We start from the raw sequence: 55333 nt of genomic DNA, 5'->3' as shown, positions 1-55333 counted from the left end.
ATTTGAACCTTGTTGCGTCTACTTCACTTCTCTGCCTTTTGCCTATTGAAGATGTCTTAGGGTTCGAAAGAACTCCTACAAAAGCACCTATGTCTTTGACGTCTCCCCTCGGCCACCCAAAGAAAAGGGTAAATTTGAAGGATGAACACGATTAAAGTTGTTCAAAGATTGGAACCAATTGAGCATTTTAAATAGAACTTGGCCTGAAGCTAGCTCGAGCTGGAACTTAAGATTCGTCCCTGTACAACACGCATATGGTGTCAATAAGCTATGCCTATGTTGGGTGTGGCTATCTCGAGAACAGATTTTCTGGTCCATAATTTACGGATTAGAGGATGATTCATTACATGAGGATCCTTGATTTGAATGGACCCCATCTTTAAATAGGTAGGGTCCATCTAAATCAAAGGTCTACATCAGTGGGCCCTCTCATGGTCCATAATTTACGGACCAGAGGATCCTTGTCATGAGTGTCATATGACAAAAATTAATAAAAAAATCAATATTTTTTAAAATATAAAATATAAAATATAAAATCTGTTTGATAAAAATATTGTTATTAAAATGTGTGTATATATATAAAAAGAAGTAGAACAATTAACAAGGACTTAATTAGCATTATTAAAAATAATTCTATTTTAAATATTTATTCTATATAATAATATTGTTAATTTACAAATAAATAAAAAACTTCACTCGGTTCTTGGGCCATGGAGAATCTGTTCACGGGCTGAAGCAGGCCGTGGCCCATTTACACTTCTAGGCACGACAGCCTTGTAATTTCGTGTCTATTATTATTATTATTATTATTATTATTATTTCGTTTTCAATTTAGTTACAAGGTCACAGACTTACAGTACAGATCTCTCTCCTCTTCTCCTCGTCTCTCCCGTCGGCGCTCCTCCGACCCAAACACCAAAACCAGGACGATGCCTCCCAAGAGGCGCGTCGTCAAAACCGTACGCAAAACCACCCCAAAATCCCAAACGAAAACCGCCGCCGAGATCCCCAACACTCCCGCTGCCGAGCCCTCTCGTCCCGCCGTCGATTCCCCCGCAATCGTCACCCCTCCCCCCTCCGTCATCGCCTCAGAGACACCCGTCTCCGAGCTCATCGAGCCTACCCCGGATCCTCCTGCCCCTGATGCCTCCGTCGTCCAGCCTCCCGAAACCCCCGCTGCCGCTGTCGAAGCCGCAGAGGAACCTTCGGAAACTCCCGCCGACGCGAACCCTTCGATCGTTGTCACGGAACCTCAGGCGTCGGTGGTGGAGGTTCCCATTGCGGCACCTCAGACAGCAACTGTGGTGCCTTCTGGAGCTGGGAAGAAGACAGCCGTCCGGGTGAGGAAGGTGATCAAGAAGAAGATAGTCAAGAAAATCATCCCTAAGGCGGTTCATTTAGCGAAGAAGGATTCGGTTTCGTCGCCACAGCCAGCGGAGACGGCCAGACAAGAAACCCTAGTCGCTGAAACCGGGTCTGATAACCCTAGTTCCGATGCTGCGGCTGGAGATGCTGTGCTGGTTGAGAATAATGAGGTAGATAAGGAGAAGGGTGTGCATAAGGAACGGGATGACTTGAAAAAGGATACACATATGGATCAGGACGAGCAGGGAGATAAGGAGAATGATGATCAAAGGAAGCAGGATAAGGAAGAAGGTCACAATGACACAGTGGTGGTTGCTGCGGATGAGATGGTTGAGTTGTCCGAGCAACAGGACAAGGACAATGATGCTAAAAAAAAGCAGGATAATGGGGAAGCTCACAATGAGGGATTGGTTGCTGCTAGTGATGAGATGGACGGGATGTCTGAGCAGCAGGATAAGGAAAATGATGCTCAAAGGAACCAGGACAAGGAAGAAGGTCACAATGAGGCAATGGTGGCTGCCAGTGATGAGATGGCTGGGATGTACGAGCGGAAGAATAGGAGAAAAACTGAGATTTTTATTGGTGGATTGAGTAGGGATGCAAAGGAGGAGGATCTGAAGAAGGTCTTTGGAAAGGTGGGAGAAATTGTGGAAGTAAGACTGATGATGGATGGTCAAACAAGGAAGAACAAGGGCTATGCTTTCTTGAGGTATAAGGATCCAGCGCATGCTAAAAAGGCCGTCTCTGAATTTCCTAGAGTTGAGGTAATTGCATTTTTTGTTCTTTGCCTCTTAAATTTAGTTCATGGAGCTTTGTAGCTGTTGTACAATACAATCTCTGTTCAATTTTGTTTAATTTGACTTCCTGAGTATGGGAGAATGCTTATGAAGTAACATTGTGGTCCCATCTTTAGGATGGATAACTTGTAATGCATATCTCAGAAATAACCATATAATTTCACAGAGTAATTTTTCTGCATGTCTTGTTACCTGAACATTTTCACCACCTAATTTTTATGGCTGTTTTTGAAAATATTTGATCCCACATTTGCATCGTAACTTGAAGAATGAGAAAGATATTTTTTTTTCATTGGATTTATAGATATCACATTAAAGAAGCATTGCGCTTAAAATATTTGTGACTTATGAGTCCTGACATTATAATTGTCTGCCATAGTACTTATGAATAGATAGACGCAAATATTATTCCTAAAACACAGACTAGATTAAGGAAGATATTTTTGTTCATGAGAATGAAAGAAATTGGTTATTTGTTTGTTCTTCTCATATCAGCAGTTCAATCAATATATTCTAAATCACAGGACAGAATATTGCTTGAGAAATGAATGATCCTGGTTGCTATGTATGTTACTCTCATGCTCCTTAAAGTAAGTGCAAATTTAGTACATGAGGATAATCTTAGGAATTCATTGTTTATGATGTTTTCAGAGATTCAAAAACAGTTTTGAATTGATATTTCTGTAGGATAAAAGATACAATTAATAAAACCATTTAAGCTGGTGAGAACGTGTTTGAAGAGACCTTTCAGTTGTGTAGTTATTATTGAGTATATTGCAATTGGCAATCATAAGGTCTATTTTTCACATTAAATGGGCCCGTGTGCTTAGGATGCATTGTTTGGTTTGTTACTTACAAGTCTATTTTGGTTTATTCAAACAGAAACTGAATACTAAGGTTCACTGTCAACCTTATAAGAATTGAAGGTTTCTACTTCTAGCCAATTTGAGATAAAAGTTTCCCCCATCAAGTTGTTGGGGGCTTGAAAGCTTACATATTTTATATAGCTGCTATCTCTAGCCAACGGTAAAGTTGTTGTCATGTGACCAAAAGGTCACGGGATCGAATCCTGGAAACAACCTCTTGCAAAAAGCAGGGTAAGACGGTGTACAATGGATCCTTCCCTGGGACCCCGCATGGCGGGAGCTTCTTGCACCGAGCTGGCCTTTGCTATCTCTAGCCAATATGTAGATTAAAATTTACTTCATTTAGGACTCGAAACTTTATATCTTTCCTATAAATGGCATTTGATGACACATTGTACTTGTACATTGACTTCTTTTACTTACATTGTCGCGCACCCTTCTTGAGTTGGAGTATGCTTTCATTAATTGGAAGTTGCATATACTGCATGGCACTTTCAGTCTTATTAAAACTGTCATATTAAAAAAGGGCTAATTACTTGTATTATTGATTTGGAATGGCTATTTTGCAGTTGTGGAAATATATATACACTGAAAAAACTAAAACATTATTACAATGCTGTTTCTTTAACTACTTTTATCAACAATATCACGCTAACATAACTCACTATAGAACACACAATACAACAAATACAAATGGAAAAACCCTGCAAACAATGCTAAAATACACAAGCTTAAAATGCAACAACAACATTACACCAAAAACTGGAACAGAAGAAACTTTTATTATTGCAACAGAACTTCAGAAATCTCAGTGTATGCATGAGTGTTCCTCTACCAATTACCTAATCATCACTTTACTCTATTGACCCACTACTGTCGAATATTTATTTGCATGTGCACACATGCTACCCAAGCATTGTACGATTAAAAGTTGACACAAGCCGAATAATGATCCATAGCCCACATAGAGCAAACCTCAGTAATTTAAGCATAATGCATGAATGTGCTAAACATAACATGGCAACAAACATGAAAGATATTCCAGTGACAATCTCATAATTTATTGTATACATGATATAGACAATAGTCATCATTGAAAAAAAAGATGCTGTGATGGTCCAAAATGAATCAATTTTGTAACAGCTATGACTGTTAGCAACTGGTAAAGTTAACAGGTTGGCACAGTTGGTAACTACATGGGTGGTTGTTCTAATAGGTCTTGGGATCAAATTTGGGTGTTTGACCTCCCCCATGCAACGGGCTAGGGCAAAATGCCTCCAGTTATTTACCTACTTGTATCTAGCGGAGGGTCGGCGATACTGGGCCGTAGGGATGAGCATTATCACCTTTTGCTCCAAAAGAGAAATCGGAATATACCAACCCAAGGAAACCATGTAGATATAATGAAAATGAGTTTAAAAAAAAGGAAAAATAAAAAGAACCAACAAAACACAATCTCTTTTGATATATTCTCTTTGTTTAAGTTAAAAATCCCTCGGTATCTCTTCACAACTTTTCTCTATATTTGTGAACCTTAGTGTATTGTAGTATCTTTAGTTTGAGGGTAGTTAAAGATGAAAATTATATACTGAAGATTTTATTCTTTTGGAGCTCATATCAACTTGTCAACTTAGTACATATCATTACTACAACAACAACTAAGTCTTATCCTACTAGTTGGGGCCGACTTAGTATATATCATTACATCATCTAAGTCTCAACAATTGTACTAGCATTGGGTCTTCATTATTTTTATCAAACATTTTGTCATTTTTTTTATTTGTGAGTTTCTATTTTTGTAACAATATCTATGCTTCATCTTGATAGGAGTGTTAGAGTTAATAGTTACATGATGTTTGAATGTATAGGCTGCTTAGATGATGATATTGAGTCTCATATGTGGTATCTAGACAAAGTGTATTATATTGGTGGCTTTGGTGCTCTCTCTCTCTATATGGGTTCAGTTTATCCTTTTTATCTGAATATTCCATTTTATCCTTGCCAACATGTCCGGTGTGCCTATTTATGTCCGACTTTGCTATACTTGTCGACATGGTCTGTTAACTTATTCTTGTTTATCCTCCTTTATGCTAATTTTTTGTATGTAAACTTGAGCTGATACATCTTTCATGCTTCGATTTTAGCTCCTGTGGAAGATAGTTTAGATGTTCTTTGTTCTGAATTATGAAGTTTGGTTGGTACTTGGTAGTAAAGCTAATTTTTGTACTAATGTAAACTGAAGATCTGTGGAAAGCTTTGTGGAGCAGCTGCTCTTGAGGGTAATGATACTATATATTTGGGAAGCATTGATAAGGACTGGAAGAAAGAAGATGTAAGTTTTCGAATTTCTTCATATCAACTGGAGAATCCTTTGCCCTTCATGGTGACAATTTTCTTCCTCTATTTGTGTCATGTGAATTGTGAGCAGGTGATGAAGATTTTGCAAGATATTGGAATTGAAAAGATTGACACTGTCACTGTCATGCCTGATCCTCATAATGCAGATGCAAATCGTGGATTTGCTTTCCTTGAGCTTGAAACTAACAGAGATGCACATATTGCTTACAGAAAACTTCAGAAAAAGGATGTGTTTGGAAAAGGTCGAAATATTTCTGTTTCTTGGGCTGAACCATTAAATGACCCTAATGAGGAGGAGTTGAAGAAGGTCTCTCTTTCTTTTCTTGTAATGATATTTTCTGTTAGTTTCATGTGATTCTTAGGCTCTGATCATTACATGAAAAACTGTTTAAGTATTTCTAAAATACATGGTTGGAGCCTTGGATATCTTACCGTCTTTTTGCCCTAGCCCTCTGGCATTTGTGAAAGTTTTCAAAGTAGTTTGGTTGTGTGTGTGTGTGTGTGTGTGTGTGTGTGGTTCTTATTGCAAAATACCAAGTATGCTTGTTGGATAGGCTTGTGCAATTTTACTCCCAAAAAATTGCTTCAGGGTTGAAATCTTGTGTACTTTCTAATTGTCCATAAACAGTGACAGCCATATTTAATTGTTTCCTTAGGTTAGAACCATCACAAGGGATTGATGACAAAATTTTGTCACGTAATGTGAAATTGTATGACTAAATTCTGTACACTTATTATTTTTGATCCAATCATGTTGTCCAATTAGTTTGAGTTTTTTTTTTTTTTTGAAATCCATCTGTTCTAGGTTATGTGTGGACATTTGTTTTTTGGATCCATCTCACCTTATTAAATGGCTAAGAATGTTTTAATGCCAATCTCAATATCTAATTGTTCATTGTATCTTGCATATATGCTGGTGCGGAAGCATGCACATAAAACATTTTTCTAAATAAACTAATTGGTTCTTGAAAATCTGTTTTCAATCATCATAGAACAAGTGCTTGCATGTGCATGCACACACATTGTTTCTAACATATAATGGATGAGGTTTTCAAAAAAATTATCCTCATCAACAAATTCTTGGTTAAGCTTTATGATTCTCAAGTTAAGATTCCTTATGAAATCTTTGTCAGGTTACTTATATCTTATTATTTTAATTTAAGGTGAAATCTGTTTATGTTGAGGGCATACCATCTTCGTGGAATGAGTCCAAGTTAAGGGAGTTATTTGGCAAGTTTGGTGAGATTGAACGGATTGTCCATTCACGTGATATTCACACTGCTAAGAGAAAAGATTTTGCTTTTGTTAACTTCACTGTTAGAGAGGCAGCTCTTTCATGCATTGAATCATTCAAGGAGGACGTAACTGAGAATGACTCAAAGGTAGAATTCTTAGTATATTATGTTCCTATCTTTTTGCTTGATTTGTATGGATTTTTTTTTTTTTTGGGTTTGTAGGTGCCTATTAAAGTATCATTTGCTAAGCCTGTGCAAAAGAGCAAGCAGAGTAAAGGGTCTTCAAAGTATACAAGCACAGACAAGGAAAAGACTAAGCCTATGCAACGTAAGTTTTAATGTCTTCAGTTAAAATAGTTAAAGCATCCTTTATCTGTACAAATTATATGAATATCTTTTTTTTAACAATTATCTTTAGGTAATGGGATTGTTTAAGTATTTGTTTCTATCTATATTGTGATTATCTCAATGTATATGATTGTCTAATCATTGTCGAATTGTTTACCTCAATTATCAAAATTGATATTTTCAGTGTCTTGAGGTACAAGTCTATGTCAAAGTTCCATTTTCCAATTTTCTCTGTTTATATTTTTTAAATACATTTTTTTGTTCTATTTGATACGTATTATTTGATAAGAATATTTTCATATTCCTTATGTTTGTGTTTTGAGCATGAGACATGTTAATTAAAATTATGCAATGTGCATACAAAATTTTGTGATGGTGTATTGGAGATATATAGCATAATTACAGAGTCTCTTAAGATCTCTGCTAAAGTGGCATATTTGTGGCTAGAATCTTCACCAAACATCATCTGGCTGTATTCTTGAACTAACAGCTTCTTATTGAAATGATAATTGAATAAATATAAGTTCAATTAATTCTAATCAAACTATAACAATAACAACCAAGTCTTTCCCATTAGGTGGGGTCGGCCTAATCAAACTACAACCATACAAAATAGTAATAGAAAATGGCTATCAGATAATGATGAACTATTTGATGTTCAACCTTATCATGGTCTGAGCTTCACAACTGCTCTTATTTTTTTTTTAATATTTATTTTTGAGTAAATACTGAGACAGGGATTTCTCATTTGTTAATTACGACCTAACCTGTCTATCCTTTGACTCTTTGGATCATTTCCATCTGAAGAAAAAGGGCACCTGCAATATCTGCTCCATGTGTGCTATATTTCTTGAGAACTTTTTCATATGCAACATCTTGCTATGCATTCCATTTTTTTAACTTCATCATGGAAGGAATTAGTGCAGAGGTCAAAGGATATGTATGATTTTTTTTTTTTAATTTTTGTCTGTTTTATTATATAATCACATTCTTTTAGTATCCTGGTTTAGCATGGGTATTAGGTAGTATTTCATTTTTTGAAGGATTATTTTGTTCCTTGGTAGGAAAATTCATCTGAATGCCCTTAGTGACACTTATCCATATGTTGGCTTTTCTTTCCTGCTAACCATTTTTATTTATTAATCAAAATCAGTTATCTATGATTTGTCTTTTTTTTTGTGTGTGTTTGTTACTATCTTGAGCTGCATTATTTGCATCTTGATTGATGCTGTGTATGATCTGGTCCCTACCTTTGTCAATCAATATAATGTTCACAAAATTCACATGTGGTTCTCCTCTTATAGTCTTTTTATTGATCCTTAATTGTTATAGTCAATGTTTGTCTCAACTATTTGTGGATTACATGAATTTATTCACTCTTTCTAAATTTATGCAAGGGTATCAACTTAGTAACATTCAAATCAATTAGATTAGTTTCCATTACATTTACTAGAGTTTTATTTGCTGTTCCTCTATTCCTTGTACTTTTTGCTCTGGCTGATTCAACTTGTTTAATTATAGAACTGATTGGACTTTTGAATAATGTCTGTATTGTCTCAATGCATTTTTTTCTCATTTTATTTCATCTATCGGAGCTCACTACTAGGTTGTATTGGTTGTCAAACTGCAGCGATTACCATGGAATCCTTCCATAGACTGTCTGTAGATGCTTTACTCGAGTAGGTGCTACCTAGCGTGTTTGTCTTAATTCTCAAATTTCTGTTGAATAACCTAGTTAACTAAAATGCACCATGACCTCGTAAACTATTTCAAATTCTAATACAACCCTGTATTTTTTAAAAAAGTTGTCGTAACCTCATTTGACCTATGTTTGAAACCACTATATGATTCCTAAGATATTATCATTTCAATCTCCAAAGTTGAATTTTGTATACAATGTTCACTGAATAGTTTGTAAAGATGTTTTCTTTCAGAAGGTGCCTACTACTAAGTTGGTAAAAACTTGAAGTTGCTGTCATGGTCTTGGTTCAAAATTTGCCCTCACCATATGGGTACTTGCCTGTATATGTCTTACATAGAATATGTAGTAGGCTGTTTCCTTTCCCTCTTAAGATAATGTTATGTTTCAACGTTTCTCTGATTTTTTATTGATAATAAGAACCTTAGATAATATGTTATGCAGATAATGTTTCCTAAATATTCACAGTTTTTTGTTTAACGCCAACAATATAATAAATTTCCTCTTCTTAGAATTTGTTGGTAACTTGATTTATTATTCTTCTAAATATATGCAATAACCAATACTTTGGCATTAGAATGGAAAATGACTGTCTGTTTCCAAGCAAGATTTTGTTAGTGAACTTTGACTAAGCAGGAGATTATAAATTTGCCCACCCCATACTTTTGGTGCAAGTTTTGTCAGTGACTATAATTTAAATATACTGTTGAGGTTCTTAAGATTTATTTAACTCTAATCCAATGATATATGACATTTCATCTTGAACCTTTCTTCTAGGTGATGACAAGACAATTGATTCGTCATACAAGAGAAAATCTTTCAGAGGAGATATTAATATTACAGGTGGAGACAGGAAGACTTCTACTACCAATGAACTCCTTCAAGTTTTGAGGGAGCAAGCTCATTGGAAACATGGACAAGGTGGTTATGGCAGAGGTATCTCGTTGGATGAAATTGTCATACCTTTGAAGTCCTAGCTTTAGTGGATATTTTTTATTGTTACTATTCATGATTTGTCTTAGAAAAAATTAGCTTTAGTGATATATTTATAATCTAGACATTGATTTTTTTTCTTCTGATTCTCCTATAATTATTTATTTAAATATTCCTTTTAAGTAATTTGTTTAGATAAATATCTCACTTTGCTGAATTTGTATATAAACGTAGCAAATCATGCTATCCATACTGCATTTCCATGTAGAATAATATTCCAGCTAAGAATATGAACTTAAATAATATACTAAATGATTATTTATTAACCATCCGAAAGATTTTACCTTTTGATGATACAACAACAATAAAGCCTTATCCGACTAGTGGGATCGACTATATGGATCCTTTTACGTTATTAGACTCTATCCCCTACTATATCATCTATACTTAAATAAATTTTAACTTATTTTATTGTTGCTAACCAAGTCTTTTTTTTTATCTTCATTGTTTAATGTGCATTTGTCATAGTTTCACATTGCCTAACCAGAATATTTATTGGCCATCTAGTACATGTTCGTACTATCTTAAACATGTTTCTCAGAGTTTTCCCTCAATAGATACAACTCCGACCGCTCTCATTTATTATTCTATCCATTCTCATATGCCCACACATCCACCTTAACATCTTCATCTGTGCAACTTTCATCTTTTACTAATGTTTTCGAGTCATGGCCCAACATTCAACGTCATATAGCATAGCAGGTCTAACCGGCGTTTTGAAGAATTTCTCTTTAAGTTTTAGAGGTAATTTACAATCACATAAAACAACCGACGCTTTCTTCCATTTCAACTATCCTGCTTGTATTCTTTGTAAGACATCTTCTCAATCCCTTTATCATTTTGCAAAAATGATCCTAAATACTTAAATCTTTCAACTAGACAACTCGTCATCTCCTATCTTAACAATTGCCCTATTCAAGGTTTTAAAAGTTGCTAGGCGTTATTTAGACGCCCAACCAACGCTTAGACTACTTAAGCAGAGACTAGGCGCCATTAGACGGATTCCATGGTGTAAACATAAATTGCATAATAATTAAAATAAATTATCTTTCAATTTGCAAGTATCAAAATGAAAACAAATTACCTTGCAATTTTAATGAATATTGCGAGTGTTTGATGAAATGACGTTTTCAAAGGATGAGACTTTGATCAACTTTCAATGCAATCCCTTTCAAATCGCAAGAAAAATCAGACAATAATTTTTTCTTCATATCGATTTCTCCAGCCTTTTAACTCCAAAATGTGGGTTTCTTCATTCGCTCTGAAAATGAAGTTTTTTTTTGCTAGCTGCTAGGGTAAGCCAACAAATCGATTTTCTTGTTGGACCAATGATTATGGCCTATAAAACTTAAGCACAACACACAAAAAAAAAAGGGTTACATTTCAGTTTTTTTAATTTAAAAGTTCAAACTAAAAAAAAATCATGAAAATCTTGTACTATTTTTGTTGTGCTTAGACGATTCAACTAATTAGTCGGCGTCTAAGGCTGCCTAATCCTGCCTAGGCGCCAATGCCGCCTAGGTTGGTCGACTAGTATGTTTTCAGTGCGGCTGGCTGACACCTAGCACTTAGGCAGCCGCATAGGATGATTTTTAGAATATTGGTCCTATTACATCTAATATTGCTAAATTTAAATTTCATATATTCTGTCTTTACTTTACTAAGCCTAAAACCTTTCACTTCTAGTGTTTCCCGTCAAGATTCTAGTTTAATATTTACTCATTCACGTGTCTCATCTTTCAAAATAATATCATTGCAAACAATATGCCCCACGATATTGTGTTTTGAATGTGTTGAGTAAGCTCGTTCATGACTAGTATAAAAAGATAGGGACTTAAAGCTAATCCTTGATGTAACCTTATTTTTATTGTAAATGCACCAGTAAATCCGCTTGAAGTCTTCACTTTGGTTGTTACATTCTCATATATTTCCTTAATTAGTTCAATATATGCTATGCTAACACCTCTTTTCTAGAATTCTTTATATAGTTTTCTCTTAGAACTCTATCATAAGTTTTTTCTAAGTCAAATGAATATCATGTGTAGATCTTATTTTTTAATTAGTTATCTTAGAAGATTTATATCTTCTAGCAAAAGTCCAAATTGATTATTGGTCACCGTGGTCTGCTTAATTTTTTTTTTTCTATTACTCTTTCTCAAAATTTTATACTATGATTTATTAGTTTATACCCCTATAGTTTGTATAATTTTGTACCTCTCCCTCATTCTTATATAAGGGAACTAGAGTACTTACCTTCTATTGATCGACATTTTTTCGTTTTCAATATCATGTTAAATAATTTTATAAGTTATTCAATACCTTGTTTCCTTAGACACTTCAACCTCTATCAGAATATTATCGAGTCAACGACTTTTCCATTTTGCATTCTATTTAAAATTTGTTCTACTTCTAAACTTTAAATTCTATGATAAAAATTTAAATTTCTATACTTATTTGACATACTTAAATTACCTAAGTTTAATTGGACATCTAAATTTTCATTAAAAAGTTGATAAAAATATGTCTTCCATCGCTCTTTTATTTGTGCATCATTTATAAGTACTCTATTGCATTCATCTTTAATACATCTTGTTTGAATTAGATCTCTTGTTTTTCTTTTTCACTTTAATTATTTTATAAATGTCTCTTTCCCCTTCTTTTGTATTCAATTTTCGATATAACTATTCAAAAGTTGTATTTTTTTAATCCATCATTTATAAATGACGAACCAATCATGGTCGGTCCTAAGCCCTGGTAAAGGAGGAGGGTTGCGTTAGGTTGTCAGTCAACGTTAAAATTATGACAAATGTTCAATGAATGAATCCATTAAACTATTGTGTTAATGTTAGGTTGTTCCTAGGAAAAAATGATTGCAAGGTCCGACTATAATGTCTCGGCAAGGATCGCTATATCGTTAGAACTCGAGTGTAGTGTTAAATATATAAAAGTTCGCGTTGCAGGGTTTGATTGTAATGTATCGGCAATGACTGCTACATCTCTATGAGAACTTGTGTGTAGTGTTAAATGGGCAAGAACTCTCATACCATAGGTTAGATAAGAACAAATATGATAAGAAAGCTAATAGTCTTAAGATTTTGAACATAGAATATAGTAACCCTCACTAGTAAATCAATGGAGGTAGTAGATATAATGATTAAGAAAAGAATTAGTATTTTGTATATACAAGAGAAAAAATGGGTAGGCGAGAAGTGATAGAAAACTCAGGTTTTAAGTTATGGTATACAAGAAAGAGTAAAACAAGAAATGGAGTGGGTATTGTTGTAGATGGTTTGTTAAAGGATGAAATTGTAGGAGTAATCATAAAAGGGGATCGAATTATAACCTTTAAGATAACAGTGACAACAAAAACTATAAACATAATTAGCGTATATGCACCGTAAGTAGGATTAGATGAAGCTACTAAATCAAAGTTTTGGGACGACTTAGATGAAGTATTACAAAATATTCCGTCAAATGAAATAATTTTAATAAGAGATGATCTAAATAAGCATGTTGGAGTGAAAAATGAGGAATATGAGAGGGTACATGGGAGTTATGATTTGGAATGAGAAATTAAAAAGAGAAAACTATATTGGATTTTGCAATAGCATATGACCTTATATTAGTTAATATATTTTTTTAAAAAAGAGAAAAACACTTAGCCACGTTCAAAAGTGAGAATAATAAATCACAAATTGACTTTTTTATGGTTAGGAAGGAGGATAAAAAAGTTTATAAAGATTGCAAGATTGTCCTTGGAGAAAGCTTAACTACCCAACATAGGTTAGTAGCATTGGATATACGCCTTAATCATAATATTAATAGAAAGAAAATATATATAACTTTTACAATTAAATGATAGAAGTTAAAGAATAGGAAGCAAAATATATTTAAGGAGAAGGTAGAAGTATAAGTGTTAAATGAAATATATAATGACTCTAATACAACATGGGATAAGATGATATCAAAGTTGAAAATAGTAGCTAAGAGTATAGTGAGTCAGAGGGACATGCACCACTAAATAAGGAATCATGGTGGTGGAATGAGAAAGTACAAGAGAAATGGAAGGAAAAATGAACAACTTACAAGGGATTATATATTTGTAAGAATAAGAAAAATTTTAAAAAAAATATACAATAGCCAAGAAAGAGGCTAAGAAAGTGGTAAATGAAACAAAGAATGAAATTTTTGAACAATTATATTAAAAATTGGATACAAAAGAAGGGGAAAAATACATTTATAGAATAGTTAAATGTGAGAAAGGAAGACAAGAGATCTTATCCAAATAAAATATATCAAAGATGAATATAATAGGGTACTAGTAAACAATAGAGAAATAAAAGAGCGGTGGAAGAGGTATTTGCATCAACTTTTTAATGAAAGTTTAGGTGACTAACTTAACTTATGTAATTTAAGTAAGTCAAATGAGTATATAAATTTAAATTTTTATCGTAGAATTCAAACTTCTGAAGTAGAACAAGTTTTAAATGGGATGCACAATGGAAAAGCTATTGAACTACATGATATTTCGATAGAGGTATAAAAGTGCCTAGAGAAACAAGATATTGAATGACTTATAAAATTATTTAATATGATATTGAAAACAAAAAATGTCTGATTCCCTTATATAAGAATAAGGGAGACGTACAAAATTGTGCAAACTATAGGAGCATTAAACTAATGAGTCATACTATGAAACTTTGGGAAAGAGTAATAGAAAAAGGATTAAGAAAGGAGACCATGGCGACCAAAAATCAATTTGGGTTCATGTTTGTTGAAAAATATCGGGAACAAAAACAAGATCTACACATGATATTCATTGACTTGGAAAAAGCTTATGATAGAGTCGTGAAATTATATGGATAAATCTAGAAAACAGAGGTGTTAGCGTAATATATATTTAACTAATTAAGGATATGTACGAGGATGTAATGACCAGAGTAAAGCTTTCAAGCAGAGCAACTGAAGTATTTCTAATAAAGATAGGGTTACATCAATGATTAACTCTAAGTCCCTATCTTTTTACACTAATTATGGGCGAACTCATTACACACATTCAAGACATAGTACCGTGGTGCATGTTGTTTGCAAATGATATTATTTTAATAGATAAAACACGTGAAGGAGTAAATGCTAAATTAGAATCTTGGCGGAAAATACTAGAAGGGAAATGTTTTAGTCTTAGTATAATAAAGACAGAATATATGAAATTTAAGTTTAGCAATATTAAACGTAATGAGACAATTATTAGGATAAGAGATGTTGAGTTGTTCGGAACTGAAAGCTTTAAATATTTAGTATTATTTTTGCAAAATGATAGAGAGATTGAGAGATGTCTTACTAGAATACATTCAGGATGATTGAAATAAAGGAGAGCATCGGGTGTTTTATGTGATCGTAAAATACCTCTAAAACTTAAAGAAAAATTCTACAAAATCATAGTTAGACTTGCTATGTTATATGAAATTGAATGTTGTGCTATAACTCGAGCATATGAGCAGAAGATGAGAGTTTTAGATATGAGGATATTAAGGTGGATGTGTGGACATACGAGAATGGACAGAATAAGAAATGAGAGCATTAGAGAGAAAGTCGGAATTGCATCTATTGAGGGAAAATTCCTAGAGACAAGTTTAAGATGGTGTAGCTTGTACTTAGACGATCAATAAATGCTTCAGTTAGACGATGTGAAACTATGATAAATACATATCAAACGAGAAAGAGGAAGACCAAAAAAGACTTGGTTAGTAATAATAAAACAAGATAAAATTTATTTAAGTATAGATGATGATATAGTAGGAAATAGAGCTTAATGACGTAAAAGGATCCATATAGCCGACCCCACTTAGTAGGATAAAGCTTGGTTGTTGTTGTTGTTGTTGTTGTTTCCTCATTCTTATAAATATATAATTTCTTATATGTCATTCATTTTTCCTTCACTTTTTGTACTTTTTCATTTCATCACCAAAATTCCTTGGTGGTGCATGCCTCTTTAACTCATCGAATATACTCTTAGCTATCATTTTTAATTTTGATATCATCTTATCTCATGTCGTATTAAAGTCGCCGTATATTTTGCTTGTGCTACTACCTTCTCCTTAAATATATTTTGCTTCCTATCCTTTAACTTCCACCACTTAATTCTAGTAGTCGTGTGTATTTTCCTTCTATTGATACTATGATTAAGACGTATATTCAACACTACTAACATACGTTTGGTAGTTAAGTTTTCTCCATGGATGACCATGCAATCTTTATAAATCTTTCTATCCCTCTTCCTGATTATAAAAAAATCAATTTGTGATTTATTATTCTCACTTTTGAACGTGACCAAGTGTTCTTTCCTTTTCTTATAAAACATATTAGATAGTATAAGATCATATGCTATCATAAAATCCAATATAGTTTTTCCTTATTCATTGTTTGTTCTAAACCCACAACCTCCATGTACCCTCTCATATTCCTCATTTTTCACTCCAACATGGTCATTTAGATCATCTCTTATTAAAATCATTTCATTTGATGGAATATTTTGTGATACTTCATCTAGGTCGTCACAAAATCTTGATTTGGTATCTTCATTTGATCTCACTTAAGGTGCATATATGCTAATTACGCTCATAGTTTCTTTCGTCACTATTATTTTGAGAGTTATAATTTTATCATTCTTTCTAACTACTCATGTAACTTCATCTTCATCTTTTAATGAACTTTATCCTTTAATGAACTATCTATAAAAATAACAACTTCATTTCTTATTTTATTCTTTCTTATATACCATAACTTAAAACATGAGTTCTCAGTCATTTTTGTCTTCTCGCATATCCATTTTGTCTCTTGTATACACAATATAATTCTTCTCCTAATCATTATATCTACTGTCTCCATTATTTTACCTATGAGGGTTAATATGTTTCATATTTCAAATATTAGATTATTAATTTTCTTATTATATTTGTTCTTAATTAACCTATGGTGTGAGAACTTTTGCCTATTTAACACTATAGTGGTCCTTATCGATACGTTGCAGTCGGACCTGAAATGCAAACTCTTGCATATTTAACATTACACCCGAGTTTTGGAGATGTAGCGATCCTTGCCAAGACGTTATAGTCGGATCTGCAACGCTTTCCGTTTGGGGAACAACCTAACATTAATGCAATAGTTTAATGGATTAATTCATTAAACATTTGCCATAGTTTAACGTTGACTTACAATCTAGCACAGTCCTCCTTTATTTGGGCTTGAGACCGGCCATGACGAGGTAATTCGTCATGGGCAGAGTTTGCCTTTCGATGATAACTATGAAAATTTAGTAGCCATTATGATATATGTTGGCATGTTCGTTTAAGACGGTTAAAACTTCATTTTGTATTGGTTTCAAAGGATACGGTAAATGATTCAAAATAATGAAGATCGATGAACAAATTTACAGCAATGAACTCCCTAATATGATTAAAGAATATGCTGTTATGTTTAAATGTGGAAGATATGAGTGATATTCAGTCAATTTATGCCTTGTTAGAAGAGAAGCAGAAGTCATGTAACTTGGACCAATTGTCTATTGTGTTTCTTAGACATGAGTTATGACGTAATTCCTATAGAAGTTTATATGAATTTGCTTAATATTTATTTATTTTGCAAATGTTGAGGTTTATACGTAGTTATAAAAATTAGATGGGACTGCCAATTGCGCTGGAGAAGTTGGCAACTGGATACTTCTGTTGGTGATGTTTGTTCAGAGTGAAAGAAAAATAAATCAAAATTTGCCAGTTAGATCAAATAGTCAATTGGTCATGTGACTTGAAATATAAAAAATATTAGCTTATAATTTCAAATGATCAGATTTGGGATAATAACATAATTTCTATTCATTTTTTTGGCATACTATATAATAAATATATCCATTTTTTTATAAAAAATCTGCATTTAAAATATAATTGCAAATTGAGTATTCTAATTTTATATAATTGCCTATTTCGTATGTATTTATTTTTTTCTATATTTGTTTATGTCTGAGTGTGCTTGTATTCTTTTATGTCAATATGGAGCATGTGTTTCTTTGAGATGTGAAATTTATAAATGTGATATAACTTTTTTTATTCTTTTTGACTAAATTTATGTTCTGAAATAAAATTAATAAATTTGTAGTTTAACAAGTGAATCTAAATTGATCTTGTCAATGGACTCAGCCGAATAAATATTCGGGTCCAAGTTCAGTGCAACGATTGCCCTGGAGCTCTGTGGTTCAAATTCCAGTTCGGTTTTTAGAAGATATGTGCTGCGAAATAATTACCAAAGTTTCCATCATTTGGAGGGCTTTATTGTACTCCCTTTGATTTTCCTCTTATGTTCCTTATGTTTTCTTTCCTAGTCTTCATTTTCTATAGTCCTTGCCTAGTAGCTTGAATAGTCCTTATTAGCTCCAATCAGACCTTCCCACTGGTTGCTACTGCTGGGATGAGAGTGTTATTCCTTTGTCTACTTCCCATATAGACATTCTTGTGATGCTGCTTTGTTTTCCTATTTTCTCACTCAAGTTTAACATTTAGTTTTACGAACATTTTTTTTATTACTTCTAATGATTTTATGACTCACTTCTCACTTGTATTTTTGCATAACCAGGTCCTATGGTACAAGATTATCCACATGTGGCTGGAGCAAAACGTTCCTTCTCTTATCCGGTAATTACTGCTTTGTAGTGCAATTCCACCTAGATCTTTTCTGATCATATCCTTGGCATGCTACTATTGCTGCAGGGAGAAGAAGCTTCATACTTGGACACCAGAGGATACCCTCATCCTCGTCTTGACAGATCTTTTCCAGTTTCCAGCTCAAGGTTTGCTTATCTAACCTCAGTGACTTCATCAATTTGAGCAACCTATACTTTCTTTTAAATGTTGATGTTTTGGTTAGCTATGGTGCATACCCTTCTGGAGGCGCATACCCTTCTGGAGCTGGGTCTTCTCTGCCATACTATCAGCACTCAAATACTGGTTATTTAAGTGGTATTTTTTCCTATTTCTTTCACAATGCAAATGCAGTTGACCTTGTTACTCATGATTTGATATGTTGAACTTCAGCAGGTTCTAGTGCTGTACCAGAGTATCATGGCAATTTTCAGGTAAATTTAAATTTCACTCTTGTTTTTTTTCATTGGAAATGAAAAAACAAATAAGAGCATTAGAGGAAAAACTCTGAGAGACATTTAAGATGATACGAGTATGTACTTAGACGACTAATAAATATTCTAGTTAGACGATGTGAAACTATGACAAACACACATATTAAACGAGGAAGAGGAAGACAAAAAAAACTTAATTTAGTAATAATAAAACAAGATAAAATTTATTTAAGTATAGATAATGATATATTAGGAGATAGAATTCAATGGTGTAAAAGGATTTATATAGTTAATCTCATCTAGTGGGATAAAACTTGATTGTTTTTTTTTTCATTGGAGAGTAATTAAAAAACTTACTCCGCTTTAGTTTCTTGTTTGAGTACTTTCATATTGACAAGAATGCCTATTGCTTCAAAAACAATATTTATTTAATTGCATCTGACGCCTATGTATTCTAATCTTCCACAGAATCAAGGAGCTCCTCCACCTAATAGAAGCAGTATGTTTTCTAGATGTAAGCTCTATTACCAAATTGTAATGCAATCGTCTCTCCTTCAGCCCTCGTGTGCATACTTCTTCCCTTGTTTTTGATCGGAAAGATACTTTCTGCAGATAGATATGGTTGATCATCGCCTAGCATAGAAGATTTCAAGTTTCAGCCATTGCATCACCTTCTAGAGCTTTCCATCTTTGCTGATAGATTTGGAAGCTTCCTAGCAACTCATGATCTGTTTTGTTCATAGAAAGCTATTGAAAGCCCCTCTTGCACCAGTTTTACTTGGATTAATCCGTCTCACTTGCCAATGATTCTAGCACATTAAACTAATCTATGTAATCAACGATACTTGTGGTATCAGTCGTCAACTACTGTACTTTCCATGTCCCAAAGAAGCCATAGTTGTCAATGTAAGAACCAAATTTAATTAGAATAGCTACTTAATGAAATATACATGAGCAATGCAATCTTTCAATTGTGTGTTAATTTTTCTGCATGTTTCAATGTTAAATTAGATATTTCGATCATCGTGATTTTTGTTACATTAAATATTTTTTAAAAATAAAAAATATCTATTTGTGAAACAACAGAGAATATTATTTGATTGCTAAATGCAAACTGACATTGAAAAATTATAGAAATATCTATTTCTTTTAAACAAAAGGAGTCTAAATATCATCAATGGATTAATATTCCCAACAAAATACAGTCAATCAAGACCTACAACAATTTTTGCCTGTAATGAAAAGCAATTTGTGCAGTCTCATTTGAGCAAATTATGTTCTTATATGAGAAAATAGTACAAACGTTGACATGTGTACATTAGAGATAAGATTGGATGAAAATGAGAAGAGAAAAAGATAATACAAAACAATATTCTTTTATTGGCATCTTTAGATGCAATGAAATTGCTCTCATTTGTTGTCTGAAACCTTGCTCCAACTGTAGACCAACACCATCACAAATTCCTTGGCTGAGGTTCCTACCGTACCCTGAAGCCTCTGCGAAGACCTCTCTCTTAACCAATGCTCTACTAGTTTGTTAACAGACATTGTAGGGCTTACTGGTTGTCCAAGGCAAGTGATTTGCACCTATATTTATCATAGTTAGCAGAAAAATATTTTAACTACAAAATGTAGGAAAATATTGTGCACGAGTCGTAAGATTGACTAGCCGAACAAGATACATTCGGAGTTGAGATACTTTTGTTTGCTTGCACAAGTACATGGTTGACAAATTCTGTTATTAATACAACAAAGCGGGTTTCAGTTGTCAATGCATCTTTGTTGCCTTCCTATAATCTGAGATCTAAAAAGAACATAAAACCATAACACTCATTGCCTCAATCAACAACATTCTTAGGATGCCAATTTGAAGTTAATGATGTAACTGCAAGAGCTAGTCATGATAGGTGATCACGGTAATATACTATTATAGAAGATAAATTAGTGAGTGAAATCAACCTTCCGCAAGGTAACATGTGTCCCAACAAAATTGATTTTTCTTTTTGCAATAGATTTTTTTTTATAGAATTTAAAATATCATGTTATTCAGACGACAATATGTCAAACCATCTCTAATAACAGATATGGTTCATTTACAAGATATGTACAGAAATGAAAAGGGAAAAAAAAAACTCACCGCAGCATCATTCTCGAGATTGAGCTTCTTTACAAGGTACTTGTGAATGAACAACACAGGCATGCTACCATCTCTAATAGCAAACCATAAACTGGATATTAATACCATCAAACAGGGACATGAATAAAACAATTGAAATGAAAACAGCAATATAACGTTCATATTGACGAGAATTTATTGCCACTAAATCAGGAGGAATTAACATAGTAAAAATGCTTACTTTTTTCTTCCACTCACTGTACAGCCATACAAATTATTTGTTGACGTGTGCATTCTAAGAAATAGAAGGCAAAGTGAAATAGATTTTTTTTAGTTTACTACTATCCAAGTATACAGCATAAGTTACTTCAATGGCCAATTTTCTTCTTCTAACAATCTTTGCAATAACAGAAACATAGAGGATCCAACTATCACAACATATTGCTTTCAATTCATAAATCATTTTGTACTATCTGAATTTGCTCTACTAATTCAAGTGAGAAATATTGTAACCACTTTCATACTTTAACTATTATGACATCATGCTCTCAGTTTAGTGCTTCGTCTGCATCACAGCCTGCTGATATACTCAATAAAGAAAAAAATGTCAAACGGTTGAAAGCCTAATACCCTAACATCCTTGCACAGCTGGTTTTGTAATCATTCTTTGGTTCGTAATTATACATTTATACTTTGTAATTTGACACCACTTGTGCCCATTGTAACCTTTCTTCGTTACATGTTACCAGCTTGCTATTTTGATACGACATGGGATATAAAGTCATAAATATAAATTATGTTCGTGCAACAAAGTAAACCAAAAAAGAATAACAAAATTAATTATTTAATCCGTTCCATATCTATACCTTATTATGGTATCTGATTTCAATAAATATAAAATTCTGATATGTTGATTGCTGAAGAAGCTATGTCGAAAGGACTTTACCGTGGGGGTAACCCAACTGAAACCAACCAGAATGCCCAACTAGCAGATCAGAAAAATTGGAATGTCATCTTCGAGTTTGTTAGTAAGATGACTGAGTTTCAATTATGACATGAAAAAGAACCTCAGAAAATCCAACATAATAAAAACATTATCCAAACGTATTCTAGAAACCAATGCATTTTGATTTATTTATTATTATTATTTTTTAAATCAACCCAAACCCTACTCATTTGATCAGAGATGTTCTAAGTTAATTTAAAAATGAAGAAATGTTATAAATACGGATCATTATATAAAAGGAAAATTTCAAATTTAATATGAAAAAAATGAAACAGTATTTTCTAAAAAAGGGTTCTGGTTTTCATGACTTTTTCAAGTAATTGCTTTCCCCCAAATCCTACACAACCTTGACCCGTGCTCACCCTTACTTTTCAGGCCATTGCACTTTTCATTCAATCAAAAAAACTGAAAGAGGTGCATCTAAATTTAGAATGATCAATATGCCAGTAGGAAAAGTAAGTGAAGGCGGGACATTTCGAAATTTGAATAAAGAATTTATTGATTAAATGTGCATGATATGAGTAAAATTAAAACTCACTTGATCCTCAGATAGTTTGAAGATAGATGTGGAAATGGTTGATCAATTGTCCTGTAAAATTCACACCAGATAGAGCTAATCAGAAACAATAAGCATCTGTGAAGATAACATAATCAATATAAATTCCAAAAGACAAACTGTAACTGATCAGTAGAAGGAACCAAGGAGAACCATATTGGATTAATCTTTCTAGAAAATTGAGAATTTTGAGCATCAAGAAATGATTGAGATGATGCAGTAAGATCCTTGCTTCTCCTCTTGACTCTTTGCAGCCTGCTTTCTTTCAGTGTTACTGGTTGCAATAGAATGTTATCAGCCTGTTCAAGAATTTTAGACTTATGCTGATGCACCTTAACCCTTTCATTCTTAATATTTACTTCACCATCACAGCCATTAAAATTTTCTTCCTTAACAACATGTCGCTGAGTAACAGAGCTAAAAGCCTTTGTCCTGTTTGCAGCTTCCACCAGACAGTTTAAAGGGTCCCAGATATCAGCATTATCCTGAAACATGTGGTTGGATGGCTCAACGTTTGAATGAGCCTGGAGAACATGCATAAATAATTGAACAATTAAAACTCAAGATGATCAATGCAACATCTTTATTGCTAAACAAACGAGTCAGTTAACTAGGAAACTGAAAAAATTCACTTCTTTTACCTGTTTTCTCTTTAGGGCCTTGCTCATTTTCTCATTTGAGCTTGATTTTTCTACATAATTATTAACAGTATTGTCATCCTTTTCGGATGATGCATCAGTGGATGAACTCAGACCTCGTGCAGTGACAACCCTTTTAGAAGCTGTTTTTGTTTGCCTTCCTGATGAACATGTCCGTGTCACTACGTGAGAAGTACTGACAACCAATGAAGAAAGTGACTTTTCTTTTCTTTTAACAGGTAATATTGGGGTGGGTATTTCCTCAGGAGCTTCAACTTTGCTTTGTTTAGAAGGAAAAATCTTTGCCCTAATATCCTGTAAATTGTGGTCCGGCCTGTACAATGACCAGGCAAGAATTCTTGAACAAGATAATCTCATGTAACAGCACATAGAATATAACAACAACAGAAACAATCAAGTCTTATTCCACTAGGAGGTCAGCTAATAGCAGATAAAATAATAAGACAAAAAATGTGATTCCTGGATAAAAATTTCTTGCCATATATAAAATAAGATTCAAGGAAAAAATGTGTCAAAACAAGGTAAATAATTTTGATTTATATTGTTACACAGTCAGGGCAAAAATCATTTCAGTGCCCCCAATTTTATGCTATCATAAAAGGGGTGCCAATTTTCAAAAAATTTCAAAGGGGTGCTTCAAAAAATTTCAAAGGGTGCCTGATTTTCAAAAAAAAATTAAGTACAACGGATCAATAGGAGTAGAAAAAACAGTTCGGAACAGATGGGGGACCCCATTGATAATTTTGAAGAAGTGCTCCTTTGAAGGTAAACCAGAGATGCCATCATTTATTTATTTTTTGCCTAAAAATTATACTTGTCCTATTTCAGTGTAGGGATAACTTGAGAGTTCCTTCTCCCTACAATTTTTCTGTTGAACAAATCTCTGCAACTCACTCTAAGGTGATACTGAGATAATAAAAAAAATGCACTTTTCCAAAAGACTGCAAGCCATTACTTTGATAAAGAAACATTACAAAATAATCACATGCCTTATGAGGAAAGAAAAACGAAATGTTACAGGTTCTCCAACTTTCAGGAAGGATTTTTGGGTTTATCCATTAGAAATCCCACTAGAAATGCAAGGGAGTCCAATGAATGATACACTCATTAAGGCTTCATTTATTTCATGCAAAATGTGTCCTACAAGCAGACATTTAATATAAGTACAGGACATGGTCCAATGATGATCTGACATGTGGCTAATCTCAGGGAAATCTTAAACTATTAAAATGGTTTTTATAATCTAATATATTTTGGATACTTATGTTTCTATATATCATACATTATCTTCAATATCAAATTTTCACCAGATTATTTTCATTTAAAATATTCCATAAACTCATATTTTTCTTTTATATTATATTTACATAATTTTATCTTTTGTTTTTTTGGTCCTAGCATGGCTTAATATCCTTGTATCTAGGCATATCATTTTAATATCCTTGTATATTATTACATATTTTTATTCATTTCAATATCTAAAGTTATATCTATGAGATCATGATTATGCTATCATACCATTATTGAAAAAACAAATAACCCAATGGATTAAATTTTAATTTCAAAAAAAAAAAAAAAAGGTGAAGAATGGAATTTTTTTAATTCATGAAAATCACTTCCTCTTACAATTTGGAAGCAGTTTCTATGAAACAAAATAAGCAAAAGCTAAATATATTGGCTTAAACACAGAGTACCAAATTACTTAAGTTCAAATTATTAGGCAAACATCCTTGGAAATACCTTCATTCTTTCATACCATTTAGCGTATAAGACCATATGCTTGAAGAAAACCTAGCAAAGTAACGGCAGGAGAAATTCAACCTTGAGACTAACCATGAGGCATTAGACCTTCCAATCCCAAATCAACTCAAATGCAAATGCAAACCCATCTATATGAACAAGTAAGATGAAGGATAATGTTAATTGAAAATAGAAGTCCAACTGTATCCTGAACAAAATGATCTTTCGAATGCAAGGAGCATCACTGGGAAGGCAAATATGCAATGTTAGTTCTAGAAGGTAGCATCTCTTTTCACATTTCATGGACAATTTGTAAGACAAACAAAAGTTAGTTAAGGTATTTTGTTTGTAATAACCCACCCTTTTCAAACTAGAACACTAGCCCATCTCAGAGTTGATTTTCAAGTGAATGGTATTTAGTTTCATGTGATGAGGGAAGGCCTCAAAGGACAATGTCATGTGGTTTCTAATGAATGGGCGCAAAGAACTCAGCTAATTGTGGTTGTTTAAAAGGCCTACGTGTTTTCTCCAAAACCATGTGTTTCAGAAGGGTGTGATCAATTTATGCGAGAAATTACTAAAAAGTAGCAAACTTTTAGACCATTTTTATATAGCATTTGATGCAAAAATTGTAATGATGATATCATAGACATAAATCACTGTCATGATAATACATGCTTTTCCAAAGATCTTCAAGGACATACCGATTTCCTTAAAATAAAAGAGATGGTCATAAATGTAGAAACTAAATACAGTAAAAGGACTAAAATGAACCTTAGAATATCACCAAAAGATCAAAAATAGTCAACCTGAAATTATAAATAACAGATTATTGTTGGGAATCCTGTTCTTGATAGGAAAGTTCAATTATTCCCAGTTTGAATTGTTCCCTTTTCTTTATTGTATTGGCACGTGGATTACTTTTCATAGTTAGCAGATCCATTTGCAGGGATGCAGCTTCTCCTCTTCTTATCCTAATTTCAATCATGGTGTTACTTTGCCTTAGAATTTCTAAGATTTGTTGAAAGAACTAATTTTACACTGTATAAGACAAAATTTTGAACTAAAATGGCATTACACAGAAGTAAGAAAATTAAGACAATTGAAAAGAAATTAATATTACAACGGAAAGAAATTAACCTGAGCTTCTCCATTGGAACAACACCCAAACCAATATTACATACAGGGCAATGATCTGTCTCCTCATCATTGAGTTTTTTAGTTATGCACTTCCTGCAAACTGAAAAAGTGCACAAACATCAAGAAGCTGTATGTCTCATATAAAAACATACAACATGATTTGGTAGTACTAAATCTAAATCATTTGCATAGCTTAAATACTTTTAAACTACACAGAAATGTCAAAGAAAGGCATATCAAAGCATGTGTTTTATGCTATATTTTATGAACAAAAAGAATCAACTGGAGTATTTCAATTAAAAGTGAAGAGTTATTGCAGCACTTTTACTGAAGAGGTATGAAGAGTGAAAGCTGAGAAAGAGTGAACACCAACCTTATGTCAAATCTAAGATTTCAGATTACAATTTTCCTTATGGACACTTTATCTAAGATGAAGATCTAAGGGATTTACTAAAGGATGAAGGAACAGTGAACTATGAGAAAAAAAAACCAAAGCAGAAGTCAAATGTAAGCTGTCAGATGACAATTTACAAAAGAAACACAAAGAAGAAGTCTAATATAACCTATCAGATGACAATCTAAGAAAGAATGTACAAAGGCTCTGAAAAGATTAAACATCTGTCTGTTTTCATTTCACTACTTATCCTATTAAGATAGTTGATGAGTGATGCAAATGGAGCAGTACATATTCGGGATAAGCAATTAGTCCTACCAACTAGTTCCAATTCTTGATTAAATAAAGCACAAAAGCATGCGATGGTTGAGTTCAATGAAGTACAGAAGACCCCATTGTAGAAAAAGGTTACAATAATTGTTCCCATCAGATAAATTATAAAAGATAAAGGCAACAAGAGAGATCATTTTCTAATCAATCCTGGACAATGAATGCCTATTTAAATCTAGACAAACAGTAGACCAAGTTGAAACCTAAATCCAAGACATTTCCTGATAAAGAAGGCACACAAGGATACAAAAACACTTTAACGACTGAAAATCTCAAATCTTCACGTAGACATAGAAGCACGGTTTAACATTGTCCCAAATTGGCAACTATTGGAGGTCATGCAAAAATTTGATTCCAGTTACTCTATCAATGTATGTACCGATTCTGGAATCTAAAATGATTCTATCCTTTATAATTATCTTCTCCGGCAACAAAGAACAAAGTTAGTGAAAGGCTATCTTAGATCGTAGAAGCAGGGCAGAAGAACCAGCATGTAGTTGAAAGCAACGCATGCGGTCGCATACCTTTGCACTGAGGATTTGAATGTCGTAAAAAAAACTATACTTTTTCGATCTTTTAATCACTGCATAAGTTTGCGATCTCATAAGTACAAGAAAAAGAAAAAACTAAATCGAGAGAAAAAATTGACTTTTTTCTAGAGTGCGAATCATCACAAATAAACAGAAAATTCACGTAAGCATCGGGAACCCTACATTCAATCAAGCGATAAAATTTGGTAGCCGAATCCCGCTACAAGGAAAATGAACAACGAGAGCTATGGATCGAAAAGGAGGGGGGCGGTGGATGGAAGAAGGAGCTCACACGTGTGAAGGCACTCGGGGATGGTGGTGGCATCCCGGAGGAGCTTGCAGCAGAGAGGACAGGTCATGAAACCAGACAGAACCTCCCTCCTCACCTTCACCACCTTCGACGGCCCCGCCGCCGCTGCGCCTGCATCCACCATGGGTCACGCCGCAGGTTCCAGCTCACTGAAAGCAATCCCGGGAATCCAGCGCATGCAATCTCTCAAATCCGCAGGTTCCGTTCCCAGGTGGCCATAGTTCACATTTTATCGACGAATCACGTAGAGGTGGGCAGTCAGGCGGCGGGGATCCGGCGGCGGGGGACACGAAAGATGGAATTTTGACGGTAGCTGAGAACGGAGGAGGAATTGAAAGCGTGGATTGAGAGAAAAGGAGGAGGGCTCGTAGGAAAGGATTGCAGGGATGGAGAGATTGCGACGACGACGAGCAGAGGCCAAGCGAGAACCAGAAGGGGACGAGGAGGGTGGAGTGGAAGAACAAAATATATGGTAATATATAAATACAGGATAAAATCGACAAAATAAAATGAGCTAATTAAAATTAAGGGGAATTAATTACAAAAAGAAAATTTAAAAAGTTAATAATTAAGCGGTAAAAAATAAATAAAATTTAAGAATTCTAAAAGCATTTTTAAATTTCATTTGTATTTCTTTTTTTTTAACTTTAATTTTATTTTACAATGACGAAGAAATACATATTTCTAGAAAAGAAAACTAATTTTCAAACTATCCGTCGACATTTAAGGAAATTTTCAAAAACACCTTTGAAATTTTGTTAATGTCAATACAGTCAAAATTAACATTTCCTTAAAATCTCACAACCCTAATCTCATGCAGCTTGCTTCGCTCAGACTCTCGTTCCCGTCTCTCTCGTCCTCGTGCCTAATCTAGCCGTCGCCACACGCCGCCATTCGGCCTTCCCAAACTTCCGAAGCCTTCGGAGGCGGACTACTTTCCTCTGGCGGTGGCGATCTCGTTTTAGTTCTCCCGATCTCCGCAGTCTACACGGTGCATAGCAGCGCGAGATCCTTTCTCGCCACCCATCGTGGGCCGTGGCTCGGTGGGGCTCCGGCGTTTGATTTGTCCTCCTCATTACTTTCTTCTCCGTGCGACCAGCCGGCGAGGACAGCTGCTGTGAGCTTGTCAGTGTGTTCTCTCTTCCAATCCGGTATAATACTTTGTAATCTCAATTTTTTTTTTAATTGGTCATTGATTCAATGGATTGGAAGTATTTTTTTTTTATTCAACAAAAAAGGGAGAAAAAAACTGTTTTGTGTTTTCATTTATTAAGGGATGTCAATTTGACTTTAGAATTTGTCAAGTTCATGTTGCTTTGGAGATTGAGTCTTGCCTTCATTTGGTCCAAATTTTTGGAGAATTAATCCGTTTTTATTTCTTTCTTCTTATTTTGTTTTTGTTGTTAAAGAAATGAAAGCTTGTCGATAAATGAATTAATAGCTAAACATGTTAGGTAAAATGAATTAGTTGGACCTCTTAAATTAGTTGGACTTTATATTTTTTTCCTGTGTGCATTTCCTTTGGCGTATATTCATAACATACCTTTGATAGTTATATATGGTTATGAATGATTTCCATGGTTTTCATGGCCATATTTGATGGAACTTATATACTGTGGATAGTTGAAATGTTTTTGATAGTTATATTTTGATACTTGAGATGGATTTGATCATTATATTTTAATGCTTCAGATATTTTGATTGTTATGTAGGGTTATGCATGCAATTTTGTTAGTTATGTTTTGATGTGCTTTAATGATTATGTAATTAATAAAACTTGTAAAATTTCCATTTCCATACTCTAGATGTATGATTTATAAGTTACAACTATATAAGGTGATTAAAATTAATGCTAAAATTGACTATTAGAGGTCTGATTTTAAAATTAGACATATTTGTTTTTTTATATAAATATTGAATTAGTAGGTTATAGAAATTAAATATATTTTTATTAGTTTATATTTTGATTCCATGATTTCAATTCTTAATAAGCTTGTCAAGACTATTTCTGGTTCATTATGCAATTGGACCCATTGGCCCATTGGTTCAACCATTGGTTCAGTGATGGTTCGATTTCGGTTCATCTCGGTTCAATTTTGGTAACTATGATTTTCATTCCATCTCTACTGAACATTATGTGTCATCTTCAAAAATAAATAGAGATAAATAAAATGAACGGATATTTCCATTTTAATCTTCTTTTATTTACCATAAATTGAAGCTTCACACCTGATTACTTACAAATAATATTATTTTTATTCTTTTTTAGTAACATCTATCTTACCATTTTCATTTGCGCTAGATTATTTTCTAATTATCCAACATTCTAATTTGTAAAGTATTAAATGTCATTATGCAATTTTATAAATTTCTTTTAGCCTTGGGGAGGAGGGCATATGACAATCACATAAACTCCAAAATCTTCTATCTTTTTTTTTTTTTTTTTTACCATTTGAACTACTTGTTATTTATCTTATTAATGAGATCATAATTTCTACATTATATCTCTGGACATTTACACGTGGAGTTAATTATTGAATCACATTCCATATATTCAATTTTAGTTCTATTTGCATCATTTCCAATGTTTTCTTTTAGCACTTCAAGTTTCTTTAAATTTAATCCATTTAGTCCCTCATCAATTAACATAATATCATCTCTAAATAATATACACAAAGGGTGTGATAATAGTTTCCAAAACTCCTTTGAGTTTACCATAGTTGCTTCTTTCTACGTATGATAAATAAATTCTATGGTCGTTTAACCATGGAAGAAGACAAATTAAGCCACACAGAACCAACTATGTCTGTAGATTTTGTAGGCCTCAGCTGCAGTGGCCAAAGAATGCGCTTGAGTATAAAAAATTCTAAGCATTTGTTGCCATTGGGAGCAAAATGGTTCCTCACTAAAAATAAATCCTCAAGGATCTTAATCATTTTTAAAAGAGGAGAAAATATACTTTCATAACCGAGATTTAAAATCTCGCCCCGTACCGAGGTTTCGGTCCCAAACCGGAATTTTAATTAAACTTAATTAAATTTATTTTAAATTAATTTAAAACTTAATTAAAATTATTTTTTAAAAAATTAATTTAAAACTTAATTAAAACTTATTTTAAAACTTAATTTATTTTTTAAAAAATAATTAAAATTATTTTAAAACTTAATTAAAATTATTTTTTTAAAAAAAATTTAATTAAAATTATTTTAAAACTTAATTAAAACCAACAACAACAACCAAGCATTTTCCCACTAGGTGGGGTCGGTTGAACTTAATTAAAATTATTTAAAAAAAAAAGGCAACGCTTTCGGCCCCTCCGAAGGCGTCCCACGATGCCTTCGGCGCCACTAGAAGCGTCCCGCGATGCCTTCAGCGCCACTAGAAGCGTCCCGCGACGCCTTCGGCACCACTGGAAGCGTCCCGCGACGCTTTCGACGCCAAAGATGTCATGGGACGCTTCCAATGCCTCTGGAAGTGTCCCGACGCTTCCGACGCCTCTAGATGTGTCCCGATGCTTCCGGCAACGCTGGAGACTTTCCGTGACTCCTCTAGCTCCGCCTGCGACACATCGAGATGAGGACACCTCCGGTGCCGGTTTTGTCTGTGCGGCGGAACAGTAAAAATCGTCTGTGCCGCCCAGCACCGAACGACATTTCATTCTATGTTCATAACCTTTGTAACTAAACTTTTTGAGCCTAGAGGCTTGAAAAAGTAACTGGCATGGAGGAATTTGACATAACATGCATGAATCTTAGCCATATTTGTTGTAAGGCTAGGATGACATAGCTTTGCATAGAGCTCAATGAAGAGATGTAGTTCATGTAGTTAACAACTAATTGGGCCATACATGAATATATGATAATGATGACAGCCGCAATGATGATGACAATGACAATGGCTTCATGAGTGCTAAGGAGGTAGAGTTTGATGTATGCATCTCCATAGCACTGCCTAAACAACATTTCATTACTGCAGAATGTAGGTGCTTGTTATAAATGGTTAATCCCCTCACTATGAGAGACAAAATTGTGGGAAGTACCACTTCCATTTGTGTAAATGATGTATTTTCTACATGCAATTGCTATTAGTTACATTGTTCTTTTATTTGGCTTGGTAAAATGGGGACTTACATGGTGCAGAGTGTAGAACGAAGATAAATATGGAATTCTGTGTTGCTTCAATATTTATTTTGCTTCCTAAAGAAGGCAGCCATTTTATTATTGTTCTAAGGAGTGTCATTTGTAGGTTTATACTGGGAAGGGCAAGTTTGTTTTCTTATGCATTACTTATTTGCTTTATTCTTTCTGTAGACTATATTTGATCATTTAATCTCATTACCATGGCAAGTGAAGAATCTAAAGATTCGATTGAATATTATGGATTGGAAGAAAGTGAGCAATGCTACTGCTAGTAGCTCAAGTGTGCCAATTACTAAGAAGCGACTTCCAAAGAAAATTAGACAGGTGCCTGACTACTATTTTCTTCCACGAAGGTCCTTACCTTCTGCATTTGCATTTTATGGTGCGTGTTGTGCTGCTGGAGTTGGAGCAGGAATGATACTTGAAGTTTGGATTAAGAAAAAGATCAAAGGTATTAACTTCCTAGCATTTAAATAAAGATGCATGCTTAGTTTGTATAAAATGCTGCAATTTCTAAGTGCATTCAGATAATATTTCAAAAATGATCATTCTGTTTGATCTGCTAGCGGTCTTTGTCTAAACTCTGGTCCATTATTGTAGAAAACCAGTGAAAGTGAAAACTAGCGAGCCACTATGTGGCAAAAGGGGGATAGTGAATTTGATTTTTGTCATTCACTGATTCATCTCACTGGCTGTACTGGTCTGAAACCATTAGGTGTGTGACTGGAATGAAATTGCTTGTAGTGAGCTGAACTAATCTCTCTAGATTCTAATCCTCTGATCTAGTAATGTTTGACCGTCAAATTAGGAAAATCCTCTATCCATAAAAACCCGCATCTTGCATTTTTTGCCTCATATTTTGTCTCTAAGAATGTATAATTATTTTATTTCACGTTATACCATTATGAAGTACACATTTTGTGTAGTTTTTTGTTCTCCATTCTGACGCCGGGCAGGATAGTGATTATCTTGCGGACTGACAAGGAGACGAAATTGAGGAGAAAGCAAGAAGAGAAACCTCCCAAAAGAGGAACTTTATAAAGAAATAGAGGATTATTCCTCAAACAAAATATAGATGTTTATATAGACTCTAGACCTTAAGACCAAAGAAAGGAATTAAATATCAAGTACCAACATATAGATTCCAATTCTAATCTCGTAAAGAAAGGAAAGAAATTCTAAAATAAAGGAAAAACATTAATAGACTCACAATTCTGAAGGATCCTAGTCACCCCGGGTTGAATGAACTCGTCCTCGAGTTTAGAGTAGTGTCAGGTGGTAGTCCAGGAGGAAGATCATCTAGGTGGTGATTCTTTGTTGTGAATAGATAAGTGCTAGATATAAACTAACATATTTGGCTACCGGAAAATATGTAGTAAATGCTCCCATTATCACTAGAGTAAGGTCCATTATTCTTTCATAACGATTGAATTTGACCTTACACTTATCACACCTTATCTTGGAAAGCAAGTTGCCACTAAAAGTATGTTGTACGAGTGTTGTTTCCTCTACCAACACACTTTCTGGTTTTGCTTCTGCTTCTTTTAAGCATTTAGAGTGTGCATACCTTAAAAATTCATGGGCATCTTGCTGTTGCCGAAGACTAAAATTCTTTCCCATATTGTATAAATGGGAGAGTATCCACAGAGGGAATAAAGGTGATTGACCTTGCTTTGTGTGCATTACAAGACTCTCAAGTTTGCATGTAAAAAGCACCACGCTTTCTTTGTATATTTCAAGGGACGAAGACCTTCAAGGAGATAGGCTGACAGTGGCCGTGTATATTGGAGAGTAGCATTAGCATAGCAACTGTTGCCATTGTTGGTAAGATCACCAGGATGCAACTGAATCTTGCCAGGGTTGTAGAGTTTGATGAAGAGATCAAATGGGAAAAACATCAATTCAGGAGGGTAATTCCTTGACGTTTTATAAGGTGTAGGTTGCTTGAGGAATGCCCTTGCAGGTGTTGACAGACCTTTTAAGGTAGCACCAGAAGCATCGTCTGATCTAATTGCTCCTCTAAGAGCATTGCCAATTTCCAAGTATTCACAGGAAGTGATGGTTTGACCACCACTGCTATATGATAATTGTCTCCACAGGAGGTGTCCAGTTGGTTAGAGGGTGGTAACGGTCTGCTATAAGTTGATCCTGTGATTTACCTTCCTTCACACAACCCGGGGATGGACTATGAGGAGCGTCTGGGATGAGCATAATCTCTACAAACGAAATAAGTGTCTGTGTTTCAATTATTGTCCCATTAGCAACCGTCATTGACTTTAAAACATCGATCTTGTTAATCAGAAACTGGTAACCAGCACATGCATGTGATTCAGGAAAGGTTTCAATCACTTCCTGTACAAATCCTATATCTAATCCAAATCTGTCTTGATTTAACCATTCTGCAAGTGATTTGCATGAAGAATCAAGCTCTATGTCACTCTGAATAACTTGTGGTATATCGATGGGACCAGCAGATCTGCAAAACTTAGCTAAGGTAGAAAGATAATCTAGAGATTTTTGTTTTCCATCGGCAAAATGTTTTGGTATTTGACAACTGTGTCTACTAAGGAACTTAAAGACGCTGACTGCCTATAGGATTGCTGGCATGAACCAACGAGAGTTTGAGACACCATCCTCCATACTGACAATGGCGATCTTCCTTCCACATAGAAATCTCCAATGTCATCCCTTGGAGTAGCTCTTTTTGAAGAATCTTCCTTGGTGAACCCCGACCCAGTTAAGATCTTTGATGCCTGAACCTCTGCAGCATTGGAACCCAAAAAGTGACCCTTCATATATTTTTGCCAGTTTCTCTCCACTACCATTGTTGTCTTCATCACCTCCTCCAGGTTTCTCAGAGAGATCAGTAGCCTCCTTGCGGAGCCTCGTTATCCTGGGAGCTATCCCCGGAACCTTTTTGATTGACGCCGGAGTTGGTGTTGTACTGATTGTTTTCAAAGCCATCACTCACACTTCTGTCAAGATTTCTGCTGCTGCTGTTGCTACCGTAGCCGTTACCACTACCTGCAACAGCACCTAAATTACTTCCAGCATCATTACCTCCGTATCTATAACTGCCAGTAAGGTTCCTTGGTGCTGAATGATCAACAGCAAGAGCTGAGATGACCTTGGAATGCCCTTTGAGCACGATCTTGCTGTCCTCAACTCTCTGGATATGTTGAAATCCACCAGAAGGTTGGTCGATATCAGGCCTACCAGTCAGAACAGGCGGTTGTGAAGGAGGGGCCGCTGCTAGTCTTGGCGCAACCATTGACTCGTTGCCTCCCGTCAAACCCATTGTTAGATATATGTGAATGGAAAAGAGCTGGAAGAGCGAAGAAGTTCCATTGCGAATGAGACTTTAGTCCCACATTGGGAGTTTCAAGACATTTTGGTTGGTTTATATTGATTCACATGCTTTGATGATGTGAACAAATGCATAGGGAGAGGCTCTAACCACGCAGGGGGGGGGGGGGTGCAAATCCAGAGTCCGAATTGCACTGAATTAAGTTGACTCGTGTACGAGCACGACTTGCGCGCGCTAAATGCCGAACCGGTTGAAGCAAAATTTGCTCAAGTGGAAAACTAACATTTTGCCATGTAAAGTTTTTACTGCTTATTTAAGGGTGTAACGGATGCATTAAATTAAAGATTAATGCAGCCGAGTAAAACGTTGACATTTCACAGCTGGCGAATAATGATCACTAAACGATCATTAACGCTATCCATTGGTCTGAGCTCCTATATAAGGAGGTTGTGATCACAGGCACAAGGTTACACGTTCAAAAAGTTGAAGTTCTCCACCTACGTTCCCTTCTTGTCTGTCGTGCATCTCTTGCTCGACGGAGTGTCTGTGATAGCAGTCGCCAGTCGGGAACCTTTCAGTACGCCGTGACCATCAGTGCTTGGTGGGAATCATGTTTACCGTTGTATCCTGGGAAATAGACGATCCGAGGAAACCTTGAAGCACAACCGGAGGTAGAGCGAATCTGTTTCAAGGAAACTGCGACCCTCGCAAGTCTCGGTCCATCTGCTCGCTCGAATTCTGCGTTCGCTCGGCTGCTAACTCAGTCGACCTCTTCTTTGCTCGATTGCACGCTCGTCCGGCCGCTGCTCGCTTGGCCTCTTTGCTTGGCTGCACGCCCATCCGGCCGTAGCTCGCTCAGTTCGCTTGGCCGCTCGCTCTCTCGCTCGGTCAGTTCGCTCGGCCGTTCGTTGGCTCGCTCGACTACATAATCGATTCGCCCGGCTGACCACTTGCTCGGCCGCTTGCTCGGTGCATTTGCTCGCCCGGCCAGTCACTTGCTTGGCTGTTTGCTCAGTTTGCTTGGTTACTATGCAGTCTACATTCAGCACTTGACAGAAACCAGCCCCTGCTGTCAACCTGAGATTATCTGTTAAAGTCATATCGACAAATAAGTTGAATTTAATTTGATGTATTTAAATTCAGCTAATTCTCAATATATCCGGCAAAAAATTGTTTTCTCCAACACCCTGTTCCTGGAAACCTCCATATCTAAGCACAATCGATCTTTACCTCTCTTGCGATACTTGGGATCTGGACCTTCTCTGGAGTCTCTACCACCGGCTGCTGCTGCACTATCGAAGGCATCAATGATGGTGGTGGCGGTGACGGAGGATCGCCTTGTTTCTCTTGCTCATGCAGGGCCTCCTCAGCCGCCTTTTGCTTCCTGTACAGCTAACAGTTCACTTCTTGAACCTTAATTCCATAGTCGACGGTGGCTCTGCTAAGGAGCTCGACCTTGAGCTTCTCCGTCGGGCAGGAAGCATTCTTCTTCTCCACCTCGAGCTACAGCTCGGAGCCCCTGATGGTGTCGGCCTTGGTGGCCTCGACATCGGCCGCCTTTGCCTAGCTCAACCACTCCGCCTTCTTCACGGTGAGCTGCGCATTGGCAGCCGCAACCTCCGCCTTGCTGTCCGTGTTGAAGGTGAGCTACACCTTGTCACCTTACGATGAACGTTCTATTGTGTCACTGTCAATCACCATATCTAGCTTCAAACTATCCTTGTCGGGTTTTTCTTTTGGATCTGTCGAGTCGGACAGCTCGAATGAGGGGCTGGATTCATCGCCGGATGAGGTCGGTTATGTGACAAAGCTGTCTGGCCTTGAACTTGGGGCGTCCACCTTTCCTTCGTATTCTGGCTTCCCATCAAAAGAGTAGGAGTTGAGATAGCTTTCGGGCAAAGGCAACTCAAAGAAACTATTTGTGTCCATATTTGACGTGTCAAGTTCAATATAACGCTGTTTTGGTTCGTCGAAATTACTTGTTGAAGTAATTTTTGTATTTTCCCCTTCTGTACTATTGTAATTGGAAAGAGTACATGCTTCCCTTGAAAAAAATATCTGACCTTTGTCAATTTTGGTAGTTTCTTGTTCATAAGAAAAGTTAAGAGATGTATCACCGGTTTGTTTTTCATATTTAGGAGTCCAGTCTTCCTTCTTTTGGCTACCAAATTCATGATCGAGATCCTCAGCAACATAATAATCATCTCCGAACAAAGTTTTAAGTATAATCGAAGGAAAGAATGACTTTTCATCTTCTCCCAATCCTTAATCATGGTCTTGCTTTGTCGGTCTCGTGAGCATTGTAAATACTCCCACCATGACAATGCTTGATCTTTGAGTTTGAAAGCAACCAATTTTATTTTCATTCGATCCGGAACATGTTTACCACACCACTTTGTTAATTTAATCAACAAAATTCTCTGTTTGTGATGTACTAAAATTCAGATAGATCAACTTGAAGTATGGTTTCCGTGTTGATCCTTTTGACCATGTGCCTCATGATCTTCACGAATTTGCACCATTTTCACTAGGTGCTAGAATAAATCTGCGACTTGCTTCTATAAATCATGTCGGGTTAAATTTGCAACTTGTCTCTGTAAATCCTCTACCTCCTTTCATGATGCTCAGCTTTCTCCATCGGAAAAAAATAGAATTGAGGAAAAGACAAGAAGAGAAACAATCAAAGGAGGAACTTTATAAATAAATAGAGAATTATTCCTCAAACAAATATACATACGTTGATATTAACTCTAAATCTTAAGACCAAAGAAAGAAAATAAATTCTAATATATAAACTCCAATTCCTATTTTGTAAAAAAAGGAAAGAAATTCTAAAATAAAATAAATATATTAACATACTCACAATTCTAAAATTTTTAAATGGGCCCAAATCCAAAAAAATATATATATCAAAAATAAAAATTATCAAAAATATTTTAAATATCAAAATAAAAATTATTAAAAATAATAATAAAATTCTTCGCATCACATCCTTAACTCCCAGCGTACAGCTTTGAATGCTTAGGCATCTGTAAGCATCTTGTATTTTTTTTTTTTTTTTTGAAACTAATTATTCACATATACTCCTGAAATCTGTAGAATGAGTTTAGTTATGCGTGTCAGTTCATCAGTTGTATTTCATTTGAAGTTAGCTATAACAACATTTAACTATTTATCTATGGCAATTGAAGACTATAATGAAATATATGAAACGAAAACTAGTTAAAAAGACAGTATTATTTGATTACTGTACCATCAGCTAACTTAACTAATTCTCAATCTCAGAGGATGGAGGCGTCATTTGGGAGTTTTGACTAGCACCACAAGCCATTTTTCGACATATATCGATGCGCCAATTCCAAGTCGTACACTTGAAGTGATCAGCAGATTGTCATTTCATAGAATTATTTGTAAATTTCATCCTTATTTGTAGGCATTCATTTTCTGAGCTTTTGTTGCATTGCATTAACAAACCTTGTGAGGGCTGATGTTTTTGTTTTCTTATTCAGCATTCAGTTTTATGATCAACTTTTATCTCCATACATGTAAAAAAGATCCTGATTAATAAATCTTGATTTATTGGCCATCAATTTACCTTTTTTTTTTTTTTTTTTAAAGAAATGCCCTATCTGAACTATACTTCTATTTATAAGTACGATACGGTTACTTTGAAAAATTGATATATATTTTTTAAAAAATATTGATAATTTGGTTCGATCTTTATTTTGAAAATTCAAATTTGATTTACTCGAATAAATTGCTATTATTAGCCGATTATTAGTTATGAGCAATCGATTGCTTGTATGATACACTTAAAACTGATATCCATTTAGCAATGAATTGCTCGTTCAACAATCGAATGTTGGAAATGAAAAATAGAATGCTCTGTAATCGATCGACCATCTAGCAGTCGATTACTGGTTCAGTAATCAATTGTTGGAAATTTAAAATCGAACAGAATATTTCGTAATATCTACGGTTGAATTGAATTACTGGTGAAATTAAGACACCACATTTAAAAGAAAATTAGAAAACTTTATTCTGTTGTAGCATAAATTCATTATAAAACATTTTCAGAATCATCATGCTAAATCATCACGAATATTTAGCTGTAACTAAAACGGAAGCATATTTGAAACCATAATCTTTAATTCATGAGAACGAGTGATTGATCTTTCATATTTATGTGTTCTTCCTCGAGAGCGCTTTCAATTCTATCTGGATCTTATTCTAATAATGAGATTTAGAACATAAGAACATGATACGCGAGATCTAGGGACCATCACCATTAAATAGGTAATTTAGCAATTACCTCTTGTTATTTTTATTTTAGCCCATCATTAAAATAGAAATTATAATTTTGACTTCTACCCATAAAAGGTTCATATCCTATTAGATACATTAAAGCCCAATACCCAAAACTTAGATAATCACTTTAATTCAGGCTTAACTTTACTGAACAACCACCAATATATAATCTCTCACATATAAGCCCATATAATTAATTGATCCAACAATCTCTCACTTGTACTATATGTGTAACCTTATGATTATGTGTTGTGAAAATAATCGTACGAGCTCAAAAATACTATATTACTGAAATGTATCTATTACCAATCCTGTCCATCAATCATGTCAACACAGGATCAAAGTAGTCTCTGTTACACTCATGGTAGCTCGACCCATCAATGGTCACATGTGCCAAAACAACTGAATGACATGGATTGTGATATGGATGTATAGAAAGGAAATTTCACGCAATGTGATCATAACATGCCTATTTCAACTGGTCCAACCTTAAATCTTATTGAGATCAAACTTCAACTATAATCAGAATGTAAATAAATTGAAACTTATTTATGCAGAAAGTAACCAAAAATCTATATAAGTGAAACTATCTATTACATAAAAGGATTTAGAATAACAAACTCCCACTTAAGTTTTAAAATTTTCAAGTGACAAAACACTCATATGAGCAGTGTGCTCATGAAACAGTTTGGGCGGAAGTCCCTTTGTTAGTGGATCTGCAACCATCGAGTTTATATCAATATGCTCAATAGACAACTTACCATTCTGAATTCTTTCTTTAACAACTAGAAACTTAATGTCAATATGCTTTAACTTTGTTGAGTTCCTATTGTTATTGGAATATAAAGTTGTTGAGTTATTGTCACAATGTAACTTCAGTGGTCTTTCAATACCATCAACAATGCGTAATCCCGTGATAATTTCGCAGTCATACCCCATGATTGGATGCCTCATAACACGCTATAAACTCAACTGCCATGGTAGAAGATGCTATAAGAGACTGTTTAGCACTCTTCCAAAAAATGGCACCTCCGGCAAGGAAATAGATATAGCCCAATGTAGATTTCATAATATCTGGCATCCAGCAAAATCGGAGTCAGTATAACCAATTATCTCAAGCTGATCCAGTCTCCGATACATGATCATGTAGTCTTTTGTTCTCTGTAAATAACGTAAAACTCTCTTGACTATTTTTCAATGCTCTATTCCTGGTTTGCTTAAATATCTTTCCAACATCTCTGTCATGTATGCAATATCCGATCGTGTACAGACTTGAGCATACATTAGACTCCCCACTGGTGAGGCATAGGGAATCTTCTCCATTTCCTTTTGCTCAAAATCATTTTTAGGGCATTGATTGAGGCTAAACTTGTCTCCCTTAGCTACAGGGGTATCACCTGGTTTACAGTCTAGCATCCCATAACGTTTGAGAACTTTTTGATATATCCTTTCTGTGATAAACCCAGAATACCTCGAGAGCGATCTCGATGTATCTGGATATCAAGTACAAAAGATGCATCACCAAGATCTTTCATCTCAAAATTCTTAGGTAGAAATCTCTTGGTTTCATGTAATAGTTCTATATCATTACTAGCGAGAAGTATATCATCAACATATAAAACCAGAAAAATATGTTTACTCCCATTGAACTTATGGTATACACAATCATCAACCATATTCATCTCAAAACCGAACGAGATGATCAGTTGATAAGACTTATAATACCATTGTTGAGACACCTATTTGAGTCCATAGATGAATTTTTTGAGTTTACAAACCATGTTGTCTGGATTTCTAGACACAAAACTTTCTGGTTGTATCATATAAATTGTTTCATCAATGTCACCATTGAGAAATGTTGTCTTTACATCCATCTAGTGTAACTCAAGGTCGAAATGTGCCACTAATGTCATAATAATTCTAAAAGAGTCTTTCGAAGAAACCGGAGAAAAAGTCTCTTTATAATCAATGTCTTCTCTTTGAGTAAAGTCTTTTGTGACAAGCCGAGCTTTATACATTTTCACATTGCCTTTTGAGTCTCTCTTGGTTTTGAATATCTATTTGCAACTAATGGACTTCGCACCTTTAGGCAATGGGACAAGATCCCACACGTTATTGTCGTCCATGGACTTTATTTCCTTATTCATGGCATCAGTCCACCTGAGAGAGTTAGAACTTTCCATGGCTTAATGGAAGTTGATAGGATCATCCTCCATCAATCCAATGTCTACCTCATATTCCTGGAGAAATACAATGTAATCATCTAGCATTGCATTTCTTCTCTCTTTAGTGGGTCTCCTTAACGGCATAGGTTTTGGAGATGGTTGAGTTTGTTCATTTTGGATATTATCTTGAATAGGAAGATTTCCAACATTGTTTTGATGTATTGTTTATTGGTCAGGGTCAAGAACGAGATCTTGATCAATGCCCAAAACACATGTGGGAATATTGACAAATTCCTCATCAAAGACAATATCTCTAACCGTATCTCCTCCCGCAAACCTAGCATCCTCAAAGAACTGAGCATTTCCCAATTCAAAAATTGACTTAGTTGTGGGATTATAAAATTTGTACCTGATCCGGCGGTAAGAGCAGGGACCCCCCCTCTAAGGGAAGTCAACGCCATGTGGAAGTCAAAGGGTCAAACGGCCGACCGGAGAAGGGGAGATCGGTCGGCCGAACGGGGTCTCAGCGGAATCACGAACAACCCGACGGGGTCTCATCAGAATCGAAAAGCAACCCGACGAGGAGTCGGGTCTCTGACGCTCATGGGGAACAAGGTCGTCGGGCCGATAGGAGCGCCCGCTCGGCCGAAGGCATAAAGTAATACTGCGAACAGTCCACAGAGCGCACGACCGGGAATCTCCCGGTCGGACCAGCACATACGACCGACCGGACGAGAGGGGACTGCCGACCGGCCGGACGCTCGGCATGGGGTAAGAAGAGACAAAAGGACAACGAAACATCTTCTGACAGCGGGTATGTTCGACGATTAGGCCATACGCAGGATCTTCTGACAGAGAGTTCCGTTGTCCCATCAAAGATGTGCTCGGACTGTAACAGTATGGTGTCAGGTAAGCTCTTCTGAAAGCCTATACTAAGGTATGGGCTGAGGATACGTATTCGCCTCGGTACGTGTGCGCGAGCCTCTTCACAGCTCTATATAAAGGGCCTCATACTTCGCCTGAGGTACGCATTCTTTGATATTGAGAGCCACTTCTTTATTGTCCACTTGCCTGACTTGAGCGTCGGAGGGTCGTCGTCGGGAACCCCTTCCCGGCCCGACTTCCTTGCAGGTTCACCAGAGGTCCGTACGACCGGTCGGAGATCTACGTTAGCAACTCGGAGAGCGCCACGTGCCCAGCGTCCGTTGATTCAGCGTTCGACAAGATCAATTTGGCGCCGTCTGTGGGAACGCTCCTGCATCCGATCGGAAGCAATGGATGAGGCTGGACGACCGCACTCGGTGATGCTCTCCACAGAGGAGCTCGACGCTTTGATCGAGACAAGAGCAGCTAAGCTTGTGGAACAGAGACAAAAGTCGCAAGCCGAGCGGATTGAGTAGCAAGCAACATCAGCATCAGGGGGCCGAGCGGAAGCACCTCATGCCACGGTTCCATTTTATCGGGCCCTGTTCCGCACGCCTCCTGAAGCCGCAGCAGTTAATCGTGATCAAGGATCTTCATCAGATGAGGTACCAATATGAGACAACAGAAAAGGCAAGGCCCCCTCGAGTGGACGCCTCCCCCGAATGGATCAACCGACAATTCTCAGAGGCCATCCTGCGGGACCCTCTGCCAAAGCACTATGTGCCCCCGGCGATCGGTGAATACAATGGAACCACCAACCCAGATGATCATTTGGGTAAGTTCGACAACACGACTACCCTTCATCAATACACAGATGGAGTGAAGTGTCGGGTTTTTCTAATCACCCTCTCGGGATCGGCTCAACGGTGGTTTCGGAGACTGCCGGACTGATCCATCGCAAGTTTCAAAAACTTCCGCATGGCCTTCCTCCACCATTTTGCAAGCAGTCGGCGCTACCAGCAGACTAGCGTCAGCTTATTCACCATCAAGCAAGAGCCCAGAGAGTCGCTCAGAGTTTATATCCAGCGATTCAACCAGGTGGCCATGGACATTCCAACGGCGACCTCCGATACAATGATGAACGCATTTACGCAAGGCCTCGTGGAAGGGGACTTCTTCCGCTCGCTTATTCGGAAGCCGCCCCGAGACTACGATCATATGCTACACCGGGCCAATGAATACATTAATGTGGAGGAAGCCCAAGCGGCCCGAAGGAAGGAAACTCCAACCGAGCGGGCACCCCCTGCCGAGCGAAAGTCGCACACTGCTCATCAGCCGCCCAGAGGACTGCGAGCTGAAGCAGCTCGCCCCCAGCAACATGCAAGATCCCACGCCATTCAAGAAGTGTCTGCCGAGCGGCCCAAGCCTAAAAAGAAGGAAGCTCGGTCAACATCATATTCAAAAAGGTCTCCGACCAACTACAAATTGATCGAGCCGAGCTGCTGCCCATGACAACCCCCCTCTACGGGTTTACGGGCAATGAAGTTCTGCCGGTCGGACAAGTCCGACTGGCTATTTCGCTGGGAGAAGAGCCGCTCAGGAGGACGCGGACAGCAAACTTCGTCGTGGTCGACTCTCCCTCAGCATACAACGCTATCTTGGGGTGACCGGCGCTCAGCGAGTTCCGAGCGGCTGTCTCTACCTCCCACCAGAAAATCAAATTCCCGGTGGAAGATAAAGTGGGAGAAGTGCGAGGAGACCAGCTGGCAGCTCGGCGATGCTACGTCGAGATGGTCCGAGCTGAACTAAATTCCGCTCGGAAGGCATCGCAGATCGAGGTAAACGCCATAACCGAGAAACCACCCTCTTTGGTGTATGAAGAAAAAGAGGAAGTGCAGATTCACCCGACCCGATCGAAGGCCACCACGTACATTGCGGCCGATCTGGAGGCGACCCAGAAAGAGGAAGTGATCAAATGCCTCTAGAGAAACTGTGATGTCTTCGTCTGGTCAACACATGAGCTGCCCGGAATTTCGCCGAGTATAGTGCAGCACGAGCTCCATGTCCGACCGGACGCTCGACCGGTGAAGCAAAGAAAAAGGGATTTCAGCCCTGAACAGAATGCCATCATCCGAGCGGAGGTTGAGAAACTCATGGAGGCCGGCCATATACGCGAGGTCCAGTTCCCGAGCTGGCTGGTGAACGTAGTATTAGTCTCCAAGCCAGACAACAAGTGGAGAGTGTGCATAGATTTTCGGGATCTCAACAAAGCGTGCCCGAAGGATTTTTATCCTCTGCCTCGGATCGATCAACTGGTGGACTCCACAGCTGGCTGCGAGTTGATATGCATGCTCAACGCCTATCAGGGTTACCACCAAGTGCCGCTCGCCCGAGAAGATCAAGAGAAAGTTAGCTTCGTTACATCCGACGGCACATACTGCTACAATGTGATGTCGTTCGGACTGAAGAACGCGGGGGCAACCTACCAGCGCTTGATGAACAAAGTGTTCAAGGAGCAGATCGGACGTAATTTGGAAGTGTACGTGGACGATATTCTCATCAAGTCCGTCCGATCGGCCGATCTCTTTAAAGACATGGAGGAGACTTTCCGGACGCTGAGGAGGCATGGAGTTAAGCTGAACCCTCAGAAATGTCTGTTCGGAGCAAAAGGCGGCCGTTTCTTGAGCTACATAGTGACCGAGCGGGGCATCGAGGCAAATCCCAGCAAGGTGAAAGCATTACAAGATATGCCGCCCCCAAGAAATCTGAGGGAAGTACAGCGCTTGACCGGTCGGATAACAGCATTGTCCAGATTCATCTCGAAGACGGCCGATCGGAGTCTTCCGTTTTTCAAAATCTTGTGCAAGGCTACCAAGTTTCATTGGGATGAAGAATGCGATCGGGCGTTCGAAGAACTGAAGGCATATCTGAACTCTCTGCGTGTGCTAGCCAAGCCAACTGTGGGTGAGCCGCTCTGTATTTACTTATCTTCAACTGAGCACGCAGTAGGCTCGGCATTAGTGAGGGAAAGCGGAGAAGAACCCGTGTATTTCTTAAGTCATATTTTAAAGGACGCAGAATCTCGCTACACTGGGCTCGAGAAACTGGCTTTTGCTTTGGTCCTCGCCGCTCGGAGACTTCGCCCCTATTTCTTGGCACATACAGTCATCGTCCGGACGAATAGCCCATTGGGAAGAGTGCTGTTGAATCCAGAAGCATCCGGACGGCTCATCAAATGGACAACAGAGTTAAGCAAATTTGATATTCAGTACCAACCCCGCTCGGCGATAAAAGCGCAGTCCTTGGCAGATTTTATCACCGAAGTACAAAGGCCTGAGCCTGAAGCTATGTGGAAAATATTTGTGAACGGATCGTCCACTCGGCTCGGGAGCGGGATTGGCGTGCTATTACTCTCCCCCAAGAAGAAAGGATGCATTTATCCGTCCGGCTGGATTACAGAGCTACAAACAACGAAGCGGAGTATGAGGCACTTATAGCCGGCTTACAGGCCGCCCGGCATGTGGGGGTCGGTCGGGTGACGCTGCATTCAGATTCTTAGTTGGCCGCTCAGCAGCTCTCTGACACTTTTAAGATTAACAACGCTCGGCTCAAACTCTACGCTGAAGCCTTCGAAAAGCTCAAGGCCAACTTCAGAGAAGTCATTATCCAGAAGATACCCCGAGCGAAAAACTAGGCGGCAGATGAGTTAGCCAAACTAGCAAGTTCAATAACGTCGATCGTCATCCAGCAGTCAATTGAACAAGTATCTTTGGTGGCACACGTCGATCGGATGGAGGGCCTCGCGTTTCCGAGCAATTGGAGGATAGCCATCATAGAATTTCTTCGGTCGGGGGCAACACCATCCGATCGGGAAGCAGCCCAGTAATTAAGGAGGAGAGCCGGTCGGTTCACGCTCATTGGAGACCAACTCTACAAGAAGGCTTTCTCCCGCCCGCTTTTGAAATGTGTAAGTTTGGAAGACGCGGCATACATCCTCCAAGAAGTGCATCAAGGATCATGCGGAGGGCATCCGGGAGAACGATCGTTGGCTAAGAAGATCCTGTTGGTCGGATACTTCTGGCCAACCTTGCAAGCAGACGCCACTTGGACCTTCGCGACGTGCCTTTCCTGCCAGAAGTATCACAATTTCTCCCACCGACCGGCGAAGGAAATGAAAGCAGCTACCATATCCTGTCCGTTCGACCAGTGGGGAATGGATATTGTGGGTTCATTTCCTATGGCGACCGGTCAGCGGAAGTTTCTACTGGTGGCTGTCGACTATTTTTCCAAATGGGTGGAGGCCGAGCCACTAGCAAAGATCACCGAGCAGATGGTCAAGAAGTTTATCTGGCAGCATATAATTTGTCGTTTCGCCATCCCTCGTCGGCTTGTATCTGATAACGGGCGACAGTTTGCGGGGAAGCAGCTCGAAGACTGGTGCAAAAGTTATGGCATTGAACAACACTTTACTTCCGTGGCATATCCACAAAGCAACGGCTAAGCGTAAGTAACCAACAGAGAAATCCTTAGAATTCTTCGAGCCCGACTGGACCACATGGGAGGAAGCTGGGTGGACGAGCTGCCAGACATCTTATGGGCTATCCGCACGACCCCAAAAGAAGGAACGGGCGTCATGCCTTTCCATTTGGTGTATGGCGGCAAAGCGGTTATTCTGGTCGAAGTCGACGTCGAGTCCGTCGGATCCAGAATTATGATGATGATAACGTCGAGCGGAGGAACATGGAGTTGGATCTGGTCGACGAAGAGCGAGCCAAGGCGTCCGTCCGGCTGATGGCGTACCGGCAACGGATGAAGCAAAACTAAAACCGGCGCGTAATCCCCAGAGCATTTCAGGTTGGCAATCTTGTTTGGAAGAAAGTAAAGCCGGTCGGCGACGTCGTCAAGCTGGAGGCTCCTTAGGCGGGCCCCTTCAAAGTCATCGAAAAGCTCCGCTCGGGTGCTTATTATTTGGAGGATAAAGACGGACGACGGCTGGATCGACCATGGAGCGCGAATCATCTCCAGCCGTACCGAGCTGGGTGAGAGGTGCGCTAAATGTAATTTTATATATGTTTTGGTCGTCCATGTCCTTGTAATGCAGGAAGCAAAATGTTAAGATAGCCAATATCTTCGCCGAACGGAAGTGTTAAAATTAGCCTTAGAGGTCGTCGAGCTCCGACGTTAAAAATCTAGAGTCGAGCCGGCGACTATAAATCATCCGAGCGGAAGACCGTCGAGCTCCGACGATAAATATCGAGAGTCGAGCCGGCGACTATAAACCCTCCGAGCGGAAGACCGTCGAGCTCCAACGTTAAATATCGAGAGTCGAGCCGGCGACTATAAATCATCCGAGCGGAAGACCGTCGAGCTCCGACGTTAAATATCGAGAGTCAAGCCTGCGACTATAAACCCTCCGAGCGGAAGATCGTCGAGCTCCAACGTTAAATATCGAGAGTCGAGCCAACGACTATAAACCCTCCGAGCGGAAGATCGTCGAGCTCAGACGTTAAATATCGAGAGTCGCGCCGACGACTATAAATCATCCGAGCGGAAGACCGTCGAGCTCCGACGTTAAATATCGAGAGTCGAGCCGGCGACTATAAACCCTCCGAGCGGAAGACCGTCGAGCTCCGACGTTAAATATCGAGAGTCGAGCCGGCGACTATAAATCATCCGAGCGGAAGACCGTCGAGCTCCGACGTTAAATATCGAGAGTCGAGCCGGCGACTATAAACCCTCCGAGCGGAAGACCGTCGAGCTCCGATGTTAAATATCGAGAGTCGAGCCGGCGACTATAAACCTTCCGAGCGGAAGATCGTCGAGCTCCGACGTTAAATATCGAGAGTCGCGCCGGCGACTATAAACTCTCCGGCTGGAAGAAGACAATAAAAAAAGTCGTTTGGTCGTTCGGACAAGGAAGGTGCTTCGCGAACATCTATTGAAAATCCTATTTGCGAAACAGGATATATTCAGCCGAGCGGAATAGCTACGCAAAATACTTCACGAAAAATCTTTTTCGAGCACAAAAGGTGTGATAAGAGTCGAGCGGTACAACACTCACATTGAGTAGCAAAATAAAAAGCAAGGATAGCATTAAAGAAAACAAGGCCGAATGACCAAATTACAAAAAGCGATAGTTTTTTGGTCGAGCGGTCGGATAACAGGCAAACTTCTATTCTAAATACTCGTAGAGATCCTTCGGGATATTATTGAGAAGTGTTGCCTGGTCCTGAGCGGGGATAACGGCGGAATCGAGAAGTTGCCCTTTGGACTTCAAATATTCCGTCGTGGCATTCATGGCCAGTTCAAAGGCCATGTACATCCGTTCGCAAACTTTCTCCAAAAATTCGGCCGAGCGGATGTAATTCTGTCTCAGGGCGGCGACCCGACTTGGCTCGACCTCTTGGTATTCTTTGAAAGCCGCTCGGGAAGCATTGGCGGCTGCCTGATATTCTTGTAAAGCAGTCTCGAGCTTGGCCACCTCATCCGATCGGGCAAGCTTCTCGTTGGTCAGTTGCTCCATCAACTCCTTTACTTTCTGCTCCAAGCCCCGAGCCTCGACATTCTTTTTCTCCAGATCAGAGATAGCCGTGTTTTTCCGAGTGGTGGCTAGGCTTATTTTTTGGTCGAGCGTCTTGACTTGCCGCTCGAGCTCGGCCAAAGTGTGGGCCTGATCGGCCGTCTTGTTCTGCTCGGCAGCCAACAAGTCTTGGGCCTTCTTGAGCTCTTTCTGTAGCTCAGAGTAAGAAGAGCCTTGGGAGCCGGGCGGACCGCCTGCAGCCTTCAGTCTTCTCAATTCTTCGTCCACCATCGCCAGATGGTTGGAGACAGCGATCTCCTCCACCCATCTCTGAAAAAAGAAAAAAAAAAAAAAAAAAAGAGAAAAGAGAAGTTGTTAGTGGCCGATCGGCAAGAATGCATGAAGAACTCGGAAGAAAACGCACTTACCCCAGTAGCCTGCTGCATGTGGCTATTAGCCAAGTTGCTGAGTGGAATCATCGCCACACGCGCCCTAGCGTAGGCCCACATTTCAGCTAAGGGCCCCTTCATTGTGATCATGTGCTCGGGCGCGGTTGGTCGATCGGCCTCAGGCAGCAATTCTTCGGTCGGGAGGTGGAGTGAGACTCGGACGGTGCGGCGCCGACCGGGGGTCGTCTGGGCGGAAGTCGGAGAAGGAGCGGAAGCCGACGCAGAAAACTGGGACAAAATTGTAGAGCGGTGGACTTGGCGGGGAGCGGGCAGAAGGACGCTAACTGGAACGGCCTCAAGAGGGTCCGCAGATGCGTCAAGTTGGGAGGGAGTCCGATCGGATGAAATCGCCTCGATCTCTGGTGCTTTGCCTCGAGAAGCGGCGGTGGCCCGCTCGGATGGATGGATCGCAGAAGTAGCCGAGCGGAGTGGCGTTTCCGCTCGACGTCTCTTTTGTCGGAGGGGGCGCTCTTCCTCTTGCGCCGAGCCCCCCTCCTGAGCGGAAGGCTCCCGACTAACAGTTGCGTCAGCCGTTGCCTCAAGGAGAGAAGCCTGGGCGGCCAACTCTCCAGCATTTGTTTCGCTCTCGCCTTCGTTGGAGTCGACCGGCAGAATGCCTAATTGCTCCATCTCTTTGGCCGTCGCGGCCTCGAGCGCCGCCGCCTTCTTTTTCAAAATTTCATCCATTACCGACTCCATGACGATGTTCACTGCAAAGGAAAACAGAGAAAATCAGTTAACAATTAAAACGAATGCACAAAGTAAAATTCTTACCGAAGCCGCTCGGAAGGGGGGTCCTGATTGGACTCAGACCGAATATATACATCACCCCTTCAGGCAGGAATTTGTTGATGTCAAACCTCAGACCGGCCAGCATGTTGGCAGCATAAAGATAGTCCGGTCGGGTTTTGAACCTTTTGAGCTCTGGTGAAGTTGGTGGTCCGATCTGCCACTTTGTTAGGAAGGGGGCCTGCTCGGGCATACGAAGATAGAAGTAGAATTCTTTCCAATGCTTATTGGAAGAAGGAAGTTTATTGAAGAAAACTAAACCAAGCCGAGCTTCGAACATATATGTGCCCAGCTTGGACTGTTTAGGGTAATAAAAATAATAGAAAACCTCCGGTCGGAGGGGGATGTGGTGGATTTTAAACAGGACAACGACGCCGCATAAGAGGCGGAAAGTATTGGGAACTAGGCTTCCGAGCGGAATGCGGAAAAAATTGCAGACTTCAACGATGAAGGGATGAAGGGGAAATCGCAGACCGGTTGTGAACTGGTCGCGGAAAACACAAAAGGCTCCGCGCGGCGGTTTGTGTGGCCGAGCGGAGGAAGTGGATAAGATGATTTCGAAGTCAGAAGGGATGTCAAAATTTTCCATCAAAATATCGACGTCGCGCCGATCGAAGCGCGACTCCATGGTAGTATACCATGGGCCGAGGGCTTGGTCTAGAGGTTGGGAGGAGCTAGCCATTGGCTAAGTGGACAAAATCAAAAAAGGCGAAGAAAGGTAGAGGATAGGAGAAAGAAGATAGCAAACGAAATGATACCCCGATGATCGAAACTCGGGAAATAAAGGCGAAGAAAACACAAGAACCAAAGAGGGAAAGAAGGAGAACCTTACAACGAAGAGGGGGATCGAGGAAAGCGCACCGGAGATCGCCGAAAACAGGAGCAAGATCGCCGGAAATCTGGGACGCTAGAAGCAGCGGGAAGCACGCGACAGCAAAAGTGCGGCGAAGACGGAGAATGCGAAGGCTTTATAGGGTTGAGCCCGAGAGGCCTCCGCCGTTAGATGCAGGTCACAAGAATCGAAGCACGCATCGGGCCGTCCATTTCAAATCGCCTCGGTCTCGTCGCCTGCCACGCCGCCGCCATACGCTGACGTCAGCAATGCCACGTGGCATTCCGCCACGGGAGAGCATTTAATAAGCGCCTTATCGAGGCGCAGAGCGCGTGCTTGGCCTTAATGATGGAGATTGGCACGAATTCCGAGGAGATACGAGGGATGATGTCGTTGACTGAGGCCGTAGTTAGCACCACATTGGCCGAGCGGAGGATGGTTTCTTGAATGAGCCGCTCGGCGAAACAATCGTCTAGTCAGTCGGACTAATCACCTCCTTCGACTAGACTTGAAGGGGAGGCAAGTGATCTGGCGGTAAGAGCAGGGACCCCCCCCCCCCTCTAAGGAAAGTCAACGCCACGTGGAAGTCAAAGGGTCAAACGGCCGACCGGAGAAGGGGAGACCGGTCGGCCGAACGGGGTCTCAGCGGAATCACGAACAACCCGGCGGGGTCTCATCAGAATCGAAAAGCAACCCGACGGGGAGTCGGGTCTCCGACGCTCATGGGGAACAGGGTCGTCGGGCCGATAGGAGCGCCCGCTCGGCCGAAGACATAAAGTAATACTGTGAACAGTCCACAGAGCGCACGACCGAGAATCTCCCGGTCGGACCAGCACATACGACCGGCCGGACGCTCAGCATGGGGTAAGAAGAGACAAAAGGACAAAGGAACATCTTCTGATAGCATGTATGTTCGACGATTAGGCCATACGCAGGATCTTCTGACAGAGAGTTCCGTTGTCCCATCAAAGATGTGCTCAGACTGTAGCAATATGATGTCAGGTAATCTCTTCTGACAAGCTCATACTAAGGTATGGGCTGAGGACACGTATTCGCCTCGGTACGTGTGCGCGAGCCTCTTCACAGCTCTATATAAAGGGCCTCACACTTCGCCTGAGGTACGCATTCTCTGATATTGAGAGCCACTTCTTTGTTGTCTACTTGCCTGACTTGAGCGTTGGAGGGTCGTCGTCGGGAACCCCTTCCCGGCCTGACTTCCTTGCAGGTTCGCTGGAGATCCGTACGACCGGTCGGAGATCTACGTCAGCAACTCGATCGGAGAGCGCCACGTGCCCAGCGTCCGTTGATTCAGCGTTCGGACAGGATCAGTACCCCCTGGATCTTTCAAAGTATCCAATAAAATAACAACTAATCATCATTGAATCCAGTTTCTTTTCAGAGGGTTTATAAGGTCTTGCCTCAGCTGGACATCCCCAAAAGTGCAAATGCTTAAGACTAGGCTTTTTCTATATCTAAAGTTCATAAGGAGTTTTGGTAGTTGCTTTAGTGGGAACCATGTTAAGGATATCTGTTGCAGTCTTTAATGCTTCTCCCCAAAGCGATTCAAGGTAGAATGAGTGATCATACTCCTCACCATATCCTTAAGCGTTCTATTTCGTCTTTCAGCAACACCATTCATAATGGGCGAACCCGGCATGGTGTACTATAGGACGATACCGCAGTCCTTTAGGAATTTAGCAAAAGGTCCTAGACATTGTTCACCTAAATCATCTATCTACCATAGTATTCACCACCACGGTCAGATCTAAACTTTTAATCCTTTTGCTAAGTTGATTTTCAACTTTAGCTTTATAATTTTTGAACACATCTAATGACTGTGCCTTTTCATGAATGAGATAAATGAAGTCATATCTTGAAAAATCATCTGTGAACATTATAAAATACTATTGACCATTCCAAGAAATCGGAGGAAATGACCTACAAATATCAGTATGTATAAGTTCTAAGACGTCTGAAGTCCTGTTAGCTTCAAATATCCTCTTATTGGTTTGTTTTTCTTTTACGCAATTAACACAAATATTAAAATCTATGAAATCTAAAGGATCAAGAATTTCATTTGACACAAGTCTCTGTATTCTCCTTTTGGAGATATGTCCCAATCTCTTGTGACATAACGCAACTGAATTCTCGTTTGTTAATTTTCTTTTAGTGCCTTTACTGGTTTGCAGGGATTCATTAAATGAAGCAATAATATCCAATGAATAAAGATTATCATTTTTAATAAAGAACCAGAACCAACTAAATTTGAATCACGAAATAAATTGAATATTTCATTTCCAAAAGAACAAGTAAAATCAAATTTGTCCAAAACAGAAATAGAAATTAAATTCCGTCGAAATGATGATTGAATAAATGTTTCAAACAAATCAAATAAATTCTAGTTTTTAACAATAATCTAAATTTCCCAATTGCCTCAACTTGAACTTTGTTGTCATCGCCAACATAGATGAATTTTTCAGCATCATTTGGTTTTTGGCAATGCAGGCAACCCTGCATAGACACACTGATGTGAATTATTGAACCAGAATCTATCCACCATGTGTGTCTAGGCATTGAAATTAAATTAATCTCAGAACAAACCATATTGAGAAGCATACCTTTCTTAGCACGCCAAGCGTGATAATTACTGCATTGCTTCTTCATATGCCCTTCACCACCACAAAAGAAACAATGAGAGCTTTGAGGATCAATTAGATCTTCCGTGGATCATTAGGACCTTTCAGTTGTTTCTTCGTAGATGGTGTATATGCAGCTTCCTTAGTCTTCCTTTTCTGTACTGGTCCCTTCCGTTTTGAAGTAGAGGCAAAATGAGCACTTTCTGTCTTATCTTGCTTTGTCCTTTCCTCTTCCTGAACACAGTGTGATATGAGCTCATTCAGAGACCGGGTCTCTTTCTGACAATTGTAACTCACTTTAAACTGATTAAATTGTGGTGGAAGAGATATCAAAATCAAATGCACCAACAAGTCCTCAGAGAGGTCAAGCTTGAGTGCTTTCAATCTAGAAGCAAGATGAGATATTTCCATAATGTACTCTCGTATGTTGTCTTTACCCCTGTATCTCATTGAAACTAGATTCGCCAAGAGTATACAAATTTCATACTTTTCACTCTTGGCAAGCCTCATTTCAATATTTTGAAGGAACTCTTTTGCTGTAGTAATGTTCGTAGACATTATGCCCCTGTAAGTTTCTAGAATGGCTTTCTTCATGATCATGAGACAAAGGCGATTCGACCTCTCTCATTTTTCAAACTCCCTCTTTTCATCAGAGGTACTCTTATCAGTAATGGGAGGAGGGCAATCAGCCCTTATTGCAAGGTCCAAGTTCATGACTCCAAGAACTATAAGTAGGTTTTCTTTCCATGATTTGAAGTTTGAGCCATTTAACATTGGAATTGAATTGATGTTGGAATTGATATTAATAGGAATCGTATCTGAACAGAGAACAAATAACCAAAACAATATACATGCTCAATAATTATCCATAAAATTTAATAATCAATAAATTCAAATAATGTAAATCCCATAACAGAATACTGGAAGCTCCATTAATAATCTATCTTTGGACAGAAATTATTAACTTGCAAGTGATATCCTGTATAACAATTAAACACTGATAGTAGATAATATGTCAAATAATAATTTTCCTTTGAGCGATGAATTATTCACATGTAAATTACCGAATAACCATCACATGTTTATCACCACAAGGGTACATGTAATCCTATTAAATATTTATCTTTCTTTGGCCAGCTAGTATTAAATATATAAATTACATATATATAACTTGTTATATTTTTAAAATAAATTAACATCTACAAAGGTCATTTTGGTGACATTTCGTTTCAATTAATTCATTTTAAAAATATATATAAAATAATCATGCCATTATTTAAATAAATTGAAATTTTAAATTTTTAGACTATACAAAAATTATGTAATGGAATCTGAACGGACAAAACCCTTGGAATTCTAAAAAGACAACATTTGGAATTCTGAAGCCAAAACCATGAAGCTAATTGACATTCCAAACAACAAAACCTTTGGAATTCTAAAGCCATAATGTGATAATTAAAATTAGGCGGTTGAAAGATACGAAGACGGCGGAAATATAGCAAAGACTACAATATACAATATAATGCATGTACCGAATAAAGGAAACTTTTTTTTTCTTCTCGCCGTCATCACCGCTGGGCAATATTTCCCTCCAACCACCACTGCCTGACAGTGGCTGAAAGGCGGCGACGATTTGCCCGATTTCCCGCGGCTCCAAGTCTTAGATCGTGAAAAATTCCATAATCGATCTGGAAAATCTGACATCAAACCTTTTCGATCTACCAAAATCGTATAATATGTACTGATTCTTAATGATTT

General features: G+C 38.2%; 3 protein-coding genes across 7 annotated transcripts; 2 read left to right on the top strand and 1 right to left on the bottom strand.

The window, feature by feature from the left end:
• Positions 1 to 839: 839 nt before the first annotated feature.
• On the top strand, positions 840 to 19756 carry LOC122038714 (heterogeneous nuclear ribonucleoprotein Q-like). Of its 3 annotated transcripts, none has more exons than XM_042598605.1 (12): positions 840 to 2129; positions 5271 to 5360; positions 5457 to 5693; positions 6550 to 6768; positions 6844 to 6949; positions 9446 to 9604; positions 18287 to 18345; positions 18421 to 18500; positions 18578 to 18657; positions 18745 to 18785; positions 19254 to 19299; positions 19398 to 19756. In XM_042598605.1, the coding sequence occupies exons 1-12, from the start codon at positions 930 to 932 to the stop codon at positions 19409 to 19411; spliced, it is 2331 nt and encodes a 776-aa protein (XP_042454539.1). In that variant the 5' UTR covers positions 840 to 929; the 3' UTR covers positions 19412 to 19756. The 3 variants fall into 3 exon arrangements, with proteins under 3 accessions (XP_042454539.1, XP_042454538.1, XP_042454537.1); XM_042598604.1 differs by having other exon boundaries at positions 18578 to 18669; positions 18748 to 18785; XM_042598603.1 differs by having other exon boundaries at positions 18578 to 18669.
• Positions 19757 to 20047: 291 nt separating this feature from the next.
• On the bottom strand, positions 20048 to 28013 carry LOC122038712 (E3 ubiquitin protein ligase DRIP2-like). Of its 3 annotated transcripts, none has more exons than XM_042598601.1 (7): positions 27549 to 28013; positions 26003 to 26102; positions 23105 to 23435; positions 22590 to 22987; positions 22446 to 22496; positions 20923 to 20995; positions 20048 to 20372 (listed from the first exon to the last, which is right to left on the bottom strand). In XM_042598601.1, the coding sequence occupies exons 1-7, from the start codon at positions 27688 to 27690 to the stop codon at positions 20196 to 20198; spliced, it is 1272 nt and encodes a 423-aa protein (XP_042454535.1). In that variant the 5' UTR covers positions 27691 to 28013; the 3' UTR covers positions 20048 to 20195. The 3 variants fall into 3 exon arrangements, 2 of the variants coding, with proteins under 2 accessions (XP_042454535.1, XP_042454536.1); XM_042598602.1 differs by having other exon boundaries at positions 22617 to 22987; XR_006127932.1 differs by lacking the exon at positions 20048 to 20372 and adding an exon at positions 21768 to 21886.
• Positions 27689 to 38602, top strand: LOC122008154. Its single transcript, XM_042563769.1, has 5 exons — positions 27689 to 27704; positions 27778 to 27905; positions 28441 to 28717; positions 31914 to 32156; positions 38298 to 38602. The coding sequence occupies exons 1-5, from the start codon at positions 27689 to 27691 to the stop codon at positions 38324 to 38326; spliced, it is 693 nt and encodes a 230-aa protein (XP_042419703.1). The 3' UTR covers positions 38327 to 38602.
• The last annotated feature ends 16731 nt before the right edge of the window (positions 38603 to 55333 follow it).

The sequence above is a fragment of the Zingiber officinale genome, chromosome 1A (genome assembly GCF_018446385.1).
Source record: "Zingiber officinale cultivar Zhangliang chromosome 1A, Zo_v1.1, whole genome shotgun sequence".
In the NCBI taxonomy this organism is placed as follows: domain Eukaryota; kingdom Viridiplantae; phylum Streptophyta; class Magnoliopsida; order Zingiberales; family Zingiberaceae; genus Zingiber; species Zingiber officinale.
This window is presented reverse-complemented; position numbering and strand designations above follow the sequence as displayed.

Bases quoted from the DNA above. Each gene is read 5' to 3' on its own strand.
- LOC122038714 (XM_042598603.1), top strand. From the start codon at position 930: ATGCCTCCCAAGAGGCGCGTCGTCAAAACCGTACGCAAAACCACCCCA. The intron at 5,694-6,549 runs GTCTCTCTTTCT...TTTTAATTTAAG, and splicing joins ATGAGGAGGAGTTGAAGAAG to GTGAAATCTGTTTATGTTGA. The intron at 6,769-6,843 runs GTAGAATTCTTA...TTGGGTTTGTAG, and splicing joins TAACTGAGAATGACTCAAAG to GTGCCTATTAAAGTATCATT.
- LOC122008154 (XM_042563769.1), top strand. The intron at 27,906-28,440 runs GTGGATTGAGAG...TGCCTAATCTAG, and splicing joins ACGGAGGAGGAATTGAAAGC to CCGTCGCCACACGCCGCCAT. The intron at 32,157-38,297 runs GTATTAACTTCC...TCTCAATCTCAG, and splicing joins GATTAAGAAAAAGATCAAAG to AGGATGGAGGCGTCATTTGG.
- LOC122038712 (XM_042598601.1), bottom strand. From the start codon at position 27,690: ATGGTGGATGCAGGCGCAGCGGCGGCGGGGCCGTCGAAGGTGGTGAAG. The intron at 22,988-23,104 runs GTAAAAGAAGTG...CATGTTCTCCAG, and splicing joins AGGCCCTAAAGAGAAAACAG to GCTCATTCAAACGTTGAGCC. The intron at 22,497-22,589 runs GTTACAGTTTGT...TGAATTTTACAG, and splicing joins TTGGTTCCTTCTACTGATCA to GACAATTGATCAACCATTTC.